The sequence below is a fragment of the Nelumbo lutea genome, chromosome 1 (assembly GCF_056320005.1).
Source record: "Nelumbo lutea isolate HS-2025 chromosome 1, American lotus-T2T, whole genome shotgun sequence".
In the NCBI taxonomy this organism is placed as follows: domain Eukaryota; kingdom Viridiplantae; phylum Streptophyta; class Magnoliopsida; order Proteales; family Nelumbonaceae; genus Nelumbo; species Nelumbo lutea.
In genome coordinates, this window is record NC_142684.1 from 175,537,647 (window position 1) to 175,601,056 (window position 63,410).

The 63,410-nt window shown below is 39.4% G+C and overlaps 1 protein-coding gene across 1 annotated transcript; it reads left to right on the forward strand.

Annotated features, from left to right (window-relative positions):
- The first annotated feature begins 14,210 nt into the window (after nt 1-14,210).
- LOC148879366 (DUF21 domain-containing protein At4g14240-like) lies at nt 14,211-47,111 on the forward strand. The gene is made up of 13 exons (XM_088960892.1): nt 14,211-14,566; nt 15,607-15,683; nt 16,477-16,560; nt 16,656-16,769; nt 17,825-17,908; nt 18,064-18,135; nt 19,181-19,248; nt 41,236-41,323; nt 41,436-41,509; nt 41,604-41,976; nt 42,708-42,754; nt 42,859-42,940; nt 46,819-47,111. The coding sequence occupies exons 1-13, from the start codon at nt 14,332-14,334 to the stop codon at nt 46,915-46,917; spliced, it is 1,497 nt and encodes a 498-aa protein (XP_088817018.1). The 5' UTR covers nt 14,211-14,331; the 3' UTR covers nt 46,918-47,111.
- Nucleotides 47,112-63,410: the final 16,299 nt, after the last annotated feature.

Genomic DNA, 63,410 nt, shown 5'->3' on the forward strand with positions numbered 1-63,410 from the left:
TCTCAGCCCATAATGATCAAACAATGCCCGACAAGAGAGGACCTCTCCCTCAGCTGCAAAGAGCAGTGTTGCAGTCTCTGCTTACATGGATCCCGGGAATTAAAACCCTTTTGCAAATCATTTCAAAACCATTGCAAAACAAAATCTCAACAATTGAAATCGGTTGCCGGTAGTCTTGGTTTCCATCAGAAAGAGTGCATCCCCGATCATTACCTTTGTCCGACAAAGGGGCTGATCTTGTCACTATGATTGCCCACTTAAATGAATTCTCAGACTGTCCCAATATACCCAGGTTTTGACACACGTTAAGGATCCCACTATATCAAAGACAACCCAATCCGACAACTAGTGCAGTATCATAATCGAGTCTAGGGGTCGGGTGTAACTTTCCAATTTTGCCCATCAATCTCCAAAGTCTAGGGCAATACTAAAAATCTGTTCCAGTTCAAAGATTCAATTAATCCTACACTGTATGTGCCTAGGGTCTCACCCTAGCAGCTGAGACAGGCCACCCCAACTAACTTGGTGGCACCACAGTGTCAGCCTTGTCAAGATAGGTCTCCCTAGACCAACCCACTGGCTGTGAACATTCTAAATTAACACGAGTCTCATTAAGTGTCAAGTTTAAGGGTATTACATAGAAACATACCAAGGGAACATGAATCAAATATGCACTTTTATTCATTTACAATAAACTCATAAAATACATCATTTTGATTGAAGCTAAGGGCATAAAAAACTGTCTAACAACTCCCACTTGCACTTAGGTCCAATCAGGTACAACCCAGAGTCCCATGATTTCCACATGTTTCTCAAACACTTTCTGTAATAGTGGCTTCATCAATGGGTTTGTTACATTTTCCGCTGACACTACCTTCTGAATCAGGACGTCCCCTCTACCAACAACCTACCGCAGTACGTGGTACTTCCTCTCGATGTGCTTCGACTTCGAGTGGGCTCGTGGCTCCTTAGCCTGAGCAATGGCTCCATTGTTGTCACACAACAATGGGATGGGTGATGTGCTGGATGGAACTACTCCCAACTTGTGAATGAAATTCTTCATCCACACGGCTTCTTTGGCAGCCTAACTTGCGGCAATGTACTCGGCCTCGGTCATGGAGTCTCTAATGGACCCCTGTTTCCTGCTTTTCCAACAAACAACATACGATTCTATCGTGAAAACATATCCAGATGTAAACTTTCCATCATCTAGATCCGAATGGAAATCGACATCTGTATACCCTTGGATCTGTAGTGAGCTACCGTCAAATACTAGACAAAATTCTTTTGTCCTTCGAATGTACTAAAATATGTTTTTCACAACAGTTCAGTGCTCCTACCCTGGGTTGGCCTGAAATCTGCTTACTACACTCACTGCCTGAGCAATGTCAGGATGAGGGCAAAGCATGGCATACATGATGCTCCCTACGGTAGAGGCATAGGGAACGTCTTTCATGCCATCAATCTCCTCAGAAGTCTTGGGAGACATCTTCTTGGAAAGAGTGACTTCGTGTCTGAAAGGAACATTTCCTTTCTTGGAGTTTTCTATGCTGTATCTTTTGACTGTTTTGTCAATGTAAGCAGATTGAGATAATCCTATTATCCGCTTCGATCTATCTCTATAGAGTCAAAGACCTACTATATGGGAGGCATCTCCAAGATCTTTCATAGAGAATTGTTGTGAAAGCCATACTTTCACTGTAGTCAACATTCCTACATCATTCCCAATGAGTAGAATGTCATCTACATACTGAACCAAAAACGTAACCTTGTCACCACTGTCTTCCTGTAAACACAGGGTTCATCCGAATTCTGCTCGAAGTCAAACGAGTTGACAGCAGAGTCAAAACGGATGTTCCAACTTCTACAAACTTGCTTAAGTCCATAAATGGATCTATTAAGTTTACATACCATGTTTTCCTGACCTGCAGCAATGAAGCCATGCAGCTACTGCATAAAGATATCTTCAGTAAGATCTTCATTCAGGAATGCAGTTTTGACATCCATCTGCCAAATCTCATAATCATGGTATGCTGCTACAGCTATTAGGATCCTAATGGATTTAAGCATGGCCACAGGCAAAAAGGTTTCCACATAATCGATGCCTTCTTTCTGAGTGTACCCTTTCGCCACCTGATAGGCTTTGAAGGTCTCAACCCTACCATCGGGGCCATTCTTCCTCTTGTAAATCCATTTGCAACCGATTGCTTTTACCCCGGAGGGTGATCTACTAAAGTCTAGACTCCATTGGTCTCTATTGAATCCATCTCTGCTCTCATGGCCTCCACCCACTTCTGGGAATCTATGTCCAACATAGCTTCCACGTAAGTCACAGGATCCTCCTCACTAGTCAAGGTTTCCACCAGGTAACTATCCTGGTCATAACCATAACGAGCTAGTGGCCTAGATACCCGAGTGGATCTTCTAGGTTGGTCACTACCTAGAACTTGTGGGACATCTCCCACTGCTCCTGAGCTCTCCTCATCAAGAACAGCTTCCTGACGATGGGTGTCCAGGATGTAATCGGTTTCCAAGAATTGTGCATTTTGACTGCAGAACACTTTCTGCTCACTTGGGTCATAGAATAGGTAACCTATAGAGCCTTTTTGGTAGCCTACAAATAAGCAACGACTGGTCGATTCCAACTTGTCTGCACTCATTCTTTTAACATGTGCTAGACAATCGCAAATCTTCAAGTGTTTGACACTTGATTTCTTTCCGGTCCAAAGTTCATATGGAGTAGTCGGAACTGATTTGGTTGGAACCTGATTCAGCACGTAAATCGTAGTCTCTAATGCGTAACCCCAAAAGGATGTGGGTAACTTTGAGTGTATGAGAAGCGACTGAACCATATCCAATAAGGTCCTATTCCTTTTCTCTGAAACACCGTTAAGTTGTAGTGTGGCAGGAGGAGCTAATTGTGATAGTATCCCATTTTCCTTTAAGTAGTCCCTGTATTCGTTAGAGAGATACTCGCCACCTCGATCTAATCGAAGGGCTTTAATTTCTCTCTCTAAATGTTTCTCGACCTCTTGTCTAAACTCTTTGAACTTTTCAAAGGATCCAGATTTGTGTCTCATTAGGTACACGTAACCATATCGTGAAAAATCATATGTGAAGGTGATGAAATACACGTGTTAATTCTGTGTCCTAACACTGAGGGGACCACATACATTAGTATGTATTAAGTCAAGTGTGCTTGTATATCTTTCAGGCTTACCGTTAAATGGCAGTTTCGTCATCTTGCCTTGTAAGCAAAGCTCACAAGTGGGAAGATCTTCTACAGTTAGAAAATCCAAAGGGCCGTCCTTTACCAACCTTGTGATTCGGTCAACACCGATGTGGCCAAGTCGGTAATGCCACTGATACGTGGGACTAACTGTATCACGGGCTCTCTTCTTGGGCATTTTAGCCGATGTAGTTTCGGTTATGTTAGTTTCTAGAGAAGGGTGTAGAACATAGAGACCATTCTCCAGTTCCCATATGTGATGAATCTGTTGTTTCTTTTAATAGTAATCGTATTAGTAAAGAAGACAGAATAACCATCTGCACACAATTTTGAGACAGAAATCAAATTTCTCCTTAAATTTTGTATATAAAGACAATCTTTCAGTACAATTGTTCATTGTCTAAAAAATAACTCCACGGTTCCTATGGTCGCGGCTGCAACAGTTGCATTAGTCCTCAAGTAGAGTGTGACTTCTCCTTCACTCAGCCTTTTGCTTACCTTGAACCCCTGAGTGAGTTACACGCATGAGTTGAAGCCCCGAAGTCAATACACCAGAACGCAGAAGCTACCAACATATTGGTTTCTATAACACAAGTTTTGAAATTACCTTTTTGGATTCCAGGTAGGCAGGACAGTTCATTTTCTAGTAGTCGGTCTTTTTGCAGAAGTGACAGGCATCCGATGCTTTGTCTCTCTTTTACTTCTTACCCTTAGTGGCTTTCTTCTAAGGCTTCTTTGCCTTCCTCTTTCTCTTGCTTGTCCTGCTAGCTTCAACAAGCATAGCTACTGGTTCATCCTTTCTAATCAGTTCTTCAGTTCTTTGCAACATATTGTTGGGCTCTTGCAAGCTGACATTCAGCTCGTTCATGTTATAGTTCATAATGAACGGATTAAAGGAAGGAGGCAAAGAATTAAGGATAGCATCTATTTGGGTCGCAAGGTCCAACCCGGATCCAAGAGCCTCCAGTTCGTTGATGTATCCCATCATCCGAAGACAATGGTCGTGAATTTCTTGGCCCTTGGTCATTTGTGCGGTCATGAACTGTTTCAAGACCTTTTGTCGAGTAGAACGATTCTGCTCTTCATACATCATCTTGAGACTGTCCAATATGTCCTTGGCAAGTTCAATCTGATCGAACTACCTCTGTATTGGGTTGTCCAATGAGGCAATGATGTAACACTGGGCAAGGGAGTTTTTTTCCTCCCATTCCTGATAGTCTCTCCTTCGAGCCTCAGAAGCCCTATCGCCCGGACGCTTCGGGGCAGGATTCTTTACTGCTTTGTCTATCTTTTCAAAAGCTAGGACCAGCATAAGGTTCCTGTACCAATCGGCATAGTTTGGGCCCTTAAGTTTGATGTCGTCAAGAAGCTTTGCAAATGATCCATTTTCCATTTTCTAATAAAAGAGCAAACATCAGTCCACAACCTAATTTGATTCATGTTCATTACATAGATATGGATTTTAATCTACGTTCCATTTCCATTTATTCATCTCTTGAGATTTCCCTCCTTTCTCAGTGACAGAGACTGCGGGTTGTCTCCAGAAATGTGGGAAATCACATAGGGTGCATGGAGCCAACTGTTTCAGCTGCATAAACCCACCACCTTTCTGTGAAGGATCATATCCACTCATCATATGAGTTTTCCCTTTGGCCTCTGTCAAACAAGGTTCAGAGCCGTTTTCATGTAAATCTTTCTGTCTAGTGAGTGCTTACCCATCATATTCATGAACGTCAAGGCACCGTGAGAGAGTTCCCATTTTTTGGTGAAGCCCCTCCCACATCGGTCTATGGCGCCCCTATCATCTTATGAAACACTCAGACAAGCCCAACAGCAAATGGATAACCCATTTTCTAGTGCGTTTCCCCATTACTAAATGACCCATCCTCATTCTAATGATGGAAGGCCTTTAGAGAGTTCATCATATGAATCTCCCTATCACATGCACTCATATTAGCTTGAGGGAACAATTAATTATGCTCTAGTTTGATTTAGGACAAACCAAAGTGGCTCCCACTGACTTTCATAAAGTCAGATTTCGGTGGGCCTTAATCGGCTAGGGTTCCGCACGAAACCTCTTCAGGAGGTGTGGGGCCCACCATGATGTGCATTCTGTCATGGTGTGCACAAGAGCCACTATCGAATCTGCATGGGCCAAGTACTTATGGCCCATGTACGTAGCACATCACACATCCATACATCTCATGCAGGGATAAATTGATCCAATCAATTAATCATCTGTAAGGCCCATTTGAAGCCCATAATATTAACCATTAATATTATCTAGGTATATGGGTCGAATGGTTCAGCCCATATAGCTTTAAGTGTTAAGTGGGCTTCAGCAGTTTTAGCTATTTAAAACTAAGCCTTTACAGGTTGGACTGAATTAACTATTTAATTAAATATCAATCCTTAGGCCCATTAGTGGGAAAATTAGGGTTGACTTTCAGCCTTGATTAAACGCTAGATTTGGTCCAAACAGTTTGAACCAATCTTGGTTCGAATGGGTCTAGGGTTTGATTTTTAGTTAAATCCTTAATTCAAGAAAATAATCTAAAATTAAATACTAATAAAAGAAAATCAAGAATCAGTTAAACATGGTTGTTCACATAATCCATCATGCAAAACAGAGGTTAGATCACAGTTTGTAGTTTCATAAACTGCAAATTGCAGATTGTAATTCTTCCATCTGCGAAAACTCCTTCTTTGCGCAATCCGATCAGATCAGCCTTCTCCTAATCTAATTAGGAGGCTTCTAGATCTAAATCTTATTTAGATGTTGGACTCTCTAAGTGGATAGGGTCTACGTCCAATCCTATCACCTGATCCATCTCAGAATTCGCCCATTTTAATTGACTGATCAAATCAACCCAATTCGAAATGGGCTTAAGGCCCATTAAGGTTATGTACTCACTTAGCCTTCCAAACTGCTACCCAATTGGGCTTCCTTGTATGGCGTGGGACCCAAACATTGATCTACACATCAGCCACATGGGTTCAGCCTAGCCTTTGTTACAAGGTCTGGCCGAATACACTGTTATGGACAGTGCACCCCCTGAAACCCATCTTATGTGCTCTATGAGCCTAACACTTACCCTAAGTGGTCCCTGGGCCAAACCATCTTGTAACACCCAGGGACTGTGGGCAGATGCAAGATTAGCCCATCAAGTATTATCCTCAATGGTTTTACACTTAATCTCTCAACCCATAATTATCATACACTGCCCGACAAGAGAGGACCTCTCCCTCGGCTACAAGGAACAATGTTGCACTCTCTGCTTACATGGATCCCGGGAATTAAAACCCTTTTGCAAATCATTTCGAAATCATAGCATATATATATACTTTGCAAAACAAAATCTCAACAATTGAAATCGGCTACCGACAGTCTTGGTTTCCATCATAGAGAGTGTATCCCCGATCATTACCTTTGTCCGACAAAGGGGCTGATTCTATCACTATGATCACCCACTCAGATGAATTCTTAGACTATCCCAATATACCTAGGTTTTGACCCTCATTAAGGATCTCACTGATTGGTATATCAAAGACAACCCAATCTGACATCTAGTGCAGTATCATAATCGAGTCTAAGGGTCGGGTGTAACTTTCTAATTTTGCCCATCAATCTCCAAAGTCCAGGGCAATACTAAAAATCTGGTCCAGTTTAAAGATTCAATTAATCCTACACTGTATGTGCCTAGGGTCTCACCCTGGCAGCTGAGACAGGCCACCCCAACCGACTTGGTGGCACCATAGTGTCAGCCTTGTCATGATAGGTCTCCCCAGACCGACCCACTGGCTGTGAACATTTTAAACTAACACGAGTCTTATTAAGTGTCTAGTTTAAGGGTATTACACAGAAACATACCAATGAAACATGAATCAAATATGCACTTTTATTCATTTACAATAAACTCATAAAGTACATCATTCTGATTGAAGCTAAGGGCATACAAAACTGTTTAACACATGGGGAGGAACGTTAAGGCTTACGTCAACAACATGGTTGTGAAGAGTCTTAGGGCTAGCCCGCACACTTTGGACCTCGACAAGACATTTGGGGTACTCAGGAAATACAACATGAAACTGAACCCCACCAAATGTGCCTTTGGGGTCACCTTGGGAAAATTCCTAAGTTTTGTTGTCACCCAACGAGCAATAGAAGCCGACCTTGAAAAGATTATTAGACATGGATCCCCCTTGGTTAATTAAAGAAACCCAGAGGCTCACTAGCTGGGTTACAACCCTCAGTCGGTTCATGTCCAAGTCGGTTGACCAGTGATACCCTTCTTCCGGGCCATCAAGAAGTTGAAAGACTTTCAATGGATAGAAGATTTCTGGAATGCCTTCGAAGAGTTAAAGTCTTACCTTATGTCGCCACCGTTTCTCATGCAACCCATCCTGGGAGAAACCTTATTCTCGTATCTATCGGTTGGGGACAGAGCAGTTAGCTCAGTTTGGGAAGACAAGGGAATTCAGAGGCCAGTATATTATGTCAACAAGGTCCTCCGTGAGGCTGAGACCAAATACCAAGAAGTAAAGAAAATAGCATTTGCACTAGTGGTCTCGGCCAATACGGGTGGCAACGAGCCGAGCTTTTCATGAGCTGCTCGAGCTCAGCTCAGCTCGATTTCAACCAAGCTCAAGCTCGAGCTCGAGCCCAATTCAATGGCTCGATTATTAAACGAGCCGAGCTCGAGCCTACTAGAGCTCGACTAATGAGGCTCACAAGCTGGCTCAAATATATATATATTATAAAAATATTATAATTATTAATTATTAAAATTCTTAAATTTTTAAATATAAAATAAAAAAATTATATATAATTTTTATTTTTATAAAATCTTTTTCTAAATATTTTTATAATAAAATATTTATAAAATATGTAATAAAATATTTTTGTAAAATATAAAATGAGCTGAATTGAGTCGAGCTCGAGCTTATGAACCCTTGACTTGAGCCGAAGTCGAGCTCAAGGTTCTGGCTCGAACCGAGCTTGAGCTCAGTTCGAGCCTTGCAGAATAGTCTTGAGTTGAGCCTGGTAATATTCAGCTCAGCTCGACTCAAATCCACCTCTATCGGCCAAGAAGATAAAGCCTTACTTCAAGCCCACAACATCTCGGTGTTGACCAACCAGTCCCTCAAGTCAGTGTTCTCAAGCCACAACATCTCAACTAACCAAATGGGTAATCGAGCTATTGGAGTTCGACTTACATTATCAATCAAGGCCTACAATAAATATGCAAGCATTGGCAAATTTCTTGGTTGAGTGAACCTTCAACCATGGTCACAGCTAAGCCCTTGAGAGTGAGGAGGAGCCTCGGTCGACCTAGACCTTGTTCGTAGATGGACCCTCCAACGCCAAAGGAAGAGAGCCGGTCTCATACTTCTCACCCTAAAGATAATGAGCTAGAGTATGCACTATGGTTTGGTTTCCCTACCTCCAACAGCGAAGCCGAGTACGACGCCTTTCTTGTCGACCTCCAACTTGCAAAAGACCTCAAAGCCACGCACATTGAAGTCTTTAGCGACACAGTTGGTTGTGAACTAGGTGAATGGGAATTATGAGGATAGGGAGCCAAATATGGCCAAATACTTGGGAAAAGTCTAAGAGTTAACTAGTCACTTCTAGCACTTAGCTCTGCACTGGGTCCCATGGGTCGAAAATGCACGAGCCGACGACCTATCAAAACTTACAAGATATTTGGGATCGGTCCTCATTCGCATTGTGCACAGTGAGAAATTAACACACCCCAGCATCAAAGAGAGGCGAGTGTGTCCTGTCCAAGCTACACCTTGTTGGATGGATCCCATTCTTGCCTACTTGCAACATGAGCATCTTTCATCCAACAAGGAGGCAAGGAGAGCCTGACAGCAGTTAGCACGATATGCCATACTTGAAGAAAAGTTGTATAGAAGATCCTTCACTCTGCCCTATCTCAGATGCCTCTACCAAGAGGAGGGCAAATACGTGCTAAGAGAAATTTACAAGGGCATCTATAGAAAACATCTAGGTGTAGGGCCCTAGCACAGAAAGCACTTAGACAAGGATATTTTTGGCCAACCATCTAGAAGGACGCTATTGAGTTGGTACAGAAGTGCGGCTGATGCCAAAGGCACTTCAACATCCTCCATCGGCCTATGATGACTCTCTCAGCCCTTAGTAGCCCTTGGACCTTTACAAAATAGGGGATAGACCTCCTTGGACCTTTCCCCCCGACCACGGGGAACAAAAGACACCTAGTCATGGTAGTAGACTACTTCATTGAGTGGGTCGAAACCAAGGACTTGGCAACCATTATGGCTAAGACAATTCAAAGCTTCTTTTGGAAGAATATCACTTGTCGATTTGGCATCCCATACATGCTTATCACTGACAACGACCGATTGTTCGACAACTCCAAGTTTAGAGAATGGTGTGGTACCCTAGGAATAAGGCAACAATACACCTCGGTTGGCTACCCTCAAACTAATGGGCTAGCCGAGGTCACCAATAGGATGATCCTAGACGGATTGAAGGCAAGGTTAGACAAAGCCAAAGGGATTTTGGCATATGAGCTATATAACATTCTATGGGCAATACCCAACGACACCTTAGACCGCCACGGGTAAAACTCCCTTCAACTTGATGTATGGGACAAAGGTTGTCATCTTAGTAGAGATTGGCCAATTAACACTTTGAACCAAGGCATACCAGGAAGCTGTGAATAGTGAAGAGTTAAGGAACAACCTTGGCCCATTAGAAGGTGTCCAAGAGAAAACCCAAATTAGGGTTGTGGCCTACCAGCAAAGAGTTGCAAGATATTACAACTCCCGAGTTAGAGAGTGTCGCTTCAAAGAATGTGACCTCATCCTCAGAAAGGTCATGGTTCATGAGCTCGACATCGAAAAGCTTGGCCCAAACTAGGAAGGGCCCTATAAAATCAAACAAGTAGTAGGGCCTAACACCTTTCAGTTGGAATATATGGGTGGTAGAATAGTTCCTCGTACCTAGGATTCTGAAAATCTCTTCAAATGTACTATCAATAGAAGTGTAAATACCTTAGCAAAAAATTGTAAATGAAAAGTGTAATTTCCTCTTACTTCAGATCTTTCTTTGTGTAAACATTCTTGTCCCCTCCAGCCGCCAGGACCCCTTGGCCAACCAACCGCAGTATACAACCTTTCTTAAGGTTATACACTCAAACCAGATGTCGGCCCTCTCAGTCGACCGACCACAGCATAGGACCTTCCTTAAGATTATACGCTTGGACCAAGTGTCGGCCCAAGGCATATGATACTTTGCGAGTCATATGCCTAGTTGCCTTTTGATCTTCTTTCACTAAGGCAAGAGATTTTAGGACCTCAATGGCTGTTGATAAGTGGCCCACGACCTCGGCCCTAGCCTCAATGACCCTTTGGCTCTATTTGGTTTGTGGGGTGGGGATGAAAAAAGGGAATATTCCAAAAATATTTCATTTTCTCATATTTGTTTTGAGGGAAAGAGTGGGATGGGGTGAGAAAAAGGTGGGATTCCAGATCCCAAAATTAAGGATTCAAGGTCACACCAAAACCATGCAACCCTGGTGGAAAAACTTGAGAAAACTTGAGATCATCTTCATCCTCATCGCCACCGCTGGTAATCGCCACCATTGCCACCACCGCCGATAACAGATCGTCTTCATCCTCCCTCATGCATATGCTGGTAATCATCGTTGTCAGTAACAGATCTACTACTGTTGGTTTCATCTTCTACCTTCGACTCAAGATGCCTTATAGTAGCTGCCCAAGTAAAGAAACTCAGGAAAGACCTCCGATGGAAAAGCACTTGTTTGAATGCCCAATTTTTCAGATGAAGTGGGAATCCGATGGTCACAAACCCCACAAACTTCCCCTTCTTCATACTTGTGATAATCTCCACAAACCCTGCATGGGTTCTCTCTCCTTCCTCATGATTAAATACAACGATCAAAACAGACCCAGATAACAAAAACGGCCTCGTAGATCGGAACAACATAAACCAAAGTGTGACGAAGGCAGCCCAGGAAATAAAGAGGAAGAAATTCAGTGGAGCTGAATATAGATAGACGGATAGATGGATAAATCTATTTTTTGTATTAGGATTAGGAAAAGCTTAATTTACTGGGCTTTAGATCATATTGATTGTCACAACACAATTGAGTAATTTAGAACTTTTTAGATTTAAATTTGTCTCAGCCAGTCAATCTCTTAGATGTTGTCCTTATCGGCACCAACTAGAAACCAACAGCGGTAGAAGGTAGGAGACGAAACAGATCTACCACTGCTGTTACTAGATTGCCGCTATCAATAACAGATCTGTTGCTGTTGGTAATACCACTGATGACGATAGTAGGCATTCACCAGCAATAAGGGCAGATTAAACCTCCAAGATCTCTATTTAGTCTTCATCCTCCTCTGCAGATTGAACCTCCAAGACCTCAGTTTTGTCTTGGATAATTTTCCTTCTATTTTCCCATGTAAAACCGAACACTGGAAAGCTAAATTTTTACACTTTCCCATGCCATACCATCCCATCCCATCCCATCTTTTCCCATACCACCCAAATCTTCCCATAAACCAAACGGATCCTAAAAGAAGTCTTTGTGAAGGACAAAGAGTCGATTCTGACAAATTACTTAATAAAAATATGATGAACGACACACTAAGTAAACAACACTTCTCCACTAAGGCAACCACTCATGACCTTGGCCATAAAACCCCCATGGAATGACGCATTAAGAAAAGGGAATTTTTCACTAAGGTAAAAAGTTCTAAGACTTTGGCAACTGTTATCAAGCAATTTCACAGAACGTCTTCACGAATGGCTAAGCAAAGATCACTTTTGCAAAAAAAAAAAAAAGAGATACTTTATTATAGAATTGTAAGTTTCTTTACAAAAATGCCTCTTTGGGGGTGGCATTGGCCCCTTGCCTTGTATAAAAGAAGAAAGATAAGAATATAATTTTTTGACAAGAAACTCAAATTCTATTAACTCAAATGTCTTTACAAAAATAAGGCCTCTTATGGGGGAGGCATCAGCCCCTTACAAAAAAAAAAAAAAAAACAAAAAACAAAAGGAGGGAGCGTAGAACAAGTACATGGAATAATCATAAAAAAAGGAGACATTAGCCCTGGAAAAATATTCTTATTAGGCATCCCTAATTTGAACCTTGACCTTTGCATTCTTTTCAGCTGTTACATCCTGCCTGATGGTTTGGTGAGTGCTGCCCTGAGCATCGAACGTGCCCACCACATCGACCTCCTATTTGATTCTCGCTGAAGGGATCTAGCTAACTAACGTCAAACTTCAAGAAAAACTTTGACACATGGACTCTGTAGTCCTCATACCCCTCTAAGTGGGTTGTGGGATTGAACTTAGCCAAGTCCTTCTTGTGCTCCTTCAAGGCCTTATAATCCTCCATGGCTCAAGAAGACGTCTCCTAAAGCCTCTGGTCATGGACTCCAGCATGGACTTCGCAAACCTCAGTTGATCTTCTTTGTCGCTACATTGACCTCGAGTTTCTTCCAACATTTGTACTCCTCACAAGCCTTCCCATTAGTAGCCTCTCGGCTAGCTGGCACCTTAGACGCTCGGTCTCTTCTTGCGATTGGTTCATTTGTTGTACCAAGACCTCCACTTTGTCGCAAAGGCCCACTTCGCAAGAAGCCACCTGCGAAAGAAGAATAACCTCACATTAGGTGGAAAATTTTAACTAAGGGAGAAAGTACCATCACTAAGGAAACAAGATTGGCTATATGAGTCTGTTTGACCATTCCATTGTGTTTAATATCATATACATCGGTAATTTGCCAGTATTGTGACATATTTACTTAACCATCTTATTCATTTAAATTAAAAGTTGGTACATTAACATTTGGACATTTGGTCAGTTCTATATTTTATATCTATTGTTTAGGGAGCTTGGTTGGGATGGCTTAATTGGGTATTGGATCGGGTTCGGGTTGAGGCAACCCCACAGGTTTGGTTTGGTTTCTTACTAGAAAAATATGGGTTTTTTTTTGGTAAAGAAAAAGATATAAAAAAGTACAAATAAACCTAATGCAAATTTCTGATTTTCACTGCAGATCTATAAATATTCAAAAGGTCAAAAAATCACATTTTATGCATTCATATTCATCCAAATGCCAATTTTGAGCTGGCCCCAAATGTACTTTTGTGCCTATCAATTCTGATGCTGGGCTAAACCGTCATTCTCTCAAAAAAATATGAATTTGGTTGGATACAAGTGCACTGTAGTGAATCAATAATCCTTTTTTTTTGTTGGGTTCGGGCCGAAATCCCACCGGATCGGGTATAGAGTTGATATCCCTATCCACGCTACAAAAAAAAGTACGGTAGAATCGGCTTCATTTAATGATTGCCATTCACCAACAAAATATCCTCGTGGAGATTCGGCCGTTGGTTCTTTTCTTCGAAACCCTACAAGTAGGATTAATAATGTACTCGTAGAAAATTTCGGTTTTTAATTTTTTATTGCCTTTACTCATATGTATATCCATCGGCCGATATTTCGGTCTTTGAAGACATCGTGCAATACGGAGCCGTACGAGATTTGTATTCCCCAGTTTCTTTCTTTTTTTTGTTCTGTAATATTGTAATCTGTATTACTATTACCTAGGCTTCACGCGATTCATTTGTTCGCAATCCTCTGCCGTAAAAGAGGTTTTGCCACGTGGAGAACATTTTGGCATATTTAAACCGTCTATTACATCATTGAAATTCTGAACCATTTTCAATTAGTCACGTTTATCCCAAACGGCCCCGTCAGCTTCAATTGTACATACCGTTGGAGTGCATGGTCACACCTTTTGCATTTTTCAAACGACCACGTGTTCGACTGCTATTGACTCATATCTCACACTTAGACTCATTTGGATGTTAATTCATCTGCCACCTGGCAAGATAGCGTATTGCGAACTTCGACGGAAGAATAAATGGCAGCAGCAAGAGAGCGAGAACAGGAGAAGCATACAAGTCTTCGTCATTTGTGTCATATCCTCCTATCTCGTCTCAGAAATAAGAAGGAGATTAACAGAGCCCCCACTCCTCTCTGTTCTGTACCTCGAAGAAGCGATCGATGCTGCTCATAAATACTTTAGCCATAGCTCGAATGACGACGAAAGGTTTCCTTCTGGAAAGCAATGGTATCACCTTCGGATCGTTCTGGTGGTTCACATACGCTGGGATCTCATGCATCCTCGTTCTCTTTGGAGGGATCATGTCCGGACTCACGCTAGGGTTGATGTCCCTGGGTCACGTCGAGCTTGAAATCCTTCAGAGAAGTGGAACCTCTACGGAGAAGAAGCAAGCAGGCCAGTTGTTTCTTCAATTCTAATGGCTTTTACTCTCTCTCATTCTCCTTTAGATCGGCGAAGAGATGGTAGAAATTGGGAAATGTAGTCTATAAACTGCTTGTGGATTTAGGCATATAATTAATGTCTGAGCGAGCCTGGAAGTTGTTCTGTTTTGGCTTGCAATTGTTCTCGGAAATAAGATATGAGAGGAAGAATCACTTTTCTTTGTTCCGAATGCTGAAAATTAGTAGTTTCTTATTGGACATTCGATGGGTTTACTATTGTCCTGGTTATTGAATTGGTTCTCTTGAGTTTGCGCTGGATTTCTTTTAGACACTTTTTCTATTTGCTACTGTGTTACTCTGTCATTTTTTTTTTCTTTAACCCCCTCATGAATTTAGAAAATCCAGATTCGCACTGCTTTTGCAAATTTAGGCGTCAAGTTAACATATGCAGATTTAAAAATGTTTATTTCTAGCGAAAGTAAAAGAATTATGACAAATTCAGTGGTTTTTGTCGCACTGGTTTTACTGCTATGCATTAAAAAGAACAAAATTCTCTTTCTTGACTTGATACTTAATCCCCAGTAGAATCTGACGCGACTTGGGTCAGCATTAATGATATATGAAATACCACATTTTTCCCTTTTACTCTGGTGTTTTTCTCTTTCTTGACTTGATACTTAATCCCCAGTAGAATCTGACGTGACTTGGGGTCAGCATTAATGATATATGAAATACCAAAATTTTCCCTTTTATTGTGGTGTTTTTCTCTTTCTTGACTTGATACTTAATCCCCAGTAGAATCTGACGTGACTTGGGTCAGCATTAATGATATATGAAATACCATATTTTTCCCTTTTACTGTGGTGTTTTTCTAATGCCAAAGTACAAATGCCTGAAGAGACATGGTACATTATAAATTTAAACCCCTTTACCCTATGACTGAAATTGCATTCCTTGTTTGGATCATATTATAAAATTCTTACATATTAAAATTTTCATGTAACTCCTAGTTTTCTTTTTAATCTGTGACTGATTGTCCATTTCTTCATTCAGCTGCCATCCTTCCAGTTGTTCAAAAGCAACACCAGCTTCTTGTGACTTTGCTTCTATGTAATGCTTGTGCAATGGAGGTACAGTACTGGATTTTATTTTACTTCTATTTCTCATAAACTAAGCATAAAATCTTCCCGTAACTGTTTATGTAGAATGCCTCTACTTGTAACCTCTAGTCCTTGCCTCCTTGGCATACTCTACTAACTAGAAGGTGATCGTGCCTATGCAACAACTATCGTACACACAGTTCAGATGAATTAATCCGTATCCAACTATTAGGGGCTGGTTACATGAATCTATTCTACCACTATCCTATGCTTGCACTCTTATCTCCTGTTAAATGGTATCTCCCAGTTTCACAATAGAAATGATGCAATTAATGAAAAAAAGAGGCAGGAATACAGAGAAACAAAGAAAAATCAGAAAGGGGTCCTTCAGAGTATTAAAATAGGGAGCATTGTAAAAAAAAGCTAAATGCAGTTAAGCAATTATATATTTTTTATCAGTGGCAGTTGCAAAATGATATTAATACTTTAAACTGTCAAACATTATTAGATATAAGAATGTCAAATATAATTTTACAATTTTCAATGCATATATAACATCATAATCGTCTGAGCTTTGTGACATGATTTTATATATACAACTATGCAGTACAATTCGGAGTACCATTTAGAAGCTACAAATCCTTAGTTCAAAATTTAAGTTGGTTTTCCTTGGTTCTTCAATTAACTATTATAAATTTTCCTCGGAGCATTTAATTCCATGATCTACTTTACATTTATTTTTTATTACATCATAATTAACAATTTTCTATTTACTTATCAAAAAAATTAACAATTTTCTTTATCATTGAGTTACTGCCTGCAGGCCCTTCCCATATATTTGGATAAGATCTTCAATCCCGTTGTCGCTGTTGTTCTTTCAGTAACTTTTGTGCTAGCTTTTGGAGAGGTTTGTTATATTTCTAACTTCTTATTGCTTTAGAATAAGTTATTTGAATTGTTTATGTAAAAGGAAGTGAAGAATTTCTTGCCATTTTCCACCAGGTTATTCCACAAGCAATATGCACTAGATATGGACTTGCTGTGGGTGCGAATTTTGTATGGCTTGTTCGTATTTTGATGATAATTTGCTACCCAATATCTTATCCTATTGGAAAGGTAATTTCAATTATAGGTAATTTATATAAAAAAGGTAATTTCAATTATAGGTAGTTCAACTGTAATAATTCTTTCTTACAAACAACGTATTTAACACAACTGATTTTTTTTTTTCAATACTTAAATATGCTCATTGTATGATGGAATTGGCAACAAACTCCTTGGTCCAATCTGATTATTGTCTTTGAAATCAGAAAAAGGGCCATTACCAATGATGGTCCCACTGTCCCAGCAATCCGGGGTCTTGGGAGGGGTAAACTGGACATGGACCTAACCTTTGGCATTTCCTTTTTCTTTTCTTTGTTTTTCTCTTCTTTTCTTTCTCTTTTCTTGGCAAAAAGCGGTAACTCTCAGGCTCAAATTACATTCTTGTGCTTGTCATCCTGAGATTTACCATTGCACCAAGCAATGACCCCTTGTCTCTTTATTCAGATTTCAGAAACAGATCTTTTTTATAAATAAAAGCAATCAAATGATCTTTTGTTAATGAACTATAAATAAAAGAATACTTGCTATTGAAGAAGTCTGATAACTGGGGACCACATAATTGGTGCAGAACAGAATGACTTGGCTGACAATCCCTATATTCCATTTAATAAAACTTCTATTCTAATATGAAAAAAAACTCATTCCATCTAGATGTGCTTGTTCTTGTTCCTGAGCCCCCAGGTCATTGCCTTCATTCAAGACCCTTCTTCCAAGATCAAACTCTGTTGTATGAAGTTATTGAGCATCATGAACAGATTGGAATTTGTTGGATATATGGTAACACATTATCTTTAATTTCTAAATGTTAATACTAGAACATAACATGTTCATTTTCCACTCAAAGAAATGTATACCTTGCTCTACATTGCTGTAAAAGGGAGTTATTTTATCAAATTTCTATTCAAACTGTTTTGTTTTTGGTTTTTTCATTCTTGTCGCATTTCATTTAGGAGACTCGAGGAGATGTTACATAGTGGAGAAATGTCTATTATTTATTATTTTTTGTGATGCCTTACCTTAAAATGTAATTGTAATTGTTTTCACAAGTTCTGAATGTGCTTTTTCAGGTTTTGGATTGGGTACTGGGACATAATGAAGCACTGTTTAGGCGGGCTCAATTAAAAGCCCTTGTCTCTATTCACAGCCAAGAGGTAAGCTTACTTGAAATGGGAAGTAGAGGTGATGTGTCAGAAATAATGCTTGACAACTGTACACTAATGTCTTAAGGAATAGTAGCAAACTAGCAATACAAAAATTTTGTATTAAAGTTATTTGCTCCTTTTGTTGTACTATCTTATGATTCTAGGCTGGTAAGGGGGGTGAACTCACACATGATGAAACAACAATTATTAGTGGAGCTCTAGACCTAACTGAGAAGGTATGCACTATAATTTAGCCTTATCCTGCTTTTCTTCATATCTAAAGATCTCCAATATTTTGGACATTTCATTTTGGAGAAGATAAAGATTTGTAACTTGTTGTTAATATGATAGAAATAGAATTTTCACCATACAATATGTGTATTTGTGGGTAGAATGGCAGGCATTGATGATGGTATTTTAATTTTGTTTTTGGTGCATCCATTTGGTGTTATAGTATTATGTAAAATAATCAATATCATGTGCATTATCAGTATATTCTAGTTTGGCAGCTAACTAGCTACTTCAACTTCTTGGTGAGCTTTCAAGAACTTCCAACTTGAATCCCTATAAAGATGTTAATCTTTCCCCTCTTTCCTGAGTAAAAAAGAACAATACTTTCTATTTTCTTTGGTCACTTGAGACTGATTTTGATAATTTGACTAGGCAAAAAATCTTAGAACTTGCCTTAATTCCTATCATCAAGTGTAATCAAAATTTAGTCCCAGGTGGGGAAGGTTAGTGTTTAAGCTGGTTCAAAGGTATCTTTATGTCTCAACTGATATAATCAAACTCAATGTGGCTTGGATTGATTTAAACCTTGTTAAGTAATTAACTAGTGATATCAGTACTGGGAAGATTTGAATCTTTCTGTTGGCTTAGGTGGAGGAGGATTGATGTATAATAACTTGTTTTTTATTCATTTCATTTATTTTTCTGGTCGTCTAGAAAAGGAAATTTATAGATGGGGATGTGAAGAGCAAAAATAAAGTAATCAAAACACTGAAACTAAGCTGGCAACATATAAAAGCTTCATGCCATCATGTTTACAAAGATCAATGTTAGGTGTAATGTGGCAGTAACTATTAATATCTTTTATTTTTTATTTTTGTTTAACAGACATGGTGGTTTGGCCCATCGTTACCATCATTATATGGTTAACATCTAATTGGAAGATGTGTACTACCATGTTCTTCATGCAATTGGATCAGTCTTTGGTTGTTTCACTTTGCACTGTGTTTGTCATCTGAGACTTTAGCTGCCAACTTATCTTTTTGTGGACAGACTGCTGAGGAAGCTATGACACCTATTGAATCAACATTTTCATTGGATGTGAATTCAAAATTGGACTGGTGCGTTTGCGTCAAAAGTGTTCTTTAATGTTTTGGCTTATCGAATTATCCCTATTGTAAGGTGAATGTAGCATTCAGATTTCATATTTATCACATTGGTGTGCAAATTACTCCCCCCCCCCTCCCTACCCCAATTGGTAACAGATAAGAAATATCGTTACTAAAGAAAAATTGTAAGGTAAAGCAGCAGCAACATACACTCGACCAAGGGAGAAAAACCTGAGCCAAAAGGCTCAGCTAGCCTAAATGACCTCCAAGTACCCATAGGTCTACCCAGGAAGAGCAAACCCTGATGTATCAATTGCTGATTGATTGTTTCTCTTGCAAAAGACTCTGATTGACCTCTTCCATCCCATGAACAAAAGCCATTTGTGTTCTTTAATTTGTTATGAATGGAAAATGTTTTAAATTAAAGAATATTCTTTTTGCCATGTAGCAGGGGACTATTGAGATGAAACTTGAAACATAGAAAGGTGTCATGAACAAAGAAATATCATGTTTTTTGGGTTATTTCCACAACTTCCATTTGTCAAATTATGCTGAAACAGGACTGGATATTAACTTATTTGTCAAATTATGCTGAAAAGGACTGGATATCTGCTTGTCTAAAGAAAACCATCTTTCTGTATTACCTATGAAAGAACGCTATTTATATGTTTTTATGAAGTAGACTTTTCTATAATTCATAAGTATATTGTTACCAAAAGATCAGTGTAGCTGATTTGGTAATCTTATGGGGTGAAATTGGATAGATTTCAACCTTGTATTCTTTTAGTTTTATTAGGGAAATTTATGGATGTAACATCAAAAGAATAGTACAATACCTACTAGCCACATGCTTTTGAGAGTACAAGCAAATCTTTAGTTTCTCCCAATAGCCATGAAAAGAAAAAATTGAGGTGGGAGGTGACTGGAGGTGGTCGGGGGTGGCTGGAGGTGACTGTCAAAGAAAGGTTGGTTAACGTCTTAGCAAAACTACGATGTTCGGTGAACTTGCTCAATGACCTAGATCAGGTCTGTTTGTACAAAATAGAGGACGACATCTTGTGACTCAACCCCTGGTGGCGAGGCAACTTCAGGAAGCCATAGCTACATTGAGGAACAAAAGATTGAAGTGAGGATTTTAGAAACCATTGGAACTATAGGGAAGTTGCAAGTTTGGATGTTTGGATCGAAGAAGGTGACTGTGAAGTGGTTAAAGGGAATTTGACAATGTATATTCTCTCTAGCTAGGCTGAAGAGCGCAAAGGAGGCGCATAGTGGGCAAGTTTGAAAGTGACCCTCCATTACTAATGTCGTCAATAGGACCTATGTGAAGCGGAAGTTGGGGCTTTTTCTTTATTCGGAGGTTCAAAATCTGTCGGAAGGCATGTTCCTGATTTTGTTGCCCCTTGAGAAAGAAGCAAACAAGGTGGTTCATGATTGGCCTTAGTGCCTGATTATCGATGGTTTCTGATTCTAGATAGGGAGGTGTTACTAGGGGTGGGAGCTATAATGGAGGATGAATGGGATGTGTCCTCGTGTTGGATGACTTTTTTGGATTGCTGATGCACTTGTAGAGTACTAAATAAATACAAACTGTGGGGGACTTATGTGGAGGCTTCGTCATAATAGATAACTTGTATTTGGCCAAAGAGAGCTGTGAGTGGGTTCAATACTTCAGTGGAATGGCTCGATCCTGACAACAGTCAATGTGGCCGCGAAAGGAATCCTCCATGTTATTGCCATATGGTTGAAATTTCTATCGGGAGTCCTTTCAGTTTTGGAAAATTTGGGTAAGAAAGAAGTCATTACAGTCCAAGAAGCGGCAAGATGGCTTAGTGAGTCAGAGGGGGAGTGAAGGATTGTGGATGTAGGCCAACCCTAGATTCCATCATGGCCAAATGGAGCCTTTAGAAAATAGTTGGAGGGGCTAGAGTAGGGGAGTAGAAGGAGAGACTAGTGAGAAAGGAGATCCAGATCTGACCGTTTCTCATTTTCCCAGGCATCAGACATGGAGCTGCCTTGGGGAAAGTTATTGGAAGAGGGGACGATGATGCAAGGTGTTGGTTCAGGTTCTAGCTTAGATTCAGAATCTGACCCGGTTTTGAGCAGGGGTAGCTTCTCTTGAGGTGGGTTTGGAGACCGAGAGGCTACATTAGTGCCACATGGTGCCCTAGGCGCAGTCGAAAGTTAGCAGAGTGGTGAAAGGAATCTTAATTCAAATTTTGAATTTCAAAATGTCTTGAAAGACATCCTCAAGGCTTTAATCCGAAAAGCTATGGCAGGATCAAGTGTTTCCATTTCAGGCCCGTCTGATTCAAGCCTGCCTCTCACCACTCTATCCCTTCAAACCTCTCACAATAATCCTATCTGGGCCCAAGCCCGGCCCACCTCTTCTCAGATGCAGGCCCATTAGAAGAACAACTCTAAGCTGACCCAACCCAACCTTTGCATCACCAAAATTACCCAACCACTCCCCCAATCTAACCACTATTCCAAGCCCCCCTCCCCACATAACCAAAACTTTCAAGTCTTTGAGAGGAAGAAATGAGCTTCACTTTCATTGGAAGCAGGCAGCAGGGGAGATCGAAGATTGGCGGAAGGTAACCTTTCCAAGTTTGGTTCCTCTGGTTTTCCTCAGTTGCATTTGGTGGCCCCCTATGGTTCGGATGCATTCATGGACTGTTGTAGGCATATTCCCTGCTCATTGCCCATAGGCTTGCAACCAGGGTGACTTGCGAACTGCCAACTATCAGGTTTGAAGCCTCTAGTTGTTGAGCAGTCCTCATCAGAGAACCAAACTTGTTGATCTATAATCCCTATTGACAATGAGAAAGATGAGGAAGAGGAGGAGGTGCTGACAAAGTGGGGAAACGATAGTGGTGATCTTGAAGAAAGGTTAGGGGTTCAGGGTAGAATGAACAGGCTCCCTTGCCCCTATTGTGGGTAGATGAAGTGGAAGAGCAAGATAGAGAAGCTTGTACAAAGGTGGAAAGCATCTCAGAGTGGGTAAGATTGAATATTGGTGATATTAGCAAATTCTTGGGTGTCTCTGTTGAAGGGCATGAAACAGAGGTAGTGGCCTTATTTGATACTATATAGAAGAAATGTGGAGAAAGGAGATGAATCTCTCACTGACTTGACCAAGAGAGCTCCTAGGTTGTGGAGAGAGAAAAAGAGATGTGACAATGAGCGAAGGAGGTGCTTCGTCTAGTCGTCCAAAGCCAACCAGTTGGTAAGGTCTCCTGCTGGTTGCAGCAGAGACTTGGGATCGAATCCCGCCTGCACTTGGGTTGAGGGGGTTATTGCAAACCAAGATCTTGAAGGCAACTCTCTAGAAAGGCCTTTTACTGAAGAAGAGATCCTACATGTCATCAATGATTTGATTGGAGACAATGCTTTGGGACCTGATGGATTCCTTATAGAATTTTACAAGAAGTGCTGGTCTTTTTTGAAGCAAGACCTGTTGCAGGTTTTCTCTGATTTCTACATCAATGCGGAGTTAGGGGAAGCCTCAAAAGCTAGTTTCATAGCCCTAATTCCAAAGAAGAAAGGTGTAGTAGAAATCAATGACTACAGGCCAATAAGTCTGATTGGAAGAATCTAAAAAATCATCTCAAAGGTGTTGGCTAATAGACTAAGAAGTATGCTTAACCTTTTAATTTCCCCTTCCCGAGGCACTTTTCTTGATAGGAGGCAAATTTTAGATGGGACTTTAGTGGAAAATGAGTGCATCAACTCAAGACCAAGAGAGGATCTTTTGAGTGTAATCTACAAATTAGACATGGGAAAAAAGTTCATTGGGGTTTTAGAGATTATCTTCTGCAGAGAATGGGTTTTAGTTTGAAGTGGAGGAAGTGGATTGAATGCTGTTTGGAAGCGGCAAAAAATTTTATTTTAGTAAATGGAAAGTCGAAAGGATTCTTTCTAGTTAAAAAGGACCTTTGGTAGGGTGATCCCATTTCACCTTTCTTGTTCATTTTGGTGGTGGAAGCTCTAAGTAGAATGATTGATAGGGCTGTCTCGACTACCTTAAAGGCTTCAAAATCTCAGAAAATAGTGAATTGATTACCATCCTCCAGTTTGTTCACGACTCTTTGATCTTCTCTAGAGTCTAGACCAAGCTGTTGTGATCTGTTGTTCCTCAGGTGCCTCCTTATATATTTTGAGGCTGTTTTAGGGCTGAAGATAAACCTCCAAAAGAGTGCATACATCCCAGTGGGAAATGTACCCAACATATATGAGTTGGTGGAAGTCCTGGGCTGCAGAGTGGGATCCCTCCCATCTAAAATTTTAGGGCTGCCCCTAGGTGCTACTGCAAATCTAAAGAAATTTGGAACCCAATGATCAAAAGATTAAAGTCTAAGCTAGCAGGGTGGAAGACACACTATCTGTCAAAGGGTGGTAAGTTAACTCTTGTTCAGAGTGCCTTTTCAAGTTTACCGACTTATTACATGTCAGATGTCACTCTTCCAATCACCAGCCTTTGTCTTAAACTTCCTTAAGAAACTAAGAAGAGACTTCTTGTGGAAGGGAAAGGATGATGAAAGGAAATTTCACTTAGTTGCGTGCTCAGAATTTGTAGACCAAAAAAGTTGGGTGGTTTGGGTGTTAAGTCTCTGAAGCAAGTAAACTTGGCCCTTTTGTCCAAATAGCTGTGGAGGTTTGTCAGAGAACATGATGCCCAATGGAGATATCTGATAAAAAACAAGTATGGGGAAGCTATCTTTGGGTGGGAATCAGGCCTGGTCAGTGAGTCTTATGGCATTGGTCTCTGGAAGGTAATATTGCAAAACAGAGACCTCTTTTTCAACCTTCTCTCTTTCAAACTAGGCTCAGGTGAGAGTCCTTTTTTGGAAGGACAGGTGGTGTTGTGATAGGCCTATTCATATTGCTTTTCCCTCTATTTTTGCTTTAGCACAAGGATGCTAGAGTCTGTAATTGCCTTGAAGTTAGCACCTTTCAGGTTACTTGGATACCAAAGCTAAGAAGAAATGTAGATGATTGGAATTCGGAAACTTTAATAACTTTGTTGCAGCAATCAGAACAGATCAAGGCCCTGTTTGAGAACACTTAAAAGAAGTACTTCTTTTAACAAGAACTTCTTTTAAGACATGGGACCACACATGAAGTGGTTTTTAAGTACTTATGGGTGTTTGGTAAAAAAGAGGGTAACAAGTACTTGTTTTTAAAGAAGTACTTATTTAAAAAAGTGACCTGAAGTTGGCTTTTTTTTAAGTACTTTTTAATGTACTTCTCCAAAAAAAATGGGACGAACCAGTCCCTAATATTTTCTTGTAATACCTAAAATACCCCCACTCTCATTCTCTTATTTTTCTCTCCCTCTCTCTCCTTGTCTCTATCTCTCCGCCAACACGACATTGGTGGCTGGTGTACCAGTCGGCGGCTGGTGTATTTGTCGGCGGCCGATGTACCAATCGGCAGCCGGTGTACTGGCCGACAACCCACTAGCGACGTCGGCGGCCGGTGTACCGAGCTTGATACGGGGCCATTGACGGCAGAAATAGTGCTAACCATGAAGGGGGTCCATTTGGGGTCCATGTGGACTCACTTGTGCACATGTGAGTCCACGAGTGAGTCCACGTGGGCTCTCAGTTGTCATGAAGTGGGGTCCACGTGGACTCTCAGTTAAAATGTATAACATAACATATATATATCTATGAGTGAAGTGAGGGCTAAAATTGTCATTTGTGTCAATATAAGCACTTATGGGGAAAGTAGCTTACCAAACATCCCCACCTCGATAAGTACTTAAAAACATAATAAGTGAATTGAAAAAGTGGGTTATCAAGCATCCTAAAGGGTTGTTAAACTAAGTACTTCTAAGAAGTACTTGTGAATTTAACAAGTACATAATCATCAAATAGGGCCTAAACCCCAATCGCTGATTGAAGATAGAATCTAGTGGCCCTAGTGATTTAAAAGGTGTGCCTAGGAGCACAAGCAAGGCGTGTTTTAGGGTATGCGCCTTGCCTAGGTCCTAGGCACAACACTTTCAAAAGGCACATGCTTGGCGTGCGTTGCACTTCAGCCTAGGCACACACCTTTTGAAAATTTGTGCATTTTTCTGTTTTTTTTTATGCCTATCAAATGGGACTGGAGTGAAGAGAACCCCATATTTGCTTATATTTTTCATTCATTCATCCTAATAAAAGATATTTTTAAAAGAATTAAAATTATAAAATCATTTTTATAGGGATTGATAAAACTCATATTAGATGTTCGTATATGTTTAGATCAGAAGAAAGAGAAGGAAAAGAGAGAGAGATGGAGAAGAAGGAGAAAAGGTCACAACCGAACTAGAGAGGAAAAATCAAATCCCTCTAGTTGGCCCTTCTTTTATTTATACTTTTCTAAGATATACAAGGATTACCATTGTGCCCTCACTTAAGTGAGAGCCACATCAGCTGAACAATACATATATAACTAAACATAAAAGGGCTGTACTACCCTTGTACAACCGACTCTAACACTCCCCCTCAAGCTGGTGAGTATATGTCATATAGTCCCAGCTTGTTACATATGTAGTCCACTCTTCCCCGATTCAACCCTTTGGTAAACAGATCTGCCCATTGATTTTCTGTGTTCACATATGCTGTACTTATCACTCCACTAAGCACATTCTCACGTACAAAGTGGCAATCCACTTCTATGTGCTTCGTCCTTTCATGAAACACTGGATTAGAGGAGATATGAACTGCAACTTGATTATCATAGTATAGATTCATAGGAGTGTCAATTGAGTATCCCATCTCCTCTAGTAGATGCTTCAACCACACTAGTTCGCATGTCGTGTGAGCCATAGCCCTATATTCAGCCTCTGCACTACTTCTTGCTACCACTGTCTGCTTCTTACTCTTCCATGTCACTAAGTTCCTACCAAGAAAAGTGCAATACCCTATAGTGGACCTTCTGTCAGGTATGGACCCGGTCCAATCAGCATCCATGTATCCCTCTATCTCAAGACTTCCTCCACTCTTATACAACAAACCACGACCTGGAGTACCCTTCAAATACCTCACAATCCTTAGGACTGCCTCCCAATGTGGGCTTCTAGGGTTCTGCATAAATTGACTCACTACACTGACCGCAAATGAGATATCAGGTCGAGTGATGGTTAGGTAATTAAGCTTACCCACTAGCCTCTTGTACCTTCTCGGATCCTCAAAACTCCTCACCTGTATCAGTACCCAATCAAACATTTAGTTCCATAGGTGTTTCAGCTGGTCTGACACTCGACAACCCTATTTCTTCTAACCAATCAAGAACATATTTCCTCTGGCACAGATTAATATCATTCTTGGACCTTGCAACCTCTATCCCTAGGAAGTATCTTAATTTGCCAAGATCCTTTGTCTGGAAGTGATCATGCAAGTAAGTTTTCAACTTGTCGATTCCTGGTCTGTCACTGCCCGTGATAACAATGTCCTCTACATATACCACCGAGAGAATCTTCCCAGCATTTGATTCATAGCTGAATATGGAATGGTCAACCTGACACTGTTTCATTCCAAACTTCTTCACTACTTCACTAAATCTCCCAAACCATGCACGGGGAGATTGTTTACGTCCATAAATAGCCTTCTTAAGTCTACATACCTTCTCACCCTCCCCCTGAGCAACAAACCCTGGTGGTTGCTCCATGTACACCTCAAGAAGATCACCATGTAAAAAAGTATTCTTGATGTCAAGTTGTAACAAGGGCCAATCAAACATAGCAGCAAGAGAAATCAGAACACGAACTGACCCAATTTTGGCAACCGGAGAGGTGTCTGTGTAATCAATACCATACTATTGTGAATAACCTTTGGCAACTAACCAAGCTTTCAACCGTTCAACACTCCCATCAGGTAAGTATTTAACCGTGTACACCCACTTATAGCCGATCACATACTTTTTAGGAGGAAGAGTGGTGAGGTCCCACGTATGAGTACAAGTCAGGGTCGAGAGTTCTTCCATTTCTTGGCGCCTTGGAGAAGTGAGGGCTTCTTGGACATCCTTGGGAATAGAGACAGAGGATAACATAGAGACAAACTGTCAATGGGAAGCCGAAAGGTGAGATATAGAAACATAATTGAAAATGAGATGGAGAGTGCAATTGCATTTACCTTTCCACAAAGCAATAGGAAGATCAAGGTCACAACTTGGGGTTGGGGCTGGGGTGGGATCAACTACCGGATCTGTTGACAGTGACGAAGCTAGGGGAGGAGCCGATACTTGGCGATGTGTATACACTTGCTGGATAGGTGGTCCTCTCTCAGGTAGCTGCACTAGAGGCGAAGACTGGATCACAACCAAAACAAGAGGAATGAGATCCTCAACAGGAATTGGAAGAGGGGGTGATGGCAATAGAGAAGAAGTATCCGACCTGGAGAAGAAAGGAACATACTCAAAAAATGTAACACCAGAACACACAAAAGAACACCGAGAACGAGGGTTATAACACTTATACCCTTTTTGAGTCATGGAATAGCCAAGAAAGACACATGTAATGGATCTAGCATCTAACTTGTCCATTCCAGGCCCAAGATTATGAATGAAACACACGCATCCAAAAACTCTTGGAGTAAGGGGAAAAGGAGACAACGTGGGAAACAGAACAGAGAAAGGGGGGTGACCTTCAAGGATAGACATGGGCATGCGGTTAATAAGAAAGCAAGATGTAAATACAACATCACTCCAAAAGGGTTTGGGGACATTCATTTGATGTAAGAGGGACCGAGTAGTTTACAAAAGGTGACGATTCTTTCTTTCAGCCACCCCATTTTGTTAAGGGGTGTAGGTACATGAGGTTTGATGGATAATGCCATGTTGTTCCAAATATTCTTGGAAGTGTGTGGAAAAATACTCGTGGCCATAATTAGAACGAAAAATTTTAATATGTATACCAAATTGATTGCGAATTTCAGCATAAAATTTCTGGAAGATAGAAAACAATTCATTTTTTTCTTTCACAAGGTAAAACATGTCATCCTTGAATAATCATCAACAAAAATTACAAAGTACTTGTAACCATTATAAGACACTACTCTGTTTGGACCCCAGATGTTCGAATGAACTAATGAAAAAGGACTCGATGTACAACTATCAACTCTAGGACTAAAGGAGACACGATGATGTTTCCCAAACTGACACGACTCAAAATTTAAAATAGAAAGATGATGCAACAACGGAACAAGTAACTGAAGAGTTCTAAGAGATGGATGACCAAGTCTGCAGTGCCATTGATGAGGGGAGAGAGATGACTGAAGAGTTGTTGCCGAACCATCTCCATCAAGATAATACAGTCCACCAGCTTCATGCCCTCCATCAATCTTCATCCTTGTCTTGAGATCCTGAAACACACAAGGGGAAGGGTATAAAATTATTGAGCAATTAAGAGATTGAGTCAATTTACTAATAGACATCAGGTTAAAGGGAAACTTGGGAACATATAAAACTGAGGAGAGGGATAATGAGTCTGTGTCAACATTTCCAACACCACGTATGGCTGATGTAGAGCCATTGGAAAGAGTAACATATTAGGAAGTGGAGGATGGAGAAATGGATGAAAACACACTTGGAGTTCCAGTCATATGATCGGAAGCCCCAAAATCTATAATCCAACGGGAAGATGTGGATGCCAGACAAGCTGTACCTGTGTGTGCAAGGGTAGTTGTGTTCTGTTGAGATGTACCCTGAATGAACCGCTCATACTCATCTCGTGAAACGCTCACCATCTCCTTTCTGGAAGCATCTGTAGATGTAGTGGGGATCTAATCAGTGACTTGAGATTCTTGTCTTGAGCTACCACCATTTATAGCTACATGATTTGCCTAGGTTGAAGGTGGGCCATTTAGATCGTAGCAAAAGTTGATAGTATGTCCCTCCATACCACAATGAGTACACCTCTAAGTATTACCACTGTTGGACAATTTTGTATGCCCTTAGCTTCAATCAGAATGATGTACATTATGAGTTTATTGTAAATGAATAAAAGTACATATTTGATTCATGTTCCCTTGTTATGTTTCTGCGTAATACCCTTAAACTGGACACTTAATGAGACTCGTGTTAGTTTAAAATGTTCACAGCCAGTGGGTCGGTCTGGGGAGACCTATCCTGATAAGGCTGACACTGATGTGCCACCAAGTCGGTTGGGGTGGCCTGTCTCAGCTACCGGTGTGAGACCCTAGGCACATGTAGTGTAGGATCAATTGAATATTTGAATCGGACCAGATTTTTAGTATTGCCCTCGACCTTGGAGATTAATGGGCAAAACTGGAAAGTTACACCTGACCCCTAGACTCGATTATGATACTGCACTAAGTGTCAGATTGGGCTGTCTTTGATGTACCAATCAGTGAGATCCTTAGCGGGGGTCAAAACCTGGGTATGTTGGGACAGTCTGAGAATTCATCTGAGTGGGTAATCATAGTGACAAGATAAGCCCCTTTGTCGGACAAAGGTAATGATCGGGGATGCACTCTCTCTAATGGAAACCAAGACTGTTGGCAGTCGATTTCAATCGTTGAGATTTGTTTGCAAAATATATTTTATATGAGATATAAAAGTATATATGTTATGGTTTCAAAATGGTTTGCAAAAGGTTTTAATTCTCGGGATCCATGTAAGTAGAGAGTGCAACACTGTTCCTTGCAGCCGAGGGAGAGGTCCTCTTTTGTCGGGCAGTGTATGATCATTATGGGCTGAGAGGTTGAGTGTAAGACCATTGAGGATAATACCTGATGGGTTAATCTTGCATCTGCCCACAGTCTCTGGGTGTTACAAGGTGGCTTGGCCCAAGAACCACTTAGGATAAGTGTTGGGCCCATAGAGCCCATTTGATGGGTTTCAGGGGGTGCACTGTCCATAATAGTGTATTTGGCCAGGCCTTGTAACAAAGGCTAGACTGAACCCATGTGGCTGATGTGTAGATCAATGCTTGGGTCCCACGTCATACAAGGAAGCCCAACTGGGCAGCAGTTAGGAAGGCTAAGTGAGCACTGGACCTTAATGGGCCTAAAGCCCATTTCGAACTGGGCTATTTAATTGGTTAATTATGGGGTGAATTTTGACATGGATTAGTAGATAGGATATTTTTTTGAAATTCCCCCACCTTATTCCGCAAGATTTGGGCGTCCATACGATGGATCTCTCATCCCTTCAGTGGTATCAGAGCGAGGTTCAAATCTTGAACCAATTTGTTTCAGATCTGAACCTGCGCAAGTGGGCAGAAGGCGTTCTACCCGATTTGTGCAGATAAAGTTTTTGGGAAATTGTCCCAAAATTTATGGGCGAAATAATCTGAAATTATTTTTCCATAAATTTGATTATTGTTTAGAATTGTTCTTTATGATTTTCTTGATTTATGGGCTGTTCGTACAAGAGGAGATCGAATTCTTGATTTGCGCAAGGAACCTGCGATTTTGCAGTTTATGGATTATTTTATTACATTTGGTCTGTAAAATAATTTTTTTATTATTGTTAGACTGAATGTATAGGTATTTGATCTGATGTAATTATTAATAGAAATTAGGATTTCTATTTATTTTATTTTTGGATCGAAGAAGGTGGCGTAGAGAAGGAGATTTCGCAAAGAAGGAGATTTCGCAGATGGGAGAACTGCAATCTACGATTTGCAGTTTATGAAACTACAAACTGTGATCTAACCTCTGTTTTGCAGGAAGGATTGTGCGAACAACCCTGTTTGACTGATTCTTGTTTATCTTTTATCAATAATTAATTTTAGATTATTTTCTTGAATTAAAGATTTAATTAAAGATCAAACCCTAGACCCATTCGAACCAAGATTGGTTCAAATTGTTTGAACCGAATCTAGGGTTCGATCAAGGCTGAACATCAACCCTATTTTTCCCAAAATGGGCCTGAGGATTGATGATTAATTAAATGCTTAATTTGGCCCAACCTGTAAAGGCCCAGTTTTAAGTTGTTAAAACTGCCAAAAGCCCACTCTGCGGATAAAGCTATATGGTCTGAACCCCTCAACCCTAATTCAGCCCATATACCTAGATGATATTAATGGTTAATATTATGGATTGAAAATGTGCTTCAAATGGGCTTTACAGATAATTAATTGATTGGATCAATTTACCCTTGCATGTGATGTATGATTGTGCTGTGCTTCGTACATGGGTCGTAAATGCTTGGCCCATGCTTAATCGACAGTGGCTCTTGTGCACACCATGGCTGAATGCACATCATTGCCATGGTGTCCCTTTTGGTTATTGGATGACCTCCCTCAGTGGTGGGCCCCACACCTCATGGAGAGGTTACATGCAGGACCCTATCCGATTTGGGCCTGCCGAAATCTGGCTTTATGAAAGTCAGTGGGAGCCACTTTGGTTTGACCTAAATCAAATTAGGGCATAATTTACTGTTTCCTCCAGCTAATATGAGTGCTTGTGATAAGGAGATTTGCTGTTGGGCTTGTCTAAGTGTTTCATAAGATGATAGGGGTGTCATAGACCGATGTGGGAGGGGTTTCACTAGAAAATGGGAACTCTTTCACGGTACCTTGGTGTTCACGAATATGATGGGTAAGCACTCACTGGACAGAAAGGTTTACCTGAAAATGGCTCTGAACCTTGTCTGACAGAGGCCAAAGGGAAAACTCATATTATGAGTGGATATGATCCTTCACAGAAAGGTGGTGGGGCTATGCAGCTGAAACAGTTGGCTCCATGCATCCTATGTGATTTCCCACATTTCCAGAGACAACCCGTGGTCTCCGTCACTGAGAAAGGAGGAAAATCTTAGAGATGAATAAATGGAAATGGAACGTAGATTAAAATCCATATCCAGGTAATGAACATGAATCAAATTAGGTTGTGGACTGATATTTGCTCTTTTATTAGAAAATGGCAAAAGGACAATTTGCAAAGCTGCTTGATGACAACAAGCTGAAGGGCCCAAACTATGCCGACTGGTACAGGAACCTTATGTTGGTCTTAACCTCTGAAAAGTTGGATAAGGTAGCCAAGAATCCTACCCCGGATCGTCCGGGAGATAGGGCTTCTGAGGCCCGAAGAAGAGAATACCAAGAATATGAGGAGAAAAACTCCCTTGCTCGTTGCTATATCATTGCCTCCTTGGACAACCCAATTCAGAGGCAGTTCGATCAGATCGAACTTGCTAAAGACGTATTGGACAGTCTCAAGACAATGTACGAAGAGCAGAATCATTCTACTCGGCAGAAGGTCTTGAAACAGTTCATGACCGCGCAGATGTCCAAGGGCCAACAAGTTCACGACCATTGTCTTCGGATGGTGGGTTATATCAACGAACTGGATGCTCTTGGGTCCGGGCTGGATCTAGTAACACAGATCGATGCTATTCTCAACTCTCTGCCTTCATCTTTTAATCCTTTCATCATGAATTACAACATGAACAAGCTGAACGTTAGCTTGCAGGAACTTAGCAATATGTTGCAGAGGGCCGAAGAATTGATTAAAAAGGATGAGCCCATTGCCATGTTTGTTAAAACTGGCAAATCGGACAAGAAAAGGAAGGCAAAGAGAAAGCCCCAGAAGAAGGTTGCCAAACCCAAGAAACAGAAGAAAGACAAAGTATCAGATGCCTATCACTTCTGCAAGAAGACCGACCACTAGAAAATGATCTGTCCTGTTTACCTGGAATCCAAGAAAGGTAATTTCGAAACTTGTGTTATAGAAACCAATTTATTGGTAGCTTCTGCGTCCTGGTGTATTGACTCCGGGGCTTCAACTCATGCGTGTAATTCACTGCAGGGGTTCAAGGTAAGCAGAAGGCTGAGTGAAGGAGAAGTTACGCTCTACTTGGGGACCACTACAACTGTTGCAGCCGTGGCCATAGGAACCGTGGAGTTAATTTTTAGAGAAGGAATTATTGTACTGAAAGATTGTCTCTATGTACAAAAGTTAAGGAGAAATTTGATTTCTGTCTCAAAATTGTGTACAGATGGTTATTCTGTCTTCTTTAGTAATACGATTACTATTAAAAGAAATAACAGATTCATCGCATACGGGAAACTGGGGAACGGTCTCTATGTTCTACATCATTCTCTAGAAACTAACATAACCGAAACTACGTCGACTGAAATCCCCAAGAAAAGAGTGCGAGATACAATTAATCCCACGTGTCTGTGGCCTTACCGACTTGGCCACATTAGTGTTGACCGAATCACAAGGTTGGTAAAGGATGGTCCTTTGGATTTTCTAACAGTAGAAGATCTTCCCACCTGTGAGCCTTGCCTACAAGGTAAGGTGACCAAACGACCATTTAACGGTAAGCCTGAAAGATGTACAGGCACACTTGACCTTATACATACTGATGTATGTGGTCCCCTGATTGTTAGGGCACGGAATCAACACGTGTATTTCATCACCTTCACAGATGATTTCTCACGATATGGTTACGTGTACCTAATGAGACATAAGTCTGAATCCTTTGAAAAGTTCAAAGAGTTCAGACAAGAGGTCGAGAAACAGTTAGGGAGAGAAATTAAAGCTCTTCAATCAGATCGAGGTGGCAAGTATCTCTCTGACACAATGGGATAGTGTCACAATTGGCTCCTCCTGCTACACCACAACTTAACGGTGTTTCAGAGAGGAGGAATAGGACCTTATTAAATATGGTCCGGTCACTTCTCATACACTCAAAGTTACCCACATCCTTTTGGGGTTACGCATTAGAGATTGCGATTTACGTGCTGAATCGGGTTCCAACCAAATCGGTTTCGAACACTCCATATGAACTTTGGACCGGAAAGAAACCAAGTGTCAGACACTTGAAGATTTTGGGTTGTCCAGCACACGTTAAAAGAACGAGTGCAGACAAGTTGGAATCCAAGACCAGTCGTTGCCTATTTGTAGGCTACTCAAAAGGCTCTGTGGGTTACTTATTCTATGACCCAAGTGAGCAGAAGGTGTTCTGCAGCCGAAATGCACAATTCTTGGAAACAGATTACATCCTGGACACCCATCGTCAGAAAGTAGTTCTTGATGAGGAGAGCACAGGAGCAGTGGGAGATGTCTCACAAGTTCCAGGTAGTGACCAACCTAGAAAATCCACTCGGGTATCCTGGCCACCAATCCGTTATGGTTATGACTACGATAGTTACCTGGTGGAAACCTTGACTAGTGAGGAGGATCCCGTGACTTACGCGGAAGCTATGTTGGACATAGATTCCCAAAAGTGGGTGGAGCCCATGAGAGCTGAGATGGACTCAATGGAAACCAATGGAGTCTGGACTCTAGTAGATCCGCCCTCCGGGGTAAAAGCAATCGGTTACAAATGGATTTACAAGAGGAAGAAGGGCCTCGATGGTAGAGTTAAGACCTTCAAAGCTCGATTGGTGGCGAAAGGGTACACTCAGAAAGAGGGCATCGATTATGAGGAAACTTTTTCGCCTGTGGCCATGCTTAAATCCATTAGGATCCTGCTAGCTGTAGCAGCATACCATGATTATGAGATTTGGCAAATGGATGTCAAAACTGCATTCCTGAATGGAGATTTTACTAAAGATATCTACATGCAACAGCCGCAAGGCTTCATTGCTGTAGGTCAGGAAAACATGGTATGTAAACTTAATAGATCCATTTATGGACTTAAGCAAGCTTCTAGAAGTTGAAACATCCGTTTTGACTCTGGTGTCAAATCGTTTGACTTCAAGCAGAATCCGGATGAACCCTATGTCTACAGGAAGTACAGTGGGGATAAAGTTACCTTTTTGGTTCAGTATGTAGATGACATTCTACTAATTGTGAATGATGTAGGAATGTTGACTACAGTGAAAGTATGGCTTTCACAGCAATTCTCCATGAAAGATCTTGGAGAAGCCTCCTATATACTGGGTCTTCGACTCTATAGACATAGATTGAAGCGCATAACCGGATTATCCCAATCTGCTTACATTGACAAAATAGTCAAAATATACAGCATGGAGAACTCCAAGAAAGGAAATGTTCCTTTCAGGCACGGAGTCACTCTCTCCAAGAAGATGTCTCCCAAGACCTCTGAGGAGATCGAGGGCATGAAGGACGTTCCCTATGCCTCTGCCGTAGGGAGCATCATGTATGCCATGCTGTGCACTCGTCTTGACATTGCTTAGGCAGTGAGTGTGGTAAGCAGATTCCAGGCCAACCTAGGGCAGGAGCACTGGACTGCTGTGAAAAATATACTTAAGTACCTTCAAAGGACAAAAGAGTTTTGTCTGGTATTCGATGGTAGCTCACTACAGATCCAAGGGTATACCGATGCCGATTTCCAATCGGATCCAGATGATAGAAAGTCTACATCTGGATATGTTTTCATGATAGGATCGTGTTCTGTTTGTTGGAAAAGTAGCAAATAGGGGTCCACTGCAGACTCCACGACCGAGGCCGAGTATATTGCCGCAAGCGAGGCTGCCAAAGAAGCCGTGTGGATGAAGAATTTTGTTTACGAGTTGGGAGTAGTTCTGTCCAGCACATCACCCATCCCATTGTTGTGTGACAACAATGGAGCCATTGCTCAGGCTAAGGAGCCACGAGCCCACTCGAAGTCAAAGCACATCGAGAGGAAGTACCACGTACTGCGGGAGATTGTTGGTAGAGGGGACGTCTTGATTTAGAAGGTAGCGTCAGCGGAAAATGTAGTAGACCCATTGATGAAGCCACTATCACAGAAAGTGTTTGAGAAACACGTGGAAAGCATGGGACTCCAGCTTGTACCTGATTGAACCTAAGTGCAAGTGGAAGCTGTTGGACAGTTTTGTATGCCCTTAGCTTCAATCAGAATGATGTACATTATGAGTTTATTGTAAATGAATAAAAGTACATATTTGATTCATGTTCCCTTGGTATGTTTCTGTGTAATACCCTTAAACTGAACACTTAATGAGACTCGTGTTAGTTTAGAATGTTCACAACCAATGGGTCGGTCGGGGGGACCTATCCTGATAAGGCTGACACTGATGTGTCACCAAGTCGGTTGGGGTTGCCTGTCTCAGCTACCGGGGTGAGACCCTAGGCACATGTAGTGTAGGATCAATTGAATCTTTGAACCGGACCAGATTTCCAGTATTGCCCTGGACCTTGGAGATTAATGGGCAAAACTGGAAAGTTACACCCGACTCCTAGACTTGATTATGATACTGCACTAGGTGTCGGATTGGGCTGTCTTTGATGTACCAATTAGTGAGATCCTTAGCGGGGGTCAAAACCTGGGTATGTTGGGACAGTTTGAGAGGTCGAGTGTCAGACCATTGAGGATAACACCTGATGGGCTAATCTTGCATCTGCCCACAGTCCCTGGGTGTTACAAGGTGGATTGGCCCAGGGACCACTTAGGGTAAGTGTTGGGCCCATAGAGCCCATTTGATGGGTTTCAGGGGGTGCACTGTCCATAACAGTGTATTCGGCCAGGCCTTGTAACAAAAGCTTGGGTCCCACGCCATACAAGGAAGCCCAATTGGGAAGCTGTTAGGAAGGCTAAGTGAGCACTGGACCTTAATGGGCTTAAAGCCCATTTCGAACTGGGCTATTTAATTGGTTAATTATGGGGCGAATTTTGACATGGATTAGCAGATAGGATAGGGTCTTAACCCTATCCACTCAGAGAGTCCAGATCTAAATGTGATTTGGATCTAGAAACCTAAAGGGATGTCTGATCCAATTTGCAGATAAGATAATGGCTTATCCTTATCTCCTAAAGGGATGTCTGATCCAAATGTGATTTGGATCAGTAACTCCTAATTGGATTAGGAGCTAATCCTTTAGGGTTACAAAAGAAGGAAGGGGTGGCAGCCTTTAGAAGACAAATATTCACATCCTCTTTAGTGCTGAAATCACAGAAGAAAGAATCAAGCAACCCTGCAGAATTCTTTTTTGCCGCCTACCTTGCCAGTTCGATCTCCTGTTCAGTGGGAGAAGTCAAGATTTGGTCTTGATATCAGTTCTATAGGAAGCTGTGCTCACATGTCATCCTGCTATTTCTTGTGAAGGACTAGGTTCTTGGAGAACTCTGCTGATTCTGCTCCATCCTACACTGCGCCATCTTCAGTGGGAGCAGTCTTTGGATCATTCCTTGGGCGTGAACACTTCCATTGGGAGATATAATTCTCCGTATCAGGTATAATTCTCTCCTATTGCTTTTGTTCAGATCTGGTTCAGTTTATGGTTCAAGATTGATCATTGAAAATATGATTTTCTAAATAGGGAATTCGATTCCCAGTTGAAAGGGAGAGAATATTTTTTTGAAATTTGCCCACCTTATTCCGCAAGATTTGGGCGTCCATACGATGGATCTCTCATCCCTTCAACCACGTCCCCTACCATGGGCTCCCTCCAAGTCTCGTCCTCCAACACGACCACCACCACGACCATACATGGGTCCACCACCACATCCACGGCCATAATGACCTCTACCACTATGACCTCCAACCTATCTGACATAGTGGAATCAATTGGGGGTTTATCTTCCCTCACATGTTTCACTTTCTTTTTGGCTTTCAGGAAAACTTCAACAGACTTAGACCAAGGGACATAATTCTCACCATTCAGTTTTATAGAGGTCATCTGCACATTCAAATAATCAGAAGCCACCATCACACTTGATTTGTATTCACTGCTGTCTCCCATAACTGCACAAAAAAATAGTGGGAAGTTGTACCACTAAATTGTTACTCTACTGCCCTAATAAATCACCACACTCCACACGAATGACTGAACACCACTAGGGTTCCTAGTACCAGGTTTCAACAGCAACACTCACAACTATTCACCACTGTTTCAGCAACAATATTCACAACTGTTCACCACTTTTAGCAACAGCATACTGTTGCCGTTTACTGTCAGCACTAGAAACCCTCACAACACACCTCATGAATAGTATTTTTAGTTCTGCAACATATAAGAGAAACTTGCTACATACCACAACTTAGTTTGAAGATCATGTACCTGTTGAGTAGAGGATACCAAGTCTGCATTGTCACCATCACAAAACCAGCCCTCTTTGAATTGCGAGTAGAGGGTTTTCTACCAACCACACAAAACCACAATGATTACATTCAATGGAGGCATGGAAATCCCCAAAAGGAGAAAACGACCAGTCCTTTTTCTTTCTTTCTGGAAAAATCTCTAAATATCAATGAGAATTCTGCAAAAACCTAGAGAGGAGTGTGCAGAACAGAGAGAAAAGGAGACAACTGATCTGAGATATACAAGGATGTTCGTATATGTTCAGATCAGAAGAAAGAGAAGGAAAAGAGAGAGAGAAAGAAAAGAAGAAAGAGAAGAAGGAGAAAAGGTCACAGCCGAACTAGAGAGGAAAAATCAAATCCCTCTAGTCGGCCCTTCTTTTATTTACTCTTCTAAGATATACAAGGATTACCATTGTGCCCTCACTTAGGTGAGAACCACATCAGCTGAGCAATACATATATAACTAAACATAAAATGGCTGTACTACCCTTGTACAGCCGACTCTAACAGGGATTAAGAATTTAAGACCCTAATATGGACTTGTTTGAGCTTTACTCGAGGGGTTTGGTACAAATATGGCTCGTAAAATCAGGAATGCATAATGCTTAACATCACATTAGCTATTTGAAGTAATGCAATTGGGTGGGAATTTAAGAGATTGAGAGTTTTACATGCTTGAATATGTTTCATATGTTATGCTTGATTTTATTTGTGAATTTTCGTTTTAAATATGTTTTACATGTTATGTTTATGTATTTTAATTTGAGATAAAAGGTTTTTTTAAAACATTTATTTTAAAACTTAAGTTTATATTTTTAATTAATATTATGTTTAATAATTTTTATTTTTTGCATTATGGAATTTTTTAAAATTTTTAGCTTTTTTTTTGCATTTTTTTGCCTTGCTTCGAATAGGCACACGCCTTGCCTTGTGCCTCAGGTGTAAAATGTCCCTTGTGCTTTTCTTTCTTCTTTTTTCTTTGCGCTTTTAAAACATTGAGTGGCCCTTGGAGAAGTCTAGAATTTTCACCACCAAGTCAATGTTGACTTTCTTGAACCCTTTGGATTCTGACCCCCTCCTTGGGTAGGGGTGAGCATTCGGTTTAAAACCGAACCGAATAAACCAAAATTTAAAAAACTGAAATAAAAAGATGAAAACTGAACCGAAACCGAAATAACCAAAATCGAAATTGAAGAAAGGAATATACCTGGGTTTGGATTTGGAAGACTAGGATCCATTCAAAGCTCTTGTTTGTCATGTGGGTTGCACCGAAAGGTAACATTCAGACTATTGGTCTTCTAAAGAAGAAAGGAATATACCTTGTTAATTGGTGTTGCTTGTGTGGTATGGCAGAGGAAAACATAACAGCATTTCTTCATAATGTGCAGCTTTTCTTACAGTGTGTGGTCTCACGCCTTGAAGCTGTTTGCTATAAATTGGGTCCTTCCCCCTACCTTAGAGTCATTAATGGCTCCCTGGTAATTGAAAGCCTTTAGTAGAAGGGGGAAGATTTTGCAGCACTTAACACCTTTTGTTATTTGTTAGTGTATCTGGAAAGAAAGGAACAACCGCACTTTTGAAGACAAGGCATTCCCAATTGAGCAGGTGTAGGGCAAGGTGGAAAGGATGTTAGTCAAGTGGGCTTTAGTTAACAATTTATTTAAGGGCTTCAACTTTAGGCCTCATTTGTTTTTTGGGAAGTAGGGGTGGGTAAGTTGGTAGGTCCCATGGAAAAGAAATAAACCCATGTTCGTTTTCCGGTATTAGTGGGTCCTGCAAAAAAGAACAATTCCTGAGCAGCCTCATTTACTTGAGAAGTAATACTCTCCTCAGACTTGGGTAAATTACTTACCCATGTTCGTTTTCCGGTATTAGTGGGTCCTGCAGAAAAGAACGATTCATGAGTAGGTGTGGGAGGCGTGCCTCCAGGTGAGGCGCTCCCAAAACGCCCTGAGGTGTATGCCAGAGGCGCTGACACCTCTGAAGCGTATGCCTCAGGTGCAAGAGGCATAGGCGCTTTTTTCATGAGGTCACATTTGATATAAAAAGACAAAAAAAAAAGAAAGGAAAGGAAAGGAAAAGAAAGGGAAGGGAAAGAAAAAGAAAGAGAAGAAAAAAAGAGAAAAGGAAAGAAAAGAAAAGGAAAGAAAAGAAAAGGAAAGGGAAGGGAAGAAAAGATAAGGGAAAGAAAGTGGTTTTTAATTAATGTTATGTATCTTTATATTCTTAATATAAAAGATTTTTATTAAAAATAAAGAAAAAAATGAGATCCCCCCTTCCTCTTCATCCTCCTTCTATCCCTCTTCCTCTTAAGGAGGCTTACGCCTCTTGCATTTTGAACTACGCCTCACGCCTCTAGGTAGTGGAATGTCTCGCGTCACGCCTCTGTGTTTTAAAACATCTGTAATACTCTTCTCAGACTTGGGTAAATTACTTACCCATTCATGCTGAAAATTGCCAATATGTGATGGGACAATATTGTCCCTTCAATAAGGTCACTTTTTTGGATAAATTGGTATTGTACACCTTTACCTGGGGAATAAAAGAACACTGGTAAGTGCTCTTATCCGGGTAAGTATTTCCCCAGAAACACTGGCCTGGGTAAGTACATTTACCCAGGTAAGTCATTTATCGAGACGCGAATGAGGCCTTAGCCTGTTCCCTAATCATTGGAGTAGTGTTTTGTGGGATAATGATTTTGTACTGTAAGGCTTTCCTGCTAGTGTTTTACTACTGCTTTGATGTACTCAGCTGTTGAAGAAACCTCTCCCTCAGCAGCCTTTATCTTTACTTATTTTAATAGGAAACTCACTTTTTCTCAAAAAAAAAAAAAAAAGAAAAATTAATTCTGTGAGTGTTTAATAAAAAATATAGGCCTTTTTCTTGTTAAAAAGAACACAAGTCACTGTTAATAGACATTTTGGATTAAAAAGAAGTTCAAATTCAAAGCATCTGAGGTAAATGGGTTCTCTTCTAAATCATCAATACATGTTATTGTTTCTGGAACAGAGATAAATGAGTCACATAATTTTTCAATTATTCAGGGAAGCAATTGGCAAAATTCTTGCTCGGGGCCATAGCCGAGTTCCTGTCTATTCTGGGAATCCTAAAAACATAATTGGGCTTCTACTGGTAAGTGTGGAAATCAAAGACGTAACTCTGATCCTGGTTCATTATATTTCAGCATCAGTTCAGCTGAGTATGGAATTGGCCATTCTTCTATTTTTTGACCTGCTGCATTTAGGTGAAAAGTCTACTCACAGTGCGAGCAGAAACAGAGACTCCAGTTAGTGCTGTTTCTATTCGGAGAATTCCACGGTGTGCTCATTGAACCACTTTCTTTCTTTTTTTTTTTTTCATTTTGGAACTCATATATTTAGAGTTGAAATATTAATGTTTGGAATGTTTTCAGGGTTCCTTCAGATATGCCTTTATATGATATTCTAAATGAATTTCAGAAAGGGAGCAGTCATATGGCAGCTGTTGTGAAGGCTAAGGGGAAAAGCAAGAGTTTTTCACCCATTGCCATTGGAGATGGAGAAAAACCCAAAGAAAACAAAGCCTTTAGTGATGATTCCAAATTAACTGCTCTATTGCTACCTAAGCAGGATGAAAAACCACAAAGTGTAATTGTTGATATTGGGAAGGTTCCTGGGCCAATCAAAACCTCTCATCAACAATCTGATGCAGTGATGAATGGCACACCCCGTATGTCGGAGGATATTGAAGATGGAGAAGTGATTGGTATTATCACTCTGGAGGATGTATTTGAGGAGCTTCTACAAGTAATCCACATTTACTCTGATTACCCTAATGTGGCTCAGTACCTATATACTGTGTCATCTTGATTTTCAATTGATATGTGACCTCTTTAGTATTTTTTTTGAAGATAAATAAAAAATTTTATTAAAACAAAAAGAAGATACAAGGAAAGGTGATAAGCTATCACCCAAAGAGAAAGAAATAAAGCAAGAAAACACCCAACAAGATTAAACAACAACCATCCAGCCCAACCTACCCACACATGGCCAGCCCCATTAAACCAAAACCCTTGCAACCAACACATGAAAGAAACAAAATAGATCAAAAACCTCGATCTTCATATCCCAAAAAACCGACGCCCTTAACAGTCCCCAATCACCCATACCCAATACACGGCTAAAGTCCAAAACAAAAGCCCAACCCCTAATTGACTCCAACTCGATCAGTCTTCTTGTTTGAATCTTGGATGCAAGCTTTTAGTATCATGCATTCAAAGAGAAAATAGTTGAAAAATGGTCTTTTCATTTAGCAATTTGTATCATCTGATTAATTAATCCTTTTTCAATGATTTGTAGAAAACATGACACATCAATTAGACTCTTGAAATTGACAGGAAACTTTAATTTTACGATTGTTATAAAAGGGTTGCTTGGGTCTATCAGTTCGTTTTCTCTTTCATCTAATGTAACTTTTAACTTTTATTTCTTTTTATTTCCTAGATTAACTAATTTGTTATTATTTTATGACTACACAGGAGGAGATTGTAGATGAGACAGATGAATATGTTGATGTACATAAAAGGTACAATAAATTCGAAAGTTCAAATACTATCCTCTTTTACTTGCATTATATGAGTTGGTTATGGACAGTGGATGCTATTGTTCATACCCCCTTTCTATTGGTAGGATACGTGTTGCTGCCGCTGCGGCTGCTTCATCAATGGCACGGGCCCCGTCAACTCGGAGATTAGCCAGTCAGAAGGGAATGGTGAGTAGCATAATCTCTCTTACCTGTTGCATTGCTGTTGCTGTTGCCCTTTTTCATTTGTTTGATGGTTGGCGTTCTAAAAGCATTTAGTAATGGGGGGATAGCATTTATATGCTTATAAAACTATCATGTTTTCTTGAACCAAAATAAGAATGTTCATATTTACAAAAAAAAAAAAAGTTTCTGATACTGGATAAATAGACAAAATAACTCTGGAAAATCTTCCCTTAAATCAAGGATGAGACTTGTATGAGTATCTAAGGGAAAACAAAGGTCAGTTTAGTGGGTTCGGTATTATCTTTAGGGCTAAAGTTGTAACAAAAATTGTTGTAAACAAATCAACCTAAAAGAGCAAAAGCACAGATGAAATAAAAAGAAAAAATAACGGGTTCAAAAGCATCTTTATCAAGTTAGAAATAGACCACAAGGTCCTTGTTTAGTTTTAGCAATTTGCTTATATATAACTGGCAAAAGGCTGTACATAACTTAAAAAGTGTTTAAAACGCAGGCTATGTTTGATTTGATTGAAAATAAGAGAGAAACAGAAAGTTGAGGGAAGTCTTTAGGAATTTCAAAATATTTGTTAAGAACTTCCCTTTCTGTTCTCTCATTTTCTATCAAGCCAAACACAGCCTTAAGAAAACAAAAGGAAATGGATCTAAGTTGTGCTTTTTATGGACTGCAGAATCTAAAAACAAAAACAAGGAACAAAGAAACTGAAAAGAGAAACAAGAGAAAGGGAGAGAATGATTTTCAAACACAGATAAAAGTAAGAACAATAACAAAGCAAACCTGAAATTGATAGAAATTATTCAACAAAGTAACACATGGTCATAAAAAAGATATGAAAACAAAAGATAAAGCCTAATGGAATCAACACCACTAGGTTTCTCTAGGAGTCAGCACTAAGGATGTCTGTAGAGAAAACTCTTCATTGTCATTCATTCATCCAATTGCTCAAACGAGCTAATACATGGGCTTATTATAAAGAAACAGAACGGCTCTTCTAAGATGTACAAAGGTATGATTTTTTTGAAACTGACATTACTTGCAATTGAATACCTATTAAAAATATTTTGAAGATCTGAAGTAAATCTTGAGGATCTACCCCTTGTTCAACATATATCAAGAACCAGTTAAAGATTTGTTTGGTCATCAAAGTTGAGATTGTGGGATCCACTTAAGATGATGGTTCACTCAATGACTTATCAGACTTAGGGCCCGTTTGGGAGGGTTCCATCGTTGATTGGGATGCATTGACTGAGCCGCTTCTGAGAAGCTACTGAAAACTACTGAAAATAGCTTCATCAGAAAGTCGATATCTCAGCTCATGTAAGCCTATTTGTGGCTTTCCAGGTTTTTCACCAAACTGCTTCATGGCTTTCTGTTTGGGGCCTACCTTGCAACACCAGAAGCTGCTGTGTGAAAGCCCTCCCAAACGGGCACTTAGGCTTACTAGCATAACTTTTTAGGTTCATGGAGTTGGGCTAGGTTTGTGTGGATTTGCCAAGACCCAAAGCCCAATTGTTTGTCCATAATCACAGCCACATAAAGACCCATATAGATCAAGAGAACAGTATGGGCTCAATTTCCCTTTTCTTAAACTTTGGCTCCACTCAGTCTCCTTCCCTTCGGTATGTTGGAATAAATCCAAAGATGGCTCACCATCTGCATGTCATTGAGGCAGTACTACCATACTAGCTTTTTTTGAGTATCAGTGAAGATGTTGAAGTATTACCTCTTTGGTCAAAGCAATTCAATTTAAAACCTTTCTGTTCTTACTGCACAAAATTCCTAGGGGAATTTTCCATTTTGGTAGTAGGTTTTTGAGAGAGAAACTTCACCCATCCTCGGCCACCTTTTAAAAAGACCCAAAACAATTGAAAAGATAAAATGAAATTATGCACAATTTACGATTTTACTTGAAAGCAGTAAAGCTGATGCTACAGATGTCATGCAAGGGCCTTCTGGTAATTTTTTACAGGGTAAAATTGTTTCATATAAATTAAGGTTATCAGACCTTTGCATAATAGACAAAGTATGCAGTTGATGCATTTACAAATGCTACAAGCTTACAACAGATGCTTTTGCATATCCATATTTGCAAGAGCACTTGCTATGACAAATTATAAGATGAGTTTTCTATAAATTAATCTTTCGCTTCCATGGGAAAAAGAAAACAGGAGCTTTTAGGTACCCAATTTTGGACTTTTAGATCTTCGAAGTTGTAAATAGGGATCATGATGTAGTTTCCCCCTAAATTAAATGGGTGATGCTGAGCATCCAGATCTGGATCTTGTAATTAAATTAAAGGCTGTACCAGTTAATGAATAGGTCCAAGAAATGATAGAGATCTAGCTCAGAGGATCTTGATAATTTTACCATGGAAAATTATTCTAGTGGCATGCTCGAAACTTTGATAAAAAGGAGATTGTGCATATCTTCATATCTGCCTTGGCGAGCAGATATGTTAAATAATCAACTTCCATCTCAACTGGATCTCTTTGTAGAGCTCTAAGCTGGGCTGGGCTGCCTGCGGACTGGCCCAGCCCATATATATGCATACATATATGAATTTTTATTTTCAATTTTGCTTTGCTATTTTATTCCATTTTTTTTGTAATTTTTTCAATTTCATTTTATTATTTCATCTATAAACAATTGCATACATCAAAATTCATATGGAATAAAATTTTAAGAATTTTCAATTTGTTGTCTATCTTGAGCCTCAGGCTGTGTCAGGCTACTACCCTCTTGGGGGATTTCTGCTCAGCATGGCCTGCCAAGGTCTGCATGCTGGCATGGCACAGCCCACTACAGTGTGGGTGGCCCACAAAAGAGTGCCGTGACGGCCTGGCACAGCCCACATTACACCTCTTTCTCTTTGCAATGCTTTATGGTGCATTAATTAAATTATTACAATTACACTTGACTGCACATAGAGGTTGGGGTAACAGAAATGGAACTTGTCTGCAAACAAATACATAACTACAATGAATATAATACCAATTGTAGCAGTGCATCGCTTTTCTGTTATGCCTACGGTTTTATTTAAATATATACAATAATAATAATCTATCTCCTTTTTCTTCTTTCGGTAAAGATCTCTATCCCTAAAGGATCAGAATGCCCTTAATAAAACTTGTGAAAATGCTTTTGAGAATGGTGACAAGGGTCAGTCGTCAAAAGAATGAATTTCAACTACAAGGACTATATTTTTGTAGCTTTTGAGGTGCTTCAATGTCTAGAAACCATATTTCATAAGTGCATTAGTTTATAAGATTTTCATATTTTTCTTCCCCCCACTGGTGGTTAATGAATGCCAATGCCAAGTCTGTCCAAAAATGGAGCCAAAACTCAACACCCAGCATAAAAAGATCTCTAAATATTTAATAAATAGATGCTTTCTTTGTGTACCAGAATATTGCAGCACTCCTAAAATAGAAGTTAAATTGTGATTGGTGTGGGATTCTAAGGGGATTGCAGTGGCAATAAACGAAATATCATGCGGTGGATTTACTATCATAGTGTCTTAATAATACACAAGATCTATTTCAATTCCTGATAACGAGATAAACAAGAATTTCAAAAGATTAAGATGACTTATAAAAATGTATATTCTATTACCCGCATGTTGGCCCCAGCTATCTGGGGTCTTGGAAGATGTAGAATGGATGTAGGCCTAACTTTGGCAGTTTCTTTTTTTTTTTTGGTGTATAAAGTGGTTGCTCTGATGACGTTTCACACTTGTCAACCCGAGATTTTACCATTAAACCAAACAATCACCCTTCCCCTCTTTGTTGATTGATGGCTGAGCTCTTAAATGTACACATTCTTAGATGGGTTCTACACGTCTAAAGTCTTTGTTCCTTCTCCAGATGGTCCAAAGTAAGCAAGGGCAAACTCCGAAGAAATCTGCAGAGGGTGATTCCAATTCGTCAAGGTTACAAGAGCCTCTTCTTGGAAACAAGCGATGAACATGTACTGAATGTAACTGTCTTGAGGAGGGGTAACATCTCCTTGCTGAAAGAGCTATTGTAATTTGGTGTAGTTTTGGAACATTGGCGGAATTTTTATACATATAATTTTGTTATATTCCCATGTCTGTTTTTGCTCATCTTGTCAATATATAAAATACTATTAATGAGTGGTAGTGCGTATTAAATATTAACCACCCGATCTTTATATTTTATGTAAACTTAAAAAAATATTTCTAGAAGAAAAACAGATTACCTCTCTGAATCACCCTTTTGGAGGACAAATAAATCTATATTATTTAGACCAGGTGGACATGTAAGTGTATTAAGACAGTTTTATATTCTTTTTAGGTGGTGATAGATTCACTGCCTCTGGCTTGCCCCTTCTTTGTTACATTTTGTTTTCTATATCATGTTGCAGATTGCAAAACTAGCAGGCCTATGGAACTAACATGAGCGAAAGTGCCAGTGTGTACACATGGTGGTTGTCTATAGAATACTGGTGTGTTCACTTGTGATTGGTTATGTATCCCTCTATACACAGCTGTGCGAGCAGCAGTTTGGGGTTCTCACCTATTTAATTCTCATGTTCATGGGTATTTTACACACGCATACTATCTCTATGAAAGCTGATAGATTATGCAAGCATATATAGGTAATGTTTGGAACTGGTGCTGTTTCTCCAACACCATTTTAAAAGTTCTGCATGGGTATGTTGTTTTCTCAGAAACAAATTTTTTCTTTGTTCGAGAACATTGCTGCCACATAGGCGTTTTTCAACTTTACATCAGCATACTGTTGCTAGCAATAATAGAAGATGTTTTCTCATATCACGCCTTAATTTTCATCGTTTGTGGAAACTTTTTCTGAGGAAATGTCCAACTAAACAGTGAGTGTTTGTTTCTTCAGAAAACAGATATCAGATGCGACACTGATGTAGCACCATTTTTCAGAAAAACGACTTCAGTTACAAACATTACTTGTTTTTTTTTTTTTTAGCCTTTATAAAATGTCAAACATCTCTGACACACATGACAACTTATGGGGCCCAAAAGAATGTGTTACTTTTAAGTTTTAACCACATCATTCCCAAACGTTTTCCCTCGGTATGTGACATCAACCATCCAACGGTGCAGATGAATATGTACTTTTAAGTTTTAACTGTATGACCATAGATAAAAAATCGTATTATTTCTTATTCAAATAAAAAATGTATTTCGTAATTTTCAATCGCAAATCAAATTTCAAGCAAATTTAAGTGGTGTTCTACGATATTGAATGTTTTTGTGCTTTTGTTTTGAGAATGCCACGTACATTGGCCATCAACCCAAATATATTGAGTATATTGCCCAAGAAGGAACCATTTGCTTTATTTCAGGGAAAATTATAGGGAGGCATATGTTCTTTGGGAGTAGTGATATTTAAGGGCATTAGTAAGTGCATACGTGATTCTGACAAATTTTAATGGTGAGATGATAGTAAATTATATGTTTTTAATTTTTTTTTTATATTTTTATGTCTATAAAAATTATTTTTATTTAATATGATGAATATACAATATTATAGAGGCGGCCAAATGTTTTCTATAGTTTTTTTTTTGTATTTTTTATACTTCTATATGTTTTTATTTTCATTATTATTATTATTATTATTATTATTATTATTATTATTATTATTATTTAATATGACATCAAGGGTTTGCACATTTTAACCTAAAAGGTAAAATTGTTGACTCGCCATCAAAAGGAAAACAACTTTGTTTTTGTGTTAGTTTTATATTTGCATTTTATTTCTATCAAATAAAAATAACTATTTTTTGTCACACTTATTTTTCATTAATATGATTGATTAATATAGGGTACTAAGAAAGAATTAGAGTTAATACCTTAAATATAAAACTTAATGAGAGAGAATTAAATGAGGAGAAATGTAATAGTTTAAATTATATTTCATGTCCTCACAATTAGAGAGTGACTAAATTCACAAATAGGGGTATTCTACACAAAAATAATATTCAATGAATGTTAGTGAGAGTTAATAAATTAAATATAAAACTTAATGTGAGCGATTTGAATGGGGAGAAAAGTGGTGGTTCAAATTATATTTTTGTCCTTACAATTAGAGAGCAACCAAATTAAAAGTTGGGGTTTTTAGTCAAACAAAAGTTCCACACTTCTAATAGTAGTATGGATTAACTTTTACTTGCAACAACAAGCTATTTTGTACTTCTAGAAATCAACAATTAAGTTCAAGTTTGTTAAATGATGTTATGAGGAGTGGTAAATTTACCAAAATGCCCATTTTTGGTCTAAGTAGTTGAGAGAATAAAATTGCAAATTATAGAAATGTACATGTGTGATTGTTCAACTAGCATACCTCTTTGGAAAAAAACCTCTTTTGCGAAGGGTGATGCATAAATTGTTGTATTGCTTCAATGCCCTGTTTGTTTAACTTTAAGAAAGAAAATAGAAAAAATGGTTAAGAATTAGGGTTTTAGAGACTAAATGAAGAAGGTTAAACAGCCTTATAAAATATGCAAAGGGTAGTTTTTGGATTTTTAACTGACAGAATCAGAATGCTAACGGTTGGACTTGAGTGTCGATTTCTGAAAGTACAAGGTACCATATCTGTCACAAGTGAAAGTTGAGGAGGTGTAAGGGGATTCTCTACAAGCAAATATTCTGAGCATGAGAATCAAACTGCACATAACATCTCCCCATGAATGAGGCTATCAATGGATTTCAAAAGCCCGATACCCTATTTGACTCTGAATCTGATTATCCTAGACTAGAATTTGCATCCGATTAATAATCAGGTTGGATGTGGATTTAACCTCATCCGATCCGATTAAAATCTGAGTTTGATAAAAAAATTGTTATTTTATATATAGATGTAATATGATTTTATGAGCTTTAAATAGAATGAATTGCCAAAATAGGATTCATGTAGACGACCCCATATAATTAAAAATAAGGAGAAATACTTAAACTATCCTTATGTATTAGCAAATGGACTAAAACTAACCTCACTATTTAAAAAATTACTTAAAGTACCTCTAAGCGTAAACTGAAATATGGAAGAAACTATTTTATCCTTTATTTTTCTTCAAATATTCGAAATGGTAACATTTGTCTAAACAACATTTAAGCGTCAAGTTCTTATTGTAACTTACCACAACTGTACCCTTCATTCTTCTTTAAATTGCCATGGTTTTTGTATCCTACTATAACTAGAAAGTAGAGAAAGACGGAGCTCCGGTCGTCTCATAAAAAAGTATTACCCAAAAAAGGGTTGTTCTCGTACTTCATTGCATTTTTTTTTGTCTTTCCTTCATCTAGGATTTGCTGTCTTTTTTTTTTTTGTTTATTTTTATCTTTAACAATATGAAAATCGAGCATGCATTTCACTGATTCTTCTGGCATTCTTTGTTTTTTCGAGTTCTTTTGTTGCTTTCCTCGTATTATTTTGAATTAGTTTTTTGTTCATTTATTTTCCTTCTATCTATCCATTTTAGTTTCTTTGTTAGTTTTCTTCTCTTATCTATCTTTATCTTTGCTTTTGGCTTAGAATTAGAATTGAAGGATTCTTTTGAATGTTTTTGTGATAATTGGTTTGTAGATTCATAACTGCTTCATCCATATAATGTGAAAAAGTACACGAAATTTATTGGTTTTAAACTTATTTTATACTGTGTTTATTTACTTTTCTTTTTTTGTATTCATATTTATTTTTATTTGCAAAACAACCGAACTGTTAAATGGGTGCTTATGTGTACTCACACCATGCGCAATTGAACATGAGTTTCAATTCAGTGTTTCGAGCTCTGCAGCAGGAGGTATTTCCACAACTAGTCCCACAAAATTAGGGGTTCTATAATAAATTGATCAATTTTGTCTTGGCCATTGAATAGCATGGACTCTGTTGTGGAAAATTAGGGGTTCTATATATATATATATGGGTTACCAGGCGCAGAACAGACGGACTCAGTACCAAGGCACCGCGTGGCCCTGACAGAAGATCTTGCTAGGCCCTCGTACAGCTCGCATTTGACCATCCGAGCCTAACTACTCCCAAGTAGCTTCGGTTCTAAATACGAAGCACCCCCCACAAGGTAAGGGGATTGGAAAATGGGAGCAATCTCTAAGCATTGCATCTCTGTGGAGAATTTAAGCACTATTTGAGACATCGTCTAGATCCTTCGGTTCCATACCTCAAGTTCACCTTGTGTGCATACTAACTTGACTGTCGGAGTCTTTGCCTCGAGTACTCACCCGAGGCCTCTGATACTTTTCTCCTTGTAGGATCCATACTGAAGCCTCCTTCGGACCCCTCGCTAGCCCTCGGCTTCTACAGTATCTAAAGGAACCTACCACCTCGGACGTAGTCCTTGGCCTTGGCTCTCCCTCTTCGAACCTTCAACTGAACATCAACAATATATATATATATATATATATATATATATATATATATATATATATATGCAAAATACATCAGGTAATGACTTTGAATGAGAGAAGGCCTACCTTTTGGTAGATCGTAATCTCAAGCTTCAACGATAAAACGAAGGTTCATGCTATGCTGTGCTATTCTTCCTTTTTTTTTTTTTCTTTTTTCTTTTGTGGATTTATTAACTCTAATTATTTTATAAATCAAGGGAGAAAGAAATGATCATGTATATTTTAGAAATATTTGAAGTAAAATCCACCTCAAAAGGGAAAGTAGGTCATTAATCTAGAAATTAAGGCAATGAGATCTTATTTGCATAGTTGCTAATTTAGTTCTTTGAGATGGAAGTGTGTTTCTGGGTAAATGTGAATGTATGTAGAGCTAAAAATTAGGGTTCTTGATCACCGTGTTATATCAGTAAAAAAAAATAAAAATAAAAATCTGTGTTTGTAACTTTAATCACTATACGTTTTTGTATATATAGTGGATATGCATTAGGAGTTTTAGCTGTTGGCAAGAGCCAACTTATCTACCATTCAAGCCTTCCCCCTTCAACAGATCTGCTTAGGATCACTCATTTTGTGGTCAAGTTATTACCCACTTGGTGGTTATTGTTGCCGTCAGAATTTTTTTTTTTGTATGATTTGATCCGCCAATTGTGAAACGCCACATGCTTAGTTCAGACCGTCTTATGACACTTTGGTGCTACCAGGCCGAGTGAAGCTCCTCACCCTGGTGGAGCAGGGCCACAACCTTGAGTGACGACATGCGCTCCACCAAACCTAGGTAGCCAACAACTTGAGTAGCCAACCAACCTCTAGGGTACCGACCTATGTAGCAAGCTGTCCTTACTCAGCTAACATGTCACCCACCTAGTAGAGATGACCCCAATTCCTGAAGAATTCAAAGAGATTGGATCAAGATCACCACTAGGGCTAGTGTGGCATTCTCTGAGGATAACGGGCCGATAAGGCCAATCGCTCCCGGATATCACAAACATGGTTCTTGGACCCTAATGCAAGATGAAAACCGTGGTTGAGGTTGATATCGTGCAAGCTACACATTGATAAGAAAATACATAGAATCCATTAGGTTGAAACTCTGGTAATGCACCAAAAAATAAGAGAAATTGTATTTGAAATTCTCTGCTTGTAAACAAAGGCTCAGGGTTCGTTTTTTAGGCCTTGAATTACAAACTTACTCAAACTAGGAAACCAATTCCTAAGAAAACAAATAGGAAATGGGACAACTCCTACACCTTTTCTAACTAATCAAACAAACAAATAAGAACTCTACTAAGACTAGGAAACTCAAAAAAAGAAACAAATAAGAAAGTTGAGTGTTTCCATAGCTTGTGCATTTTTATCTCTCATTCCTTTCTGGGCAATTTCTTCCTATCCAATTGCTCCATGTATTTATTTGCAAGGTGCTCCGCATCATTCCCCTCCACTTGAAAGAAACTCGTCCTGAGTTAATCTCTGGATAAGTTGGACCATTAGATGGAAAATACTTGTATAAATCAGCAAAATTGAAGGTTCTGGAGGTATTCATGTCCTCAGGACGATCAACAACATAAGAATTGCCGTTGATTTTCCTTAAGATCTAGTAGGGACCATACTTCTTTAGCTTTAATTTGCTGTAAGTACCATCAAGAAATCACTCCTTACACAAGAACACCTTCATCTGGTATCCTACATCAAAAACCTTTGCTCGCCATCACTTGTTAGCTGCTGCCTTGTACTTGGCAGTGGACTCTTCTAGCTTCATTTTCACCTCTACAACAATAGCTTGGTGATGTTCAGCCATAGCTCTAGCTACGGCACTCATGCCAGAAACATTAGGCAACTTTACTAGATCTAGAACATGCCTGGGCTCCTTTGTGAAGACGATAGAGAATGGAGATCTCCCCATCCCCATTGAACTATGAACAATGCTATTAAATGCATATTCTGCTTGAGCAAAAGTGTTGTCCCACTATTTAGGCTTGTCACTGCAAATGCTCCCAATCAAATTGCTTAGATTTTTGTTTACTACCTCAATCTGTCCATCCATCTAAAGATGTACCGTGCTATTGAAATTAAGTTCAGAATTGAACTGATTCAATAAAGTCAACTAGAAGTGAGCTAGAAACTTACTATCCCAATCTGAGGTGATTGATTTAGGTACTCCATGTAGGCGCACAATATCCTAGAAGAATAATTTTGCCACATGCGTTGCATCAGTAGTCTTGCGGAAAGGAATGAAATGCACCATCTTTGAAAACCGATCGACTACCATAAACACAAACTTTACTCTCTGAGCTCTCGGGAGTCCTAACATAAAGTCCATAGATAAATACTCCCAAGGTTTTAACGGCACTAGCAGAGGCATGTAAAGGCCTGTGTTTTGAGATTGCCCCTTTGCGACTTGACAAATAGGGCACTTTCTCACATAATTTCCAACACCCTTCTTCAGTTGAGCCAATGATACCTTTCTTCCATGCTACTAATTGTCTTTTCTTTGCCAAGATGACCACCCAAACCTCCAACATGTAATTCATGAATCACCTTGTCCCGTAAGGATGTTCTAGGGAGACAAAACTTGTTTCTTTTGAACAGAAAACCATCTTGTACAAGAAAATCACCCATAGGCTAATGGCATGTTTCTTCCATATGTTGCCAAAGTCTTCATCGGTTTCATAGAGATCCTTTAAGCACTCAAACCCAACAACTTCATTACTTATAGTGATGAGTAGAGTAGAACGTCTACTTAACACATCATCTACACAGTTTAAAACGCCAGATTTATGCTTGATAACATAATGAAACTGCTCTAAAAAAGTTGCCCACTTGGCATGCATCTTGTTGAGGTGTTGCTAACTTCTGAAATACTTTAGTGATTGGTTGTCTGAATAGATCACAAACTCTCATTGAATCAGATAATGCTCCCAATTTTTAAAAACTCGAATAACTACGCATAGCTCTTGTTCATATGTTGATCACTTCTTTCGTGTATTATTTAATTTCTCATTAAAATAGGCTACTGGTTTACCTTATTGAGATAGAACACCACCGATTCCAACTCCACTGGCATCATACTCTAGCTCGAAGACTTTGTCAAAGTCGGGAAATACTAGTAGCGGTGCAGAAGATAACCTCTCCTTGATTTCAGCAAAGCTTCTTTTAGTCTCTTATGTTCACTTGAACTTCCTTTTCTTCAAATAGTTGGTGGGGGACATAATGCTACTAAAATTTGGGATGAATCTCCTCTAAAAAGTGGCTGCCGTCATAGTCTTTGAAGATGGCCAATTGCGAATAGCTTGGATCTTTTGATCATCCATATATATCCCATCAACACAAACTTTATAACCAATGAATATCAATTTGTTGGTCATGAAGTGGCACTTTTTCAAATTGACATAGAGCTCATTCTCCTACAGTACCATCAATACTTCCCATAGATGCTATATGCGTTCTCCCTTAGATTTCATATTGATCAAAATATCATCAAAATAGACCACTACAAACTTGCTGATAAAGGGTCTGAGTACCTAATTTATTAGCCGCATGAATGTGCTAGGAGCATTAGACAGTTTGAAGGGCATCACCAACCACTCGTATAAACCCTCCTTAGTTTGGAACGCCGTTTTTCATTCATTGCCAGGCCTTGTACGAATCTGATGATATCTTCTCTTCAGGTTAATTTTTTAGAACATCTTGGATCTTCCCAATTGGTCCAACATATCATCCAACCGAGGGATGGTAAATCTGCATCGAATGGTGATCTTGTTGATGGCATAACTGTCAACACACATCCTCTAACATCCATCATTCTTTAGTGTTAGTAATGCAGGTACTGCACATGGGCTGATGCTCTTTCGAATATGCCCCTTTTGTAGCAGATCCACCACTTTCTTTCTTAGGATCTTGCTTTCCTTTGGGCTCATTCGGTAATGTGGCATATTTGGCATGGTGATTTAGGAATCAAATCAATCTGATGTTGGATGTCACGCATAGGGGGTAGGTGGTTTGGTTCCATAGTTAGGGCCTTGAACTCGTCCAATAGGGGTTACACCTGCTCTGGAAATTTACGATTAGGCTCTGCCTCACCCTTGATCACCAAAGAAAATGTCTCCTTAGCCTTCTTGGTATCTACAAAAAACTCAAGTTCCAACGAAGATATTGAAAGGAAAGATTGTCCCATCCACTTTATAATCTTTGGGTGAGCCTTTCTTTGGTACAAGAGCAATCCTCTTGTTCTTCCATCTAAACACATACATATTCTATCTACCCCTATCTGTAGAATCAACATCATATTGCCATGGATGCCCCAAGAACACATGGCATGCATCCATATCTACTGCATCACATGTGACAATGTCTTTATAAAATTTACCCAAAAAGAGGGGAACCTTATAAATTTTTGTCACCTTAATGACAGGGCCCTTTTTGATCCACCTGGTCTGATAAGGAGCTGGATGTGGTTTTGTTGTCAACTGCAAGTGATCAACCAATGCCTTGGAAACATAATTCTCACAGCTGCAGCTATCTATAATCAGGTCACATACCTTTTGGTTAACCGAGCACTTGGACTGGAAGATCTTCCGTCGTTGTGAGATCTCCTCCTTCTTTGGTGTGCAGAGGATTCGCTGCACCACACAAGTAACTGGTTCACCATCCTCTCCATTAACCATATCATCGAATTCACCTTCATCCAGGTCTATGTCATGATCATGGTTGTCTTTCTCTCGATCTTGCTCATTTACCATGTAAACAACACCCTTCCATAGAGGGCAACAACTAGATCTGTGGCCGTACTCACCACACTTGTAGCAAGGACCATTAGGCATTGTCTTGGCATAAGGGTTATTGCTAGTCCTACTAGTAGAAGCTCCAACCTGGGGTTTTGAGCCATCCCCTGCTTGAGTCTTTCTAGGTTTTGCTCCAGATGGCCAGGTTTGGTTAGCAACCTGGGGCTACTTATCCTTGGTGGTAGAAGACTTTTGGGGCTCTTCAAACTCTCATTCATCGTCAAAATCATCCTTCTAGACTCATTGTTGCCTACGAATAGAAGCAAATCTCTCTGTAGGTTGATTTCTCTCATGAGCATTACCTCTATCTTCACGTCCTCTGTTGCTGAGGCCTAGACCTGTAAGTATAGTACATATCTCCTCTAGCAATTCGGTTGTGTGATCCAACTTTTTGTTTGTTCAATGTTCTTGATCCTCCAATGCATCCCATAGAGATTCTACTCCACATTTGTCGTTAGAGTGAGCGTCTTCTCTACAACCAACCATTAGGATACTTAAGAGCTTTGATGAAACATGCAAAATAACTTGCTCTAATATCGACTAACGCAAGACATAAACTATGGTTGAGCTTGATATCGTGCAATCCACACACTGATAAGAAAAGACCTAGAATCCACTAGGTTGAAACTCTGGTAATGCACCATAAAATAAGAGAAACTCTTTGAAAAAATTGTATTTGAAATTCATTTCCTGTAAATTATAGGATACTATGGACCCCATATTAAGAGTATTCGTGTGACACCTTGAGATGTACTTAGATTTAATTGATTAGGATCAACTTTCCTAGTAGGATAATGATAAATTTTTTTCTATCTTATCTAGGATTAGTTTTATTTTAATCTTATCTTTTATTTCCATGTAAGCACTAAAGGTCTTTTACAATTAGGAAACACTCCAACCATTCTCTTCTTCCAAAGCTTCTCCCACGAGTGCTCCTTCTCTATCTCTCTTCTTCTCTTTTCCTTTTCTTCTTCTCTTTTATTTTCTATTCAAAACCTAAAGAGTCTCTATAGTCTTGTACAACTACTTGGTATCAAAACCAGGTTTAGGGCTTCTCATGTGAGTTTGATCCAGTTGACAACATGAGAACCGCCTAGAGCTGGAAGAATAGAGAAAGCTCCCTTTGGCTCATTCTTGGAGGTTATCTACAACAACAATCCAAATATTGGATCAGTTCTTTGATAACTAGGAAGAATTGGACGAAGAGAAGAGGATCAAGTCAGTTCTTGATCAAGACTAGAGGTGGTGATCAAAATTTTAGAAGAACTCTAGTTCAAGATCAGTTTCCGCTATTCAAGACTGAAGTTGATTATCAAGATCACAGTTTCTCAGAATTTTTTGGTAAGTTTTTAAGCCTTACTAGAAATCAGCAGCAAGGGTCTCTTGATATAAGAGGTATGGTTAAGAAAAAAACCCTTCCTTTCTACATTGTTTTGGGTTTAAGAGAAAACCCTCAAGTTTCAGGGTTGTTATTGCTTCAGGGAGGTAATTTTTCTTTGCTCTTTGGAAGATCCAGTAGTTCTTTTTAACAAGACAAATACAGTTCAGTCTCAAGAGGCCGACTGTCACAAAATTAGGGTTTATGAATCGGAACCCTCCTGTTATCTGCTACAAACCCATTAGGCCGATTGTTATAGTAATTAGGAAGCATTCTAATGGAGTTTAAAAGCCAAGAGGAGGGTGTTTTTGGGGCTGGTTTAGGTAGCATGGTTGAAAACACCTATATTACAACTGTAAAGTTTGATGGTTCAAACTACTTAGAGTGGGCTCAATCAGCCATGATGGCCATTGGGGGAAGAGGAAAGTTGAACTATTTGTTGGGCGATGTGAAGGAACCAACAAGGAGGATCCCACTTATGCTAAGTAGATTCAGGAAAATTATTTGGTGATGACATGGCTGTGCAACTCTATATAGCCACACATTAGCCAAAATAACTTATGGGCAAAAACGATTAAAGAAATTTAAGATGTTGTGAAAGAAACCTACTCTCAGCCCCTTAATGTTGCTAGGGATTATGAGCTGAAATGTGAGGTTAAAAATCTCAGACAAGGGGAGAAACATGTCTTTGATTATTTCTCAACCCTAAAATCTCTGTGGCATGAAATTGACCATCTTGAGACAATTGAGTTCTTGGCTGGTCTAAATTCTGAATATGATATTGTAAGATAACAACTATTGACAAGAGAAAGTATGACTCTATCTCAAGCCTATTCCCTAGTGCATAGTGAAGAGATTAGGAAAAATGTTATGTTATGGCAGCAACTTTTCAAATCTGCCCTGGCAGCATTTAAGCCCAAGCCAGGGAGATAAGGAAAGGGATATGAAGAAAGAGGCTGAAAATGACCTAGTTTGTGAACATTGCAAGAAACCTAAACACACCAAAGACACCTGTTGGAAGTTGCATCCACATTTAGTTCCAGCAAAACTCAGAAACAAAAAGAGTAATGCCAATATGGCTGTCAACACTGATAGTGTTGTTTGAGCTGCTTTAACACAATTAGAAAGTGAAGTCAATAATTTAGTATCATCTCCTCAGCCATAACCAGCTCCTTCAACCTCATCTTTTGCTCAATCAGGTAATCGGGCCTCAGCTTATCATTTGGATAATAGATTCAGGAGCATCTGATCATATGGCTGGGGGGGGGGGTACAGATATTTGGGGAGTCTATCATATAATTGCCATGGGGGGTATAGATATTTTCTATTATTTGTTGATGACTACACTAAATTTTCTTGGTTTTACTTATGCATTCTCGAGATGAGGTTCCAACATTAACCTGGATCTTTCATCAAACGATTTTAACCCAATTTGATGACAAAATTAAAATTTTTAGATCAGATAATGCAAAAAAATGTTTTGCAAACCCATTAGTTTCCCACATGCTTGATCATGGGATTATTCACCAGAGTACCTACCCACATACACCACAGCAGAATGGGGTTGTTGAAAGAAAAAATAGACACATATTGGAGGTAGCTAGAGACATTTATGTTTACCTCAAATGTGCCTATACATTTCTAGGGGGATGCTGTTCTTACAACTATTTATCTCATCAATCGAATTCCCTCATGGGTTCTTGACATAAAAACTCCATTTGCCCTATACCCTAATAAAGAATTGTTTACCATTCCCCTCAAAAACTTTGGGTGCACTTGTTTCATTCAAATCCTTGGCCCTCATCATTCCAAATTTGATCCCAAGGCCTCCAAATGTATTTTCCTTGGTTGTACCCAAACTAAAAAGGGATAATGCTGTTATGAACCGACTTCTAGAAAAATATTTGTCTCAATGGATGTCACCTTCTTTGAGGATAAACCCTATTATCCAAGGGTTTCTCCTTAGGGGGAGAATAGTGAAGTCGGGAGTAGCTCATCGGAAGTTCCTTCCAATCCCATTAAGTGAAGAAGGATGTAATGGGAAAGGATGTTAAAGGTGTAAGGATGTGGAGAGTCTATCACAAACGATGGAGATAAGTCGATTTTGGACATCAACAGTGCAGATCTAGATCCCGATACCATAGTAGCCGCAATTCCTTCTGTAGATCCAGATCCATGTACCACAAATACTACATATGAGAGACATTCAACCATGGAGCCTTCACCTTCATTCAATGACGTTGATCTCCCCATAGCATTCCGTAAAGGCAAACACCATTGCACCATGACTCATTGCATTTCTTAGTTCCTATCCTATGATCATTTATCTCCCTCCTACAAGTTTTTTCTCGCATCCATTGCTGATATTCACATTCCTATAACAATACAAGAAGCATTGGAAGTACTAGAATGGAAAGATGCAATAAAAGTAGAAATGGATATGCCATCATCAGAAACAATACCTGGTAGATAGTTAATCAATTGAAAGGAAAGAAATCGGTTGGATGTAGATGGGTATTCACTGCGAAAAATAATGTTGATGGTTTTGCTGAATGGTATAAGGCCCGATTAATTGTAAAAGGATTTACTTAGACATATGGTATTAACTATTTAGAAGCATTTGCACCAGTAGCAAAGATGACCATTATCAGAGTACTATTATCTCTTGCAGCTAGTTACTCTTGGCAGTTGTATCAGATGGATGTTAAAAATGCCTTTCTCAATGGAGACTTGCAGGTAGAAGTTTACATGTATTTGCCTCTAGGATTTTATGATACGGAGACAGGAAAGATTTGTCGGTTGAACAAAGCTCTATATGGACTAAAATAGTCCCCCAAAGCATGGCTTGATAGATTCAGATGAGCCCTTGATAGGTTCGGATATGTGCAGGCTCAATCAGACCACACCTTGTTTATTAAGAGAGTGGGTTTCTCCGTAACCTTGATTGCAGTGTATGTGGATGATATTGTAGTAACCGGGAGTGATATTAGTGAAATTGAGTCTCTTAAGCAACTCCTTCATCAAGAGTTTGAGGTAAAAGATCTGGGAAACTACGATACTTCTTGGGAATTGAAGTAACTAGATCAAAGCATGGGATTTTTGTCTCTCAACGAAAGTATGTTCTTGATCTGATAGAAGAAACAGGAATGTTGGGAGTTAAGCCTACGGACACACCTATTGAACAGAACCACAAGATTGGTGCAAAGGGTGGAGAGCCTATTGAAGATAAAGCTATGTTTCAATGGTTAGTTGGAAAGCTTCTCTATCTTTGCCTCACAATACTTGGCATCAGTTATGCAATCAGTGTAGTTAGTCAGTATATGCACTTTCCTAGAACCACTCACCTCCTTGCAGTTGAAGGGATATTAGCATATTTGAAGAGGTCCCCAGGCAAAGACATTTTGTTAAAGAAAAATGACCACATGAAGATAGAAGTTTACACAGATGCTAATTGGGATGGGTGTGTTGATGACCGAAGATCTACCTCTACATATTGTGCCTTTGTTGGAGGTAATCTGGTCTCCTGGAAGAGTAAGAAACAAAGCGTTGATTCTCGTTCAAGTGCTGAAGCTGAATATAGGTCCATGGAAAATGGTGTGGATGTGATTCTATGGTTGAGGTCATTACTTGAGGAATTGGGTATTGTTTATGAGAAAACCCTAATGTTGTACTGTGATAATCAAGTTGCCATCAATATGGACTATAATCCAGTACAACACGATAGGACAAAGCATATGGAAGTGGAGTGGCATTTTATTAGAGAAAGGGTTACATCTCAAGAAGTATGCTTTCCCTACATCACCTCCGACATGCATCTTGCAGATCTTCTCACCAAGGCTATTTTAAGAAAGAAGTTAGAAGAAGATTTATGCAAGTTGGGAATGACAAATATCTACTATCCAACTTGAGGGGGAGTGTAGGAAACTGTGGACCCCACATTGAGAGTATTCATGTGACACCCCCTGAGATGTACTTAGATTTAATTGATTAGGATAAGATTTCCTAGTAGGATAAGGATAAGTTTTATTCTATCTTATCTAGGATTAGTCATTCTATCTCATCTAGGATTAGTTTTATTTTAATCTTATCTTTTATTGCCATATAAGCATTAAAGTTCTTTTACAATTAGGAAACCATGTATATAAATTAAGGAGTGGGGTGGCTGTTTTAAGCACTCCAACCATTCTCTTCTTTCAAAGCTTCTCCCACGAATGCTCATTCTCAATCTCTCTTCTTCTCTTTTATTTTCTGTTCAAAACCTAAAGACTCTCTACAGTCTTGTATGACTACTTAAACAAAGGCTTAGGGCCCCTTTTATAGGCTTTGAATTACAAACTTACTCAAACTAGAAAATCAATTCCTAAGGAAACAAACAGGAAAGGAGACAACTCCTACACCTTTCCAAACTAATCTAAAAGAAAACAAATATATAAGAACTCTATTAAGATTAGAAAACTTAAAAAACAAACAAATAAAAAAGTTGAGTGTTTCCGTAGGACTATGCATTTTCATCCCCTCATTCATTTTTGAGCAGTTTCTTCCTATCCAATTGCTCTATGTATTTATTTGTAAGGTGCTCCGCATCATTGACCCTAAGGCCTACAAATAGGCCCTACCATACCTTCACAAGGTACACACAAGTAAGTGTAATTTAATTTACTCTCTCGCTCTCAACTTCCTTGATTTCTTGCAATCAGCTCGACTAACTTAAGCATCAGAGTGCCCAACTTGGGTCCAAACCCCTGGGTACTCTAATTGCGCCTATCTTGCAGATTGGTCTACCAACCTCAATGACTCTTTGTCCGAGCTGTCCTTTAGTAGGATCATGGGAAAGTTGAGCATCATCACCCTTAGAAGGACAAAGGTTATTTCAGGCAAAGTAGGTGCCTTTACCTTTGCCCACAGACAAATATTCTTTGTCGCCTTTGTCACTATGTATGTCAAACACAAATTGTAGATATGCAACTTGTACGCATTATAGAGGGTCTGGGTTTGCTTCCAAAACTCAGTTAATAATTCAATCATTAATCATTCATTGGATTATTTTGATTGTTTACTATTGAATAAAAATTTATATTTTTTTATTATTACCATGAAATTCCATTAAGTCAATAGTATTTGCTCCTAAAAATGTAAATGTGATCTTTTCTTGGGTAAATTATATATAGGCATCTTGAACTTTTAATTGCAATACTTGAGTACCCTGAACTCTAAAAGATAGACACTTGGGTCCATTCGTTAGTATTCTGCTAGTTAAACGTTATAAATTACATAATATCAAAAATGTCCTTCTCATGTATTTTTTAGATCATTCTACAGAGTAAAATCATCTACAGAGAATGTTGTCACCAAAAAAATTGAATATGTTATTTGCTGTCCATGCCATGTGAGAATGTCATGTTATTTGAGAAAGATATCAGAATTCAGAAATTCATGAGAAAGGTATTTTTGGCATTAGTAATGTTTAACTAACAAATGGACCTAAGTGTCTATTTTTGAGAATTCAGGGTACTCAAGTGTTGTAATTGAAACTTCAAGGTACCTATATGTCACTATCCCAAAGTATAGGGTACCTATATGTAATTTACCCTCTTTTCTTTATTTCATGCGTAGGAAAATTAGCTTTAATTTGTCAAGATGTGAAGTTATTCAAGGAGAAGTTTGATGAGTGTGTCCCAATCAATAATTCTGTCCTTAAGCCAAACGAGTTGCATAGTGGCTTCATCAAGCTCATCTTTTAAGAACTTTCACACAAGATCTTATTGAACAATGTTAATCATCAATAACCTGGAGAGGGTGGTAATTAGGGGTGGCAATCGAGTCGAGCTCGAGCCTACTAGAATTCGGCTCGGTAATTAGGGGTGTCAATCGAGTCGAGCT

Bases quoted from the DNA above. Each gene is read 5' to 3' on its own strand.
- LOC148879366 (XM_088960892.1), top strand. From the start codon at position 14,332: ATGCTGCTCATAAATACTTTAGCCATAGCTCGAATGACGACGAAAGGT. The intron at 15,684-16,476 runs GTACAGTACTGG...TACTGCCTGCAG, and splicing joins GTAATGCTTGTGCAATGGAG to GCCCTTCCCATATATTTGGA. The intron at 16,561-16,655 runs GTTTGTTATATT...ATTTTCCACCAG, and splicing joins TTGTGCTAGCTTTTGGAGAG to GTTATTCCACAAGCAATATG.